The sequence below is a fragment of the Pituophis catenifer genome, unplaced genomic scaffold (genome assembly GCF_029215685.1).
Source record: "Pituophis catenifer annectens isolate HBS135680 unplaced genomic scaffold, rPitCat1.0.hap2 SCAF_8, whole genome shotgun sequence".
NCBI classification, from domain to species: Eukaryota; Metazoa; Chordata; class Lepidosauria; order Squamata; family Colubridae; genus Pituophis; species Pituophis catenifer.
Genome location: NW_027256888.1, coordinates 42,020,088 through 42,092,176, shown reverse-complemented (window position 1 = coordinate 42,092,176; position 72,089 = coordinate 42,020,088). Strand labels below are relative to the sequence as shown.

Genomic DNA, 72,089 nt, shown 5'->3' with positions numbered 1-72,089 from the left:
ATCAGTAAGGAATACAGCCTGTCTTAAAGCTCTGCCTACCTATACAATAATTGCTACATTTTTCCATTTATTATACTTCATAATATCTTTTCTTTCTGCTTCCTTTTTCAGGCCACAACTAGGTCACAACTTTTTAAGATTGATGCTTGCACTGAAATATTAGCAGACATACAACTATGGACACCTTTTAGTCTTTTGGACTATTAATGCTCATTTTCCTTTTCCCCCTATCGTCCCTAATTATTTGGACCCTTAAAACCTACATCATTTTATATGCACATAATACTTCCCAAACAAGCTTTGTTTCAGGTTATTTTATGCACTAGATCAGGGCTGTCAAACTCCCGGCCTGCAGGCCACACCCAGTTTAGCGAAGCGGGGGGAAAAGTTCCAATACGTCATGTGATGCCACCGTGACACCGTGAGTATGACACCCCTGCACTAGATCAAACTTTGCACATTTTATTTTTTTTCTTTTGTTTTGTTTTACATCTGCATCTTAAACCTGCCTTTTCTCTGAGAAGGCAGTTTACTTGGGAAACTCTTTTAATTTTATTCCCACAACAATGATCCTGTGAAGGAAGATGGGCCGAAAGTTATTCAATGAGACCTCCCATTTGAGTCTCCCCTTTCCAAATGTCACCTCTAAGTCACTAATTATATCTGCTATCCTGGGGTTATATTAGCCACTCTTTGCTAAGGAATTTCTGGCTCCATTCTGGGAAATCTCTGAGTGGCTTGTAGCAGGGATATCAACGTCAAAAAAATCAAGATGGCAGCCCCCTTGGTGTGATTGAAGCTTCACCTGTTTTTTTTAGGCATTTCTACCTCAAGAAAAGGGAGAACTTCATTCATACCATCATGGCCCTCGTTTTGACATTTTTTTTACCACATCCTGCACACTCCTAGCTTCTTACATTACTTTGAACTAACAGAGCACACTACCTCAGTTGGCTAGAACAATGTTGTCTCCTCTTGTATAGACTGATAAGCACATATCATATTGGATACAATGCTGCAGGAATGAGGCAATAATTAGCAGAACTTGTCTGCCCTTTTAGGAAAGGGAATAATTCATGGAAGAACATGCTTTTCCTGCAGATGTTGTTGAGTGGCAAATGCATTTCTTTATTAAAAGGTAAGGTGGGCAATGATTTTGCATCTGAAGGCCACAGTTGTGTTGATTTTCAGCTGTGTACAGGTACTCTTCAACTTACGATCACAATGAGCCCCAAATTTCTGTTGCTAAGTGAGGCAGCTGTTAAGTGAATCAGTGTAGTTGTTAAGTTAATAACATGATTGTTAAGGGAATCTGGCTTCCCCATTGACTTTGCTTGTCAGAAAGTCGCAAAAGATGATCATACGACCTCAGGACACTGCAACTGTCATAATTATGAGTCAGTTACCAAGTCTCTGAATTTTGATCACGTGACCATGAGAATACTGCAATGGTCATAAGTGTGAAAAATAGTCATCAGTCATTTTTAGTTGTACCATTGTAACTTTGAATGGTACTGAACATATGATTGTAAGTTGAGGACTGCCTTATGTTGGTCTTGTCTTTTCATGTCAAAAATTCCCTATATCAGTGTTTCTCAACCTTGGCAGCTTGAAGATGGGTGGACTTCAACTCCCAGAATCCCCCAGCCAGCAGCACTGGCTGGGGGATTCTGCGAGTTGAAGTCCACCCATCTTCAAGCTGCCAAGGTTGAGAAACACTGCCCTATATGATAATAGAATTTTTGTAAATGCTGCTTCTCCTTTGCACCACTACCTGGAATGATCAAGTGATTAAGGGCCAGTTTTTGTCCACTTGGTCATTCGAGGAAGTACTGCAAAGAAAGAACTATAAAAACAACCCAAAATTTTGCTTATGAAAAGAAAGAAAAAACTAATATTCATCTTAAATGTCCCTACATGGCTTCCCCACTGACTTTGCTTATCTTAATTTTGATCACATGACCATGGTCATAAGTGTGAAAACCAGTCAGAAGTCACTTTTTTCAGTGCCATTGTAACTTTGAACAGTCACTAAACAAACTGTCATAAGTCGAGGACTACTTATATTTGCTTTTGTTTCCCATCTCCGACTGGTTGACAATTGCACCTAATTTTGGCAACCAGGTTTTAGAAAACTCTCATAAACACCTAAAAATGCAAACAGAAAACTATTTTCCCTGGAACTGAGTCAAATAATCAAGTACAAAAAATATAGACAAGCCCCCCTTGCCCTCTAGAATTTAAGAGAGTTTCAGTGAGAAAATGCTTTTGAGCTAGATGGATCCATGGTACAATTCTATAAGGCAATTTCCTATGCAGCTATTGTCTTTGCATTGATGAAACTCGGGTAAATTTCGAGTGATTCACTTAACATCTTAAGTTATCTAAACATGACCCTGTAGTGGTGCAGTTTATTCCAGGTAGTTCTCACTTTGTACTAATCCACCGAATACTATTTTTCTAAAGCTAAGTAGCCACTTCAAGGCTGCAATCCTTCTTGTATTGTTACCAGTGACAAAATTCCCAGGGATTATAAAGATTACTGCTAATGTGAGCCTGTAATATGAGCTGGATGATATAGCAGTAATACTTACAGAGCCATAAAGCTCTCCTTTCTCATTCATTCCAAGGTAAAGGCCACTGTCCACTCCTCGAATACTGACTAATCCCACAGCCACACTGATGAATTCAAGAATACCTGCATTGAGAAAAGGGAAAAAAATATTTTTAAGGCTAATTATATTTGATGAGGAAAAGTCTGTGTATTAAATAGAAATAGATGCACAATTAAATGAGATTAATTCTAAATTGATCGATTGATTCTACAGTATACAGAATGGGGTTATCGAAGTATCTTTATAGTACTATAATACTGTGATATATATTGCTGTTGACCCAATAAAAAAGAGCATTGTTAACATCTTATTGATTTCAGTGAAAGTGTTGAAGTGTCCTTAAATCTCTCCAGCTGCAATACACAGGAGTTACAAAGCAATGTTATTAGTTGTGCCATTCTGTGTTAAACAATAACTGTGTTCAAATATTTGGATTGTTAAAAAGAAAAGCATTTGATAAGTGTTTTATACATACACACACACACACACACATATAAATATCAGTCCAAATATGTGTGTGTGTATGTATGTATGTGTGTGTATATAATATATATATATATATATATATATATATATATATATATATATATATATATATATATATATATATATATATATATACACATACATACATATTTTCCTTTGAAATAATGCCATGTACTTTAGGTAAGCTTTTGAACACTTATGTTTTTCAACAATGTTCGATTTTCTGAATTATTTTCTCTCTAAGGAAAGCTAATTATTTTTTATCATAATCAGCCTTTGGAGTTCAATTGAAAAAAATGTTTGAGATGTGGGGTGTCTTGCTACTGTTACAAGGCAGCCAAATCTTTTGCAAGGATCAGATACTTAGTATTTTATAAAGACTGCATACTCCATCTTTTCACTGCCAATAAATCATCAGAGATTTTGGAGTTCCCAATATTCAAAGTTCCATTGAAAGATATGGGAGGTATTCTGTCTTTCTGATATCATTTTCAAAGACACGTTTTTCCTCCCCAAATCATAATAAGCAGGTGATTTAACCAACAAAGAAACCACATCAGTCAAAGCTACTGAGAATAGTGATAGAATAAAAAAGCCCCAAGAATGTTTGATCTCAATCTCAAACATTTTTCTTCCTTTCTTTCTTTTTTTTTTCTTTTTTTTTTTTTGCAATTACTCCATGTTTACATGCTCTAAGAAGCTTCTCTTCTGCATAGAATTTTTGGTTGAACTAGAGTTGAAACAAAACTCCTATTTATCAGTTAAGATCTCTTAGAGCAGATTGTTGGAAGTAGTGAGAATTATCAGCTGCACTTAATATTAGTAATAATACATTTTGTAAACATTTGCGGACCAACCACTAAGTACTAGTAGGTTTCTTCAGAGAAGACTTTCTCTTCAACACTCATTTGTTTGTCTTCCCTTACACATTTAGGAAACTCTTTCATTCAGTATTTAAATCCCTTGTAGTTCATAAATAAAATCCTAAACAAACTAGTTCAATATATTGCAGAGATTTAGTTAGATCTTGGATACTATGGTATCAGAAAGGTACTTGCAGTGTGTACAATCTAGCACCTGCTTTACATTGGACTCACTGAGTCCAATGGATTCACTCTCTATCTTTGGACAGTGTGATATCTTCTGTCTTCTACACAGACTAAGTTAAATTAAGTTGCATGTTCTTGTGGAATCCTGCATGCATTTCCTTATGCACAATTCCCACTGGAATACCAAAGGACTAATACCCATGCAAAGAGACAGGAGTGCATTGTAAACAACTATATATAGCAAAACATGCAATTACTTTTTCTAAAAAAAAAGAAGTACTGGAAAAGTTAGAAAGACTGAACCCAGCACACAGGTACTATATATCATCTCTCAGTCAGAGCAATGTATCTGAGTTTATTTGGATTACAATTATACCTGTAATAGTTATGCATGTATATAGACTCACAGCTTGCTTTTAGCACACATGAGACTTATAAAAATATTAGAGCCTGGTTTTGAAAATGAAAAGTCCTGATATTGGTTCACTTCAAATAATGTAATACTTCCCACGTGGGAAACTCTTCCACATCACGAATAAAATGCTATCTCTGTACATTGATGTATTAAGTGTCTTAGAAGCTGATTATACGGATGCTATGCTTGTCGTTACGGTTATCAAGCCACACAGGAAATAGTTTAGGCACTTGCTGCATGGGACAACCTGTATGTAATTCCAAGCATCATTATCTCATGGATGGATTTCCCACACTCCAATAAGGCATTGTGTGTTAAGTAAGGACATAAGGATGTTGTAAAGGAGGTCTGTTCATGCTCAAAGGCACATATCCAGGCCTTTTTCCATCAGTTTGTTGATTGTATTACTTGAAATACATCTTTGCAAGCAGATTGCCACTTTTTTTCCCCTAACCTGATCTCTCTACCTCCTGCCCATTTGGTGTATGGGGAGGCTGCTGTCCCAACACTCCACTTCGCTATTAGCCCTCTGCAACAATGTTAACCCAGATCAAGATGCTACTCCTGCAAGCGGGTGTGTTTTTAATCATCCACTGCCTGAGATCCGTTGCTATACCATCTGTTGCTATAGGATGCTTCCGTCACAAGGGAAGAAGCTGCAGAAGAGAGCAGGTGGAAGGAAGGAAGGAAGGAAGGAAGGAAGGAAGGAAGGAAGGAAGGAAGGAAGGAAGGAAGGAAGGAAGGAAGGAAGGAAGGGGAAGGGGAAGGGGAAGGGGAAGGGGCTTACCGAAGAGGCTGTGGTCTTGTCTAGTGCCTTGAACGCTGCCGTCGGGCAGGATCTGCAGGTGGAAGCCAGTCCTGCAATACAGCTGTCTTCGGCGTAGGATGCCCTGCAGGTGGGCTAAATCCGTGGCCCCAGCCGCGACGCCCCCTCGGGATCCCCCCTCCGCTTGGGTCAGGCGGTCCCCTAGCAGGGGCGGCCTCTCCCCAGCAGGAGGCAGGAGGAAATGGGAGCCCACCTGCTGGCTCATCCCCTCCAGGCCACTTAAGAAACCCCCTACTTCGGCTAAGGGGGCCATGGGGAAACCCAACCGGAGGGCTGCCGAGAACGGAGAGGGAGAGGGCAGGAGAGGAGCAGCGAGAGCGAGAGGGAGTCCCTTGCAGAGTCCGATCTCGGGGCTCAGAGCCGGCGTTGGAAGGGGTCTGGCAGGCAAGGCGGACTTGGCGTCAAGAGAGCAACTGCCTGTCCCGAGAATCTGTCCTCTCCCCTGACATGGGGCTGGTGGGGAGGCTGGGCTGGGCTTGGCCTCAACATCGACAGCCGCTGCAAGTGGGACGGCCGGCGATGCCCAATTTGCCGCTGCTGCCCGCTGGTAGCGCCACCGGCTCGGGCTGTCTTTGGGGGGGAAACCGCCGCGATCCAAGCGAGGCCGCTCGAAAGTGCCACAACAGCGCGCGTGGGGGAATCTCTCGCTATATATACGCGCGGGGCAGGTTTTCCCCCCTGACCTATGCTAATAGCACTGAAGCTGAAGCGCGCCGGGAAGCTGAGGCGTTTGAAATCTTAAACCGAGCTGCTTTTCCCCTCCTCACACCTTTTCCCTCCTGACGAAGGGGACTTCCGAAGGTGCCCCGGCCTCCCTCCCTCCCTCCTCCTCCTCTCTCGCGCGCGCCTAATCGGCTTCCAATTTAGCCTTGGAAACACGCCTCTCCCTCCCTCCCTCCCTCCCTCTCCCCCCCACCCGGGTTGTTGTCGACGATGCGAAAAAGGATGCCGTCGCTCGCTCCTCTCCGCCAGGCTCCCTTTTGATGTTGAAGCTTCTCGCCGCGGATGAATCGCGAGCAGCAGCAGGAGCCCCGTTTGGCAAAGGTGGGGGGGGGAGGACCCTGGAAGCTTGCCGCGTATTACGTGGACAGGTGCAGGGAAAGGTAAGAAGGAGAAAGGGCGTTACCGGAGGGTTAGGCCTGCTGAGACACACATGAAAAGAGGGAATGGGTGGGGGGGTTGAGAGAGAGGGGGGAAGAAAGCAAAAAAGATCTAACAGGTCGACTGCTCGATTTTTCAGAACACTCATAAAAGTGTTACATGTATTATCCTTGCCTTTTATCTTCTTGCGTTTTCTTCCCCTCCAAAAAGAGAGGAGGGGGGATTTTTTTTTTTCCCAAGCGAATTGGCATAGTCAGTCGGGGTTTCCCCTTTTCTTAAAGGATAGGTTTTTCTCTGCTTGGTCTAACAGAGGCCCTAATACAATAGCCTCTGGGTATTGTTTGGATGTTTAACAGTATTAGACCTGAGCAATACAAAGAGACCAGAAGAGAAACTGAGGAATGCTTGGAAAGCTTTCAAGACTTTGAAAGGGCTGCAGGAGAAATCAAATATATTTTTTGAGGGAGGGACCACTATGTTGCTAACTATAAATGTCTTCATTTTCATCAGGGACAAATAATATTCCTTTGTCTATTTTGGCATCAGGGTCTCTGCTAGCAAGCCGGTTGACAGTGGAAATATTTCTGCCCTTTTTTTGCAATGTATGTGGAAGCTGGTAAAAATACCAGTCACTAAGATTTCAGGTAGCTTCTGGACCAAATATGAATGTAATAAGGACCTAGCAATAGAGATCCATAGTATGTTAATGGATCCAGTTTGATCTCCTTGTTCAGATGATGGAGTAGAGAAATCTGATCCTACTTGAGGCTTCAATCAAACTGAGTGACCTTGATTCTTTTTCAGCCTAGGAAGAAGACTAGAAAGCTGTGTGGACCACATAGTTACCAAGAACCAAGACTGAGTCAGGCAAAAAAATACTTAAATTTTCACCGTTATCTTATTATTACTGGGGTGGCAGAGGGTAATGTTCAGCCTTGATTAAACCTAACCTTGCTGAACTCAATTATCCTACTTTTCTAGAAAGGTATGAGATAGGCATTCAGCCCATGCTGAGTAGCTGGATAAGCATCTACAGCATGATCACATATGATCTGAAATAGTGCAAGCTGGTTTCCTCTTCCTTCAGCTGAACATGCACATTTCTCTTACCACGCAACATAATTGGTGTGCGATTTTCTTTACTCTGCACTCCACGTGAGGAGGAAAGGCAGAAGCTGGCAGTTGTTTGTTTGTTTTTGCATTTATCCCTTGGGACTCAATACGTTGAATGCATACATGCTACTTAAAGGGGAATTCTAAGCCTGTTTACTTAGAGGTAAGTCTCAATAAGCTCAAGAGCTTATTATTAAGACTGCAGCCTGTTGCATTTCAGGGCAAAAAAGATGATAGTCTTCTTCAAATTAAACTTGGCTCTTGCTGTCTTCATGCACAAAAACAGGAAGCTTTCTTGGCAAAAGCACAGAAGTGGTCTGTCTTTGACTCCTTTGAATTGTGTTTTTTACTTCCCAGTCTAGCCTCATACGCACATCTGCCTAGAAATTCAGTTCAGTGAGATTAACTTTGAGGTAAGTAGTATAGGACTGCAGACTAAGTTTCACTTTTGGTGTGATGTATTAAATATAAACAATGAAATATCTTCTAATATGCTTTCATCAGAACTTTAAACTGCTAGTTTTTCTTTGAAAATGTGGATTTGCCATCTCATTTCAGCTATCCTATAATTCTTGAGTAGTAGTGTTCCATCTGGGATATATTTTTAGACTAAGATCTATTTTTTTTTGTAAAGTATTAGAAATATGGAAAACATTGGGAGAAAATAGTTTGTGCTTCTGTTCTCTTATATGAACTCTCTGATCTCTACTGAACTTTGGGTGGTGATATAAAATGTGTACTTCTTAGTTAGTTTGCACCCTATGTTATGAGCATTCTGGATTTTAAAGATGATCTCTGTAACCATTAGCTGGATATTATAGGACATACTGTTTTGCATTATACCATGAAAGAGCTTTAATGAACTACAAAAAGAGAGAAAGAAAGAAGAATCAAGCACTGGAGGAGGAAAGACATTCTGAATATTTTTTTTAAAGATGCATGTTTTAACATGCATTTTTAAGTAACTCAAACAGCAGTTTGGTGGAAGTGATTATGATTTATCAAGTGGAGTTGAAATAAATATCAATCTTTTGCTCCACATTTGGCAAAATTCCTGGCAAAAATTACTTTAGTGAAATTTCTTTTTGCACTGGAAAGAATGCTGTATTGCAGTGGTGTGATCCATTTTTTTACTACTGGTTCTGTGGGTGTGGCTTGGTGGGTGTGGTAGGGGAAAGATACTGCAAAATCTCCATTCCCACCCCACTCCAGGGGAAGCTTACTGCAAAATCCCCATTTCCTCCCCACTCTGAACTAAAAATTTCCGTTACCGGTTCTCCAGAACCTGCTGAATTTCACCCCTGCTGTATTGGTCTCTTTTAAGGAGGCATAGGCAGTGGTGATGGTATGGAACAAGAAGAATTTTCCTGGATTAGGCCATATTTAGTACTTGGCATCACAGAGTGGCCAACTTCATTATTTTGTGAGGCTCACAAGCTTGGACTGTGCAGTCAATAGCCCTCTTTCACTGCCACTTCCCAGGAGCTAAAATACTTTGCTTATGATTGGAAAATATCAAAGTATTCTGCTTTTGATTGGTGTGCAACAACTGCAGCAATCAAGTTGACCTAGCTTTCTCTTCCAAAATCTCTGTCTCTCTCTGTCTGGCTCCCTCTGCATCTTATAGCTTTCTTCTCTGTAACCCTTTTCCTCTTCCATGCCTCCAAAGCCTTTAAATATTTTATTTATTCAAGAACCACATGTCTACAATAGTGGAATATAAAATAATCTAGGGGATATACAGTCAGGTCCAGAAATATTGGGACATCAACACAATTCTAACATCTTTGGCTTTATACACCACCACAATGGAGTTGGAATGAAACAAACACAATGTGCTTTAACTGCAGACTGTCAGCTTTAATTTGAGGGTATGTACATTCAACTCAGGTGAACAATGTACGACTTACAGCAGTTTGCATATGTGCCTCCCACTTGTTAAGGGATCAAAGGTAATGGGACAGAATAATAATCATAAATCAAACTTTCCCTTGATACTTGGTTGCAAATCCTTTGCAGTCAATCACAGCCTGAAGTCTGGAACACATAGACATCACCAGACGCTGGGTTTCATCCCTGGTGATGCTCTGCCAGGCCTCTACTGCAACTGTCTTCAGTTCCTGCTTGTTCTTGGGGCATTTTCCCTTCAGTTTTGTCTTCAGCAAGTGAAATGCATGCTCAATGGGATTCAGGTCAGGTGATTGACTTGGCCATTGCATAACATTCCACTTCTGTCCGTTCAAAAACTCTTTGGTTGCTTTTGCAGTTTGCTTTGGGTCAGTGTCCATCTGCACTGTGAAGCGCCGTCCAATGAGTTCTGCAGCATCTGGCTGAATGTGAGCAGATAATATTGCCCGAAACGCTTCAGAATTCATCCTGCTGCTTTTGTCAGCAGTCACATCATCAATAAATACAAGAGAACCAGTTCCATTGGCAGCCATACATGCCCACGCCATGACACTACCACCACCATGCTTCACTGATAAGGTGGTATGCTTAGGATCATGAGCAGTTCCTTTCCTTCTCCATCCTCTTCTCTTCCCATCACTCTGGTACAAGTTGATCTTGGTCTCATCTGTCCATAGGATCTTGTTCCAGAACTGTGAAAGCTTTGTTAGATGTTGTTTGGCAAACTCTAATCTGGCCTTCCTGTTTTTGAGGCTCACCAATAGTTTACATCTTGTGGTGAACCCTCTGTATTCACTCTGGTGAAGTCTTCTCTGGATTGTTGACTTTGACACACATACACCTACCTCCTGGAGAGTGTTCTTGATCTGGCCAACTGTTGTGAAGGGTGTTTTCTTCACCAGGGAAAGAATTCTTCGGTCATCCACCACAGTTGTTTTCCATGGTCTCCCGGGTCTTTTGGTGTTGCTGAGCTCACCGGTGCGTTCCTTCTTTTTGAGAATGTTCCAAACAGTTGTTTTGGCCACGCCTAATGTTCTTGCTATCTCTCTGGTGGGTTTGTTTTGTTTCTTCAGCCTAATGATGGCTTGCTTCACTGATAGTGACAGCTCTTTGGATCTCATCTTGAGAGTTGACAGCAACAGATTCCAAATGCAAATTGCACACTTGAAATGAACTCTGGGCCTTTTATCTGCACATTGTAATTGGGGTAATGAGGGAATATCACACACCTGGCCATGGAACAGCTGAGAAGCCAATTGTCCCATTACCTTTGGTCCCTTAACAAGTGGGAGGCACATATGCAAACTGCTGTAAGTTGTACACCGTTCACCTGAGTTGAATGTACATACCCTCAAATTAAAGCTGACAGTCTGCAGTTAAAGCATATTGTGTTTGTTTCATTCCAACTCCATTGTGGTGGTGTATAGAGCCAAAGATGTTAGAATTGTGTCGATGTCCCAATATTTCTGGACCTGACTGTAAATATACAGTAGATATAGATATATGTTTAATATTGAAAAGTAGTTATTTTAAAATAAATAAAAGCTGATTATGATCATTAAGAATAATCATCTGCCATTTATACTGGTCAATGTGTTAAAACCTTCCCTAGCCTAATAATAGTCAAGCACTGTAACTAAATAGCTGTAACTAAATAGCCAAAAGATCGCTTAAGTGGTGGCTCCTCCAGAGGCTGTCAGAATCACTGAATGTATCTACTTAGAAACAAGTTCCACTGAGATAACTGGATTTACTTCCAAGCAACTGTATTTTGGATTGCTGCCTTTGGCAACATTTTGGCATCAACTGAAAGCCTTTGTTTGGTCATATCTTTTATATGTCAGTTGAATTTTTGTCCTGTGCTGATAATGCTGCTTATTATTCTTTTATGATTTGTTTAATTGGCAATTGTTTTAGCTCAAATATGAATTCACTTGAAGACATTGTAAGCTGAAGAGCAATGTACAGGTAGTCCTCTACTTACAACAATTCATTTAGTGACTGTTCAAAGTTACAACAGTACTGCAAAAGTGACTTATGACCGTTTTTCACACTTATGACCCTTGCAGCATCCCTATGGTCATGTGATCAACATTCAAATGCTTGTCAACTGATTTATATTTATGATGGTTATGGTGTCCCAGGATCATGTGATCAACTCTTATGACGTTCTGACAAGCAAAGTCAACGGGAAGCCAGATTCACTTAACAATTGGGTTATTAACTTAACAACTGCAGTGATTCACAACAACTGTGGCAAGAAAAGTTGTAAAATGGGGCAAAACTCACTTAACAAATGTCTCACTTAGCAACATAAATTTTGGGCTCAATTGTGGTCATAAATCGAGGACTACCTGTATCAAATTACAGAAATGAAAAATATTGGTTTTGCTATCAGTAGAACTTCAAAGCACTGTCCACTAAAAATAAAATTGACAAGGTTTCTAGCCTTATATATAGGCAAATGGAATTGAATAGCAGATGATGTAGGACAGTGTTGGCGAACCTTTTCGGCACCGAGTGCCGAAACAGGAGTACAGGTGCGCGCGCACACACGCCCGCATGCCAGAAACAGGAAGAGCAGCTGGGTTCCAGTGCATGCATGCACTCCAACCACCTGGTCTTCCGGTTTCTGGCGCGCATGCTCACACAAAGGCCAGCTGACCAGTGCGCATGTGTGCGTTGGAAACCAGAAAAATGTCAATGAAGTGCCCCCCCAGCCCACCACCGAGAACAAGCCAGCACAGGCTCCCCCTCCCGCCCTTCTGTCAAGGGAGCATGATCACTCCGCAGCCACCATGCCTTTTACCCCGGCACTGGACAGATGTTCCTCCGGCACAGACTCATCTCCTGCGCAGCCCCGCGAGAGCAGCAGCGGCAGTGGCAATGGCAGGGTGAAGGGCAGGAGTGACTGGTCGGCTTGGGGCGAGGGCCGTTGTCATGCTGCCGCTTCTGGCCAGGATGCTGGAGAACTGCCACTGTCCCCTGGCCCATCACTGAGAACAAGCCAATGCAGCCCACCCTGTCCTGCCACTTCTTTCAGTTTCTAGCACTCCCGTGTGCATGAAGATCAGCTGGCTGGTGCACTGGAAACTGGAAGAGCAACGGGCGATGGCTCAGCATGCTACTTCCGGCACACATGCCATAGGTTCGTCATCACAGGTGTAGGAGGAAGAATCTACTTAATAAACAGAAGTTAGATTGCACACCATATTATGAGGTTCTATCCAAGTCTATTTAGAAGATATCAACTATTTTTAAGACAGGAAGGTTGGGAACTGTTATTACTGATTCATTTAAAAAGTGCAGAAAACAAATGATTTTGTCTATTGAGATTTAATTTAATCCAGCTAGAGTCTTGAGTTCTTTGAACCATATTGTCTAACACATAACTTAACTGCATGAATGTAACACTCCAACTATATTAATATGCTATGTATTCTCCCCACATTTGTGAATAGTATATTATCTAAATAAATATTCTCCCTAAAAATATTTCAGAAAGAATTACTCAATGGGTTTTTATACTTTTTGTTTAAATTTCTAACAATGAAAAAAAAAGTTGTAGAACAGTAAACTAGAACAGGGTAGTGTTTTTCTTTTTATAAGTCGTCTTCCATGTGTCACCATGTAAATTTGAGAGATCAAATGGATTTGCTGCTCTGCTTTATTTGCTGGAGAGAGTTTGGGGCTAATTAATTGGCAGGTGGCTTAAAGCAAGTAATGAAACACCTTTTCATCACAGCAGTCCTAAATACTGCCCTATGTGCACCTGAGTTATTAAAAAAAAGATTGTTGAAAGTAAGTGATTTATTATGGAAGGATTTAAAACCTCAAAATGAAAATAACATTGAACACAATGATCAGATAAATCACTTCGAAAGGGAGAGAGAAAGCTGGCAGACTTCTTGGAAAAACGATTGCAGATAGATATTATATAAGTTTAGCTTTCAAATAACAACAGCTTGTCATGTGGCTGGACCCAAAAAGTCCTCCATAATCAAGCTTTCAAAGCACATCTGTGTAAACATTATCACATCAGTGTAAAACATCAACCAATGAGTTTTTGCTTTGAACCAAATCTTCTTAATTGCAGGGCTAAATCAAAGAACTAGATCAAAGTTTAGAATCTGTAGAATAACCAATTGTTCAGGTAGTTCTGAACATTTCTGTCTTAAAATGCCAACAATCAACCATGTTTGAAACACATATTAAGGCTTCTTTTTTAATACTGTATATGGCACAGTGGGGGAATCAAACTATAATTAATGTAGCAGCCCAGCTCAAGACATTGATAACATAATCTGAAGTAACAAACCTATAGCTAAGAAAGAAGTTACTATACAATCAGAAAGAAAGGTAGATATGATCCAGTATTGCCTGTTATCTGTGAATGAAAACAGCCAGGTGAAAACTTCAGCTAATACTAATTATTTATTTCATTTATATGTTCCTTTCTTCTATGAAAAACAGAAAAAGTCCCATTGAGACTCAGATAAGATCATTATCTATGTAGCTTCAGTAAGGTGGTTCTACCATATTCAATAAACAAAGACCATGCCTTTATACCATGGGTGTCAAACTCGATCATGTCACGTGATGCCACGTGATGTATCGCAATGTTTTTTTTGCCTTTGTGGAGCCGGGGTGGATGTGGCCTGCACATGATGAATACAGCCCACAGGCCGCCAGTTTGGTACCCCTGCTTTATACTAAAATACTCCTATTGTTTGATTATATTACTATTTAAAGTCATATGTATGTATATATTAATAAGATAGCAAATAAAATTTGGTCTAGTGATTTATTTCTAATGTACTAATATATTGAATTTTGGGGGCAGAGGACAATTTGAAAAAAAGCATATAAATATTGTTAGAAATAAGAATCCATAAATATTTCATAAAATGAATTCATCCTGTCATCCTGCAAAGACAGATTCTTAAATGTTGTCAGAACAGGACGTTGAGAAGACTTAAATTATTTTTGTGACCACATTTCTTATATTTCCTAGTTAGTGGGAAATGGGGAATAATATGTTGGCTTGCAAGAATGTCTTTAGATTAAAAATCCTATTTTTCATTAGTGTGCTTTTGGTGTAAAGCAAGCTTTGGTTGCACTTGTGGCACACTTGCCCAAATGTGCCAATATCACTAGTATTTCTACTGTGTTTTTATCTCTCTCTCTACACACACACACACACACACACACACACACACACACACACACCCATCTATCAATCCTTTCATCCAAAGTCAGGAGAATAAAAGGGCTAAGATCCTGTGGACTTCTAGATACAGACAGATAGAGGGATTCGCTAATCAGCCAGACATTGTGGTACTAGACAAGAACCAGAAGGCAGAGGTGGTAATAGATGTACTGATGCCAAGTAATATCAACATCAGAAAGAAAGAGAAGCTGAAGAAATACTACAGTCTGAAGGAGGAACTCGGAACTAGAAATGATATGGACCATAAAGGCCAAAGTGATCCCATTGATGGTAGGAGCAATCTGGGCTGTTACTCCTAAACTGGGAGAGTGGCTCCAACAGGTCCCAGAAACAGTATCAAAACTCTCTGTCTAGAAAAGTGCAGTGTTAGCAACTGCTAAGATATAACACAGAACCCTCAAAGCCATGATGGGTGATGGGCAATAAAAGTCAATCTCTATGAACTCTTCTAATGATGGTTATTACATATGGAATTTGCAACTTGTAATAAAAACAGGGTAAGTGATAAAGAGTATGAATAAATTGAATGAATGAAAATGAAAATTTAAGTCAAATTTAGGTCAAATATAGCAGTAAGAGTAGATAATATACAAGACATATAAAAAGAAAAGGTTAGTTGCAAAGAATACAGTTCAAGAGAATACAGAAGGAAAGTAAGTGCAGAGCAATTTGAAGGTTATAAAAATATTGTAGTTAGTGATAAGAATGCTAAACAAGAAGCCTCTAACAGAGTGACCATCAATAAAAATAATGAATGAAAGTCAATGGGGTAAAATGCTGTAACCACCACTTTAGAGGTGATGATATGTCAAAAACTGACATATAGGAGGTGGTGATATGTCAAAAACTGAAATAAATGTAATAAATGCTTTGTCCAATAAGTATTTATTCAAAGAAGTAATAAATACTACCAGAGTGCTGAAAAACGGCAAGGCTTAAAATGTACCTGCAGAAATGTTAAACTGTGGGTGTCAAATATGGATGTGGTTTGCTTATAAAGTGGTTATCTTGATAATAGTGTGACAATTGCATGCATGCCTGACAATTGGAAGGGTGCCATTATTGTTTCAATATTCAAATGGAATTGTTGCAAAAGTGAATGCAAAAATTATACTTTGTTAATTGCACCTAGGAGGGCCTTTGGCAGAATTCTTCTGACTGATATGAATGATAGTGATCAGAATTTTGGAAGTGTAATATATTTTCTTGTCAGGCAGGGAGTTTGCAAAGTGGATTTTTGCTGTTCAGCAAGCACTGAGGAAGTGTTACTGTGAAGAAGAAAGGTTTCTTTTTGTAAATTTGTAGATTTAAAAATAAATATAAAACAAACTTGATTGATGGAAATTTTGCATGTATCTGGAGTTGAAAGTTAGTTGGTGAATGGGATAAGAACAGTACATAACAATGTGTACTGTAGAGGATCCATGAGAATAAATTAAGTACTTAATGAACAGTTCAACACTGAGCAGAAAAGTAAGAATGTATAATATCCCCTTGGTTGTTTACGATGATGGTTATGTTTAAGCACAAAGGTAGAAGGAATTCTTGTGAAAATATCAAAAGTGAGTTGGTTGGGATATGAATATACTTATCTATAGATGATATCAAGTTATTGGCTGAGAAACTGAATTATTTGCAGCAAATATCATATAAAATTATTATTATATAGTATTATGTCATTATATGATACAACAAAGGGTGTTGATAAGAACATAAATGTACCATCAATACTGATAGTTGTATTACAAGAGAAAATTCAATGAACAATTGCAAGTTATATTTAAATGCCAAAAAGTTATAACCAGCAAATGAACCTCTACATAAGTAGAGATGACAAAATATTATAGATGGAATGTTCTTGAGATATGCAAATGCCAGTTGCAAAGTAGTACCAAGTAACTATTGAAGATAAAAAAATGTTATTGCGCTATGGCTATGTGTAAGAGTATGCTTCTATCCATGTTGTATGAAGGTAAGCATAAAAATAAGTTCAATAGAATAGGAATGAGTTTCTTAAGTGTAGGTATTAAAACAAGAGATGAGTTCAAGAATAAATGGGTACTGAGTGAATATGGCTTAAATGTGAAATAATCCATGATTTCATTCATTCATTCCCAACCTCTTTACTTTTATAAATAACTCAAGTATTCCTTTTTCCTGCTATTTTCCCCACAAAGATAATCCTGTGAGGTGGATTGGGCTGGTATACAGTGATTGATCCAAAGATACCCAGTCAGTTTTCATGCCTGAGGCGTGAAAGACGAGAAAAACTGAAGAAAACAAGGTGAATTAGAGTTGATAAGCTACTTAGGAAAAGAAAGTGTGAAGCTTTCAAAGGCAATTAAGAAGCATTGTGCAGACATGGTAGAAGCAAAGATAACTGTAAAAATAAAAAGATGTTGAGATAGTAAATGTTGTTGCATTAAATTAATTTTCATTTTTTTTCTTGTCTTTTTGATTTCATTACTTGTTTCATACTTTTCTTCCATCTGCATACTATACTATTGTTGATCTCAAAAATAGGTATGATATGAAGGTTTGAATGTGACTGTTTGTATGTAAGACATTTTGTAGTGATACAAGATTTGTTGCTCTTGTCACTTCTAATTTTCCATCACACAACAGAACTCATTTCACCAGGATTATCTGTACAGAACTGCTTCTTCGAGTTCTTTAGTAAATTTATGCTTTCACTAGAGACCTTGTCATCTGTCAGCCTTTTTTTAAAAAAAGATCTTCTCTAATGATTTGTGCCTTTGCATTAAGTGCCCAAAATGTTTAAGTTTTAGCTTTAGTATTAGTATTTCCAGTGAGGAATCTGGTTTTAGCCAAAACATTCTCAACAATTTTCTCCAGCACTACAATTCAAGGCATCTAATTTTCTTCGTTCAGTTTTTCTGAAGATCAAGTTTTCAGTCATAGTAACAATCGGTTTAACCACAGGTTGATTTGTTATTAAATGTGATGTCTCTGTATGCTAATATATTGCATAGATTTGTCATAGTCCTTTTCCAAAATAACAAACATTTTTGTATTTCTTGGCTAGTCATCCTTTCGAATTTTTGAAGATAAAGTTTTCAACTTTTAGCTCTGCCTATCTACATTGGATTGTTGACATAATCTTAGTGTGGGGTTTGTTTTTTGCTTTTTAATACTGAGTTCTTGGTTGGCTTTTACATTCTCTTCTTTTATTTCCAGCATGACATTCTTTAAGTTTTCTTTACTTCTGTTAAAATAACATCAACAGCATTTTCAAGGTTGTTGTTTCTCCCAATACTTTTAGTTCCATTTGCTATTTCTTCTAATCTAGCATTTCTCATAATATATTTATGATCTATAATCAGCATATGTCAATATAATTTATAATCTGCTTATAAGTAAATAGATAAAACATAACATTTGTCAGATCTTTCCCAGAGCCAAATTATTAAATTGTATATTCTATTCTGTTGCTTCCTAGCCATTATCAATAATCTTCCATAGATAGATGAAGTGGTTCATATGGATAAAAATATATCCATATTTTTAATGGCTATTCACAACTATCTACACAATTGATCTTCACAATCAATCATCTTTGTATAATCCTAAAGCAAAATAAACATATTTTCTCATTTGTCTTTTTCATTATGTATGGGATGTTAGATTTTGAATGTATCAGCCTCCTCTGAGGCCAGCTTGTACACCTGACATTTCTTGGTCCATGTATTATTGAAGCCTGGATTGCAAAATCCCAAGCATTATCTTACTAAATGAGATAAGTGCAATTATTTAAACATTCTTTAGTGTTCACTTTTTCGTATTGAAATACCAAAACCCTTTCCCGGTCCATTGGCTACTGCTGTGTTTTATCTCCTTGTAAACTACAACAGCCATTTTAACTGTATAAAGTTGATGCGATTTTAAACTATTTGCAGTTCATGATCAAAACTTCATTTACTTCATGTTTATGGATGATTTTGTACAGTTCTTCTGTATACCATATCTTCTTTAATTTTTTTGTCCAATGGATCTTTTGTTTTTTGTCTTCTATCATGTTCACCTATGCATTAAAGATTCCCTTGATTTCTGTAATTTTCTTAAACAAATATATTCCCACCTGATAATTATTTTGTTGCTGTGCATTGCTGATTTAGCTATAACCTCTACCTCTTCTTGCTCTTCTCAGTAAGTGTTGGAAAAATTTTCCTTAAATCTTTGTTGCCTTTTGCTTTCTACCTTTCTTCACCTGATTCTGATATATCAGCAGGTAGCCATTTTACCTTCTTTTCATTTTTTTAAAAAATTTGATTTATATGCTGCCCTTCTCCAGAGACTCAGGGCGGCTTACAATGCGTTAAGCAATAGCCTTCATACTTTTGTATATTTATACAAAGTCAGCTTATTGCCCCCACAAACTGGGTCCTCAATTTACCTACCTTAGAAAGGATGGAAGGCTGAGTCAACCTTGAGCCTGGGGAGATTCGAACTTGCAGTAATTGCAGGCAGCTGAATGTTAATAACAGGCTATTAGTCTGCTGCGCCACCAGGCTCTTAGCTGTTTGTTATAATAATAGCCTTTATTGTCATTGTACATCATGTATACAATGAAATTGTTTGCTTTGTCTTTAACTGTAAAGCAATTTCAGAATTGAATTCTTATTTATTAAATTTATGCCGTCCATATTGTTTCGAAATGACTCTATGGGCTCTGTTTATCAAATCTAGTCCATTAAATCTGTTCTTTATCTTCAATGCACATACATATGAATTATAAATGATACCATATATTGTTGGCTTGATTATTTTGTTTGCCTTTTTTTTTATTTAACTGGAATCTTGCAAGTTGTTCACCATCGGTATTTTTGGTTGGTTCCGTGTAGTAATGGTATTCATATGGAGTAGGTTGTCAAATCCTCCTCCAATGAATCATTTTAATCCCCTTCTTCATCTATTATGCCATACTTCTGGGAGTAAAGTTTCCCAACGATATAGCTTCTAACATTATTGGGTTCATAAACCTCTTCACCACATACAGGTGTGTGATTAAATATAGGCACTTAGTGTCTAAACTGATAGTATTGCTGAAAGGATGTTTTTGTTAAATGGAGAGATTGTGTTAGGTAAAGGTAAGGGAGCAATATCTTATAGACACATTAGACAATCTTGCTTATATATCAAAGTTTGAACTAGATACAAAACACAAACACACTAATATAATGGATGTCTGCTGACAAAACAGCTGTTCTGCTCCAGCTGAAGCTTCTCAACTGTAACCAAAATTACCACCAAATTAATGTTGAGGTCAAACTGCTAATGCATGTCAAACTCCCAAATATGTAGAAAGAAGATTGAAAGGCCAATGTAAAAAAATGAATCCATATGGTTTACACACAAAAGAATGTGCATTTTTTTAGCTTGAATCAGATGTTTGGCATATATTGGGATTAGCAAGTCAGTCTTTCTCATTGGATAGTAATCAGTTGGAAAACCATAGTCTACTTAGCCAGTATTGATGAAGTCTCTGAAAAACACAATTGGCAACTACATTTATTGCAAGCTCAACATAATCTCCTTTAATCAAATATCAAGATGCTTAGAATAGCAGCAAAAGTGAAATACAAAACAAACTGACTTCTTTCAAGCGCTACCTTTCATGTTGAAGCTCGGAAGCAGTTATGCCATTTTATCAAGTACCGGGAAAAACACGATAAGGTTCTTTTTTCACCTTGCTGTTTGCATTAATCATGTGACAGGAAAAGATAACACCGAAAGTTTTTTTCTTCTTTCTGTATTGCTATTATGGAAAGTTAAATATATTCAAAGAGTGTTGTTCAAAGTACATTATTCTACTTTTAAGTATATCCTGCAATCTAATCATTTTCTTTTTACTTCCTAGAACATTTTCAGTAGTGTTAAACAAATATATAGGTGAAACAATCTTGTCCATTTTTTTAAAAAAACTCACAATGTAACTAATTATTATGCTCATATAAGCCCTGGAGTAACTAGATATTGTCTAAGAAGTATACAATCTCAAAGATTGTATGCTTTGGTGACATTCTTCAGTTCAGAAAGATAAGGGGAAAGCATTCCTAATTTGAGAATAACAATTAGCATGCTTACAAAGAAGTTATTATTACATCACATCAAGCTGGTATTTCAATGATAGCAATAGTCTCAAAGGAAAATCAAAAACAGAAACGTATGTAACTAGAAAATCTGCACATTTATGTCTAGATCAAAATTCTTTAGTCTTATAAGTTCAAAGAAGAAAGGAATATAAAAATGAACATGCAGAAAATGATAGCTAATATATTTTGCACAGTATTTTAACTGTACAAAATTTTAACTTGTACAGTATTTTAACCCTAATCAGCATCTAAAAAGCCACTTACAACAGGCACCTTATAATTACCACCAAACACAGAATAGCCCAAAGCACATATTCTGCTACAGAGAAGTTCCCTGAAAATGGGCTCTAGCATGAGTCCGAAAGCTCAGAAGACTAAACCTCTGGTCCTGGTGACCGACCCACATTGGATCCTGCAGTATTTTCAACTCAATAGCAATGTATGGAAATTCCTGTACTTCTGTAAAGCCTGACTTTGTTCCCTAAAAAGCCCTTCTGGATTTCTAATGTGCATGCAATAAAAGAAACACAAAAAGGCTATTTTTGGAATGTTCCCGCAATTCAGGACAATTGAAGAGACTTTTGGCCCACAAAAGTCAAGTGGGAATCCTCTATCACCCTGAAGCTGTGTCTCCTGCAGCAAATAGCTATTTAAAGCTCTACCATTCTATGCTTCTTTTCCTGCACCTTGAAGTTTTTTGCCAGTGAAAAAAATACATTCAATTAGCAAAGTCAGCTTCAAGAGAACAACACCTGCAAAATGCTTCAAGTCCTCAAAACAGCTGCTCTTTGAAAATCACTTAACATCAGTTGGTGGCTTTAAGGAAGAAGGCATTCTAGTTTCTACTTACTGAGTTCATCCAATCAGATAGGGAGAAGGTTGGACAATAAGGCAAACTTCTGGTGGGATCTAATTCCCCATACTTACTGAGTATGTCAATGGTTAGAAAGACATTAAATCCAAATAGAACTTTTTAATCTGTTTTGGATGCAACACATTCATGTTATCACATTTTTCCTAAAAACATTTGTGGATATTTCCATATAAAAACATTATATAAGGTCTCAAGGTCTTCAACATTTCCACAGGTACATCTGTGATGAGACAGAAAGCATACACATCTATAATAATTACATTAAGAAGTACTGTGATCATCATCAAGCAAGTAAGCCTACAGAATCTGTGACCTGTTCGTTCGAATATAACCTGTCTAAGCAGGAGTTTGCCAGGTGCTCAATATCGCCCACTACAGTATTTTTATCCATGTCTACCAGATAGTTCCTATTTAAAAAAAAAACCAAACTACTACAATGTTTATAACATCTACATATTTAACTATATTAATATTATACAAATATTTTAATATATGTTCTCAAAACTTCCCTGAAAACAATTCAAACATTTGCTTTGCTTTATTTCAGTCTAAAGATGTTAGATGTTACCTAGAACAGGGTCCCCGGCCCCAGGTCCGTGGACCGGCACTGGGCTGCAACATTCCAGAAACTGGGCTGCGCAAACAACCCATCTGTAGTATGCAGGCAGCACATGAAACCACACCCCCTTTGATCCGGTTCCCTTTCTCCAGGGAACCGGTCCCTGGTGCCCCAAAGTTGGGAGCTTCTGAGCTAGAATGATAAAATGGTATCTTCAATTAAGCTGGATTCTTGTACTTAACTATATGATTAAAATGAACTTTATTCTTCAGCAAAAATTTTAATTAGGTCTTAAGAAATATTAATATATAAGTAATTGCAGATCTGCTTTCTTTCTATTAAACAGAAAATTATCCTGCAAGTCCTACTGTAATTAACTTCATTATGAAGACATCCAACTTGAAAGGAAGATCCATCACAGTTTACTTCTTGATTGATATGTATTCAGAAGTGCAAATTTCATGTTCAAGTTAATTTTTGATATTATTTTTATAATTCATACAATTATAAGACAGAAAAAAAAACATATGGAAAATTCACAAGGATGTATACATACACACACACACACACACACACACACACACACACACACACACACCACTGAGTTCTAGGACTTCCTTTACGCACGAAAGCCATCTGGATGACTTTGGATCAGTCCTTTTCTCTCTCTCAGATCAACATATTTCACAGGTTTGTGGTTGTAGGGAACATTACAGGCAGGAAAATTAGGTAGGTTTGCTATCTTGACTTATAGAAAAATGTGGGATAAAATATAATAGTCATAATAATATTCCTTTTACTGTTAGGATTCACTATATAAATCTACATTTGCTAAATAAATATTTTTTTTAGTTTTTAAATATTGATTGGTTCAGCCAGTAAAAGAATGCAGCCTGGTGTGCATGTCTGAAATGGATTAGAAATGGACTCCAAATAAGTAATTTAACCAGAGCCCATTCATTGATACACAGTTGTGAGACAGCCGCTTAAAATGAATTGAATAAATTCTTCTGGTTGCTCTATTACTGTATCTAAATAGAATTTCTCCACTCAAGGAAATAACTCTCAACAACACTTGCAGATGGTGGCAGAATGGTCTTGACCGTTATTTTAGGAGATTCTGATTTCTACTTTTTTTTTTTGGAAGGTGGGAAGGGATTTTCAGACACTGTTGACTCCTGGGAAGTCTTTGGACAATTCCCTGCAGTTTTCTTGACAAGATTTCAGAACCTCTTTGCCCCTGCTTTCTTCTTAAGGCTGAGAAAGAATAACCGGGCCAAAGCCATTTATTTATTTATTTATTTTATTTGTTTAAATTTCTATACCGCCCTTCTCCAATGTAGGACTCAGGGCGGTGAACAGCCAAAGTAAAAACAAGACATACATACAAAGCATACAAGCACCTAAGGCAGGACTAGAACTCTTTAAATTCCTGGTTTCTAGCCTGAAGCTTTAACCATTGCACCAAACTGGCTCTCTTTCTGGCTTGTGCACAGCCAAAAGCAAAGGAGAACCATGTTTCTGCAGGTCTAGAAGAGAATTTCAAAAGCGAGAAGCTTAGGTGACAAGCTTCAATTGCCGAGGTCACTCCTGCTATTAAGAGCAGCCCTGGGACTTATCCCTTTTTCTTAGTGAAATATTGTATTGACTGAATTCAACTGCATTACAGAATTATAATAGAGAAGAGAGGCCAGTTCTCTCTTTAATTGGACCACTCTGTGCTAGACTGTTCGGTGGGCCTGAACCAGCCAACTAATCCTTATGCCCTTATCAGCTCAGAATATGCAGAGCAAAGGAAGACAAAATTCCAGGGAATGCGTTGTGTTAGTAGAAAGCCTCGCAACCATCATTGATTGCTTCCGAAGATACAATCCAGATTGCAATCGCAGGCACCTCGCGATGCCAACCGGCAGAGAACTGCACTGCAGCCCTGGGCAATCCGGAGCCGTCACAAACAGCAACTCCCAGATAAGGAACCTGCGGGGATGACAGACAACCGTCCAAACGGAAGGAGGGACACGAGGCCAGCCCGGGTGGGAGGGGTAGGTGGCATTTGGAAGCAGAGTCCCTCGTCTCGCGCTTGGCAGCTCGTGGCGCTCTCGCGATGTTTCCCCGCCGCGGCTGCTGTTGCCGCCTCAGCACCTTCGCTCGCCCTGTCACTCCGCGGACCCGGCTCTATGGCGGCGCTGCGAAGTCTCTTGGGCTGGCGCCGTTGTCGTCTCCCACCGGAGGCGGCCCCACGCCGGCCGCTGTGGGGCTTGAAGGCCGCCGGCTCCAGCCGCGAGGGGACCCCGAGTGGGCTGAGCATCGCGGCCGCGGGGGCTGCTGGCGGGGCGCTCGCTTGGCTCGCCTGCTATCACTACTACGACCGCCGGCCGCACCAGTCGCCCCCCGCGCTGGGGCTCGGCAGCCGGAGGGAGCGAGGAGAAGCCTGGCCGCCGAGCCAAGGCCGAGGACTGCAGCCCATCCCTGTGGCGGCCGCTGCCAAGGAGATGATGGTAGGTGTCGAGGGACGGGCTGGGGTGGGGGGGGGGGGAGGAACGGACACACGACGTAGAGCGCGAGCGCCTGCCTTGGCCCGCCCCTTCTCCCTTCCCGCTACAGAGGATGGATGGATGGATGGATGGATGGTGGATCCTCCAAGGATGCTGTCGGGAAGCCGGGGCAGAGATCGTCCGTGTTAGCCTTCCCTTTTTTCTTTTCTTTTTTTTTTTAATTCTTTTTTTAAACAAAACATAAAACAAATCCATCATCTATTACAATTGCAAACAGTGTGTCAGTCGGTTACAAATCTTTTGTGCTTCATCCCCATATTCTAATTTCTCATATTGTCAAACAAATCAACATCCTCATTTATTTTTTCAATTCTCTCCAGCAGTCCTGGGTGGGGGAACTGCTCAATAGGGACACTCTTTGCACGTTAGTTCTCAGCTCTCTTAAAGTCCCCTGGAGAAGAACAGGCATTGAAAACAGTGCAAGTTACAAGTCAGGATCTGGAGTCGATGCAGGGGCTGGGTTTTTTTAATGTAATGTTTCTTTATAGGTGTCAGAAGCATCTTCAAATTATAGACATACAACCTTCAACATTGAGCAAGTAAAATAGATATAAGATAGATCATAAAAGTATAGCACCTGTAAAAAGTAATATAAAATGAATAAAACAAATGACATGATTGGGTCGTGCCAGATTCTTGACGATTCTATGAGCTAGGTCTCTCCATACCTTCCAACCTTGCCCTACTTTTGAGTTTTTCTATGCTCTGGCTGGTGTCAGCTTTGATGTTGTCCAGCCATTGTATTCGTTGATAGGCTAGCTTCCTTTTACAACATTTAATGTTGAATGTCCTTTAGTGTGGCAAATACTTTCTGGGTTTAGTAATTGCTGGTGCAGGGCTTGCTGTTTTTTCAGTAGTATTTGTCCTTTTTTTGTTTTTGCTCAGCAGTTATTCAAAATTAAAAACATAAAGAGAAGAGTAACCATAAGAGGCTGAAGCAACAATTCTGGCAACTTCCAGTAGAATGACAAGGGGTTAGAGTTAGAATGATGGAGTGGCAAGAATGAAGGACTTATATGCATTATAAATACGATTGAAGTGAATGGGTTAAGGCTGGTTCATGGATGTTTTCTGGGTATAATGCTTCTGAAATAAAACTTGATACATCATTATTTTTTCTGCCCTAGATTATGGGAAACTATAATATATGCCTACATTAATATTCTTAATCATGGACAAAATATGTGTAACCACAACCATGCATACATGGACACAGAAATGTTCTATATTTTGGTCTTTGTAATACTATAATGTGGACACTTTTTGCAATTGAAATACGTTGGAAGTTTAAAAGTTGTTGATGGCAGGCAGAAAGGATGATGCTATCATGACCTGACCACTACAGTTTTCTGATGTGAAACTACTTTCCATTCATCTTGCTGGTGCTGATTTTTTCTCACAAGCCTTAAATTCCTAAAGTTGTGGGATTTAGTTATTTACAAAGTTACAGAAAAGGGTGAATGTTCTTTTAATGTTTCATTTTTCTGCATATACAATCACTACATAAAGAATGCCTAATATTGGCATATAGCTTGTAGCATACTTGCTGTCTGTATTAGCACATTCTGATCCTATAATCAGACATCGTTGAATGTTACAAGTAGTCCTTGATATACAACCATTCATTTAGTGCTGCTCAAAGTTACAACAGCACTGAAAAAAGTGACATGACAATTTTTCATCCTTTGCAGCAGCCCCATGTAAAGTAGCTTATTAGCTCTAAAGTTTGATGATAAAGCAGCAGAAATGCAACAAGAATGGCAAACATGTGATCTTCAAATGTTCTTAAATTCCAGCTGCCAGCATTTCTTTCCATTGGCTACCTTAGCTTCAGCTAAAAGGAATTGTGATTCATCACATTTGAAAGGCTACATTTCCTCTCTCTCTCTAGTCTCTATGTTTCCGTCAGATATTTCGAAAGCTGCCCAGAATTGTTAGAAGATTATGTCAGTCTATAAATGCCATAAATTTATTTGTTTAAATAAACCTGATTTTTTTCTGATTTTTCCACATATTTTATATAAGGCATTTTGCTTGATACAGTTTCTTAAAAAATTGAATGTATATGTCATGAAATTAATTTTTGTAACTGTAAAAATGGGTCTTTGAGTCCAAAGGTCCCATCATTACAATATGAATATGAAGTCTACATATTGCCCATCATAAGCATGAAACAATTTACTTTCTGCCTGTTCTTGATCATACTTTTGCTGATAGTATTAGTATTTGAAATTAGTTTTACATGTTACACATTTATTACTACATCTCCTACCATGTCTGAGCTTCATTCCAGTCCCAGTAGAGATGTAGTCAGGCCAGTTAGAGTATATAATTATTCTACTTCTTGTCTTGTTAGTCAAGTCCCATGGTGATATTCAATTTCAAGTAAAGAAGGTGGTCATCTATTTCTAACTTTGTCATGTAAATCTCTGATGGTTTGTCATTGTTGTGAATAAACAATTTCTGTCCTTTTTATTAAAATTGTAAAGAACCGTAAATAAGATCATGGAGATGTGGCAGTTAGCAAAACATGAACCCAGGAAAGGAAGAAAATGTAGACAGAAATTTAAATTGACTGCATTAACTGTTGTTGGTGTAAGACAAAGGAAGGGAAAATATTGCCATGCCTTCAAGCATGGTGTTACCCCTTTGAGGTAGGTCAGATCAAGAAGCAGACTCCATAGAAAATACTGGAACTTTATTTATAGGTTCTGCTAACAGACTTTTGAAAGTGTTTTCCCTCCATCCTTCTTGTACCAGAGAAAATCAAGATAGGGCCATTCTCTTTCTAATATTTCTTCCTGGCCTTAATTCATGTTGTGTTGGAAGCATTTTTATTTTGAGCTTTCAAATGATGTATACTGAAGAAAATTGTTCTTTTTTGTCATTTTTCAATACTTTTTCATGTTTTTCCCATTCTAAATTGTAGATTGAAATTCAGATTTTTGTAACTTTAAATATTGTCACATTTCATAATTTTAGGCCTAAACAGATTGCTTCTTTTGAATTTATTTATTTATTAAATTTATATAGCCACCCATCTCCCATATATGACTTTGAATGGCTTTTAAAAATTAAAAATGACGAGAACAATAAAACTATAAATAGAAACAACAAACATACAACTATATTAAAACCACTATTAAAAACTCAATTCAACCTACACATAATCACAGTTATCAGGAATACATCCCATTCAGTAAAGCCACTGGAAAAGCTCACCATTACCTCTATCCCCAAAGCAGGGGTCTCCAACCTTGGAACTTTAAGACTTGTGGACTTCTAGTCCCAGAATTCTACTCCCAGAACTCTGGGACTGAAAGTTCTAAAGTTGCCAAGGTTGGAGAGCCTTGCCCCAAAGCATAGTGATCCAGTCAGGTATTCAGGACCTCTCTAAAGGCCAGAAGGATAGGGGCCAATCTAAGTTCCAAGGAATGATATTCCAAAAGACAGGTGCCATAAAAGGCTGCTGGATCCTGTCAACTATGGAATGTCAACTGACAGGCTCTGTAACATGCTTCTCCTGCCAGATCTGATGGGACAGATAGATGTAACTGGGAAGAGGTGATTCTTTAGTTTCAGTCAGGAGTATTAAGCTGTTTTATAGAGGTATTTTAATTATGTCTTAAATTTTTATTTACTAGTTTCTTAAGAATTTATAGTTCTAGTATAGTATAGAACTTATAGACACATTTCTTGTACTAGTCTGAGACCACAATAAAATGACGGATTATCTATAGATAGTGAGAAGTTCCAATTAGTTCTGGCTTCCTATCACATTTGCATGTATGCTGCATACAAGACTTTGTATGTGGTAAGAGTTTCTTACGGTATTATATCTTCTGCATAGAAATTCATGGTGTTTTGAACTCGTCCTCCCAGTTGGATGTAATGTGTGTCTTGCTGCAAACTTTTAATGTTTTTTTCCTGGCACCTGGCCATAATTTTTGCACACAGTTAGATAAATACTATTTTTAAAACAAATATTTTAAGAATTTGCCAACTGCAATTACATTTGCTGGATAGATTGTTTTTTTAAGTTTTTAAAAAACTGTCTATTTGGAAAGAAGTATCAAAGCTGGATTTGGGTTAATTTACATCCAGGGCAACTGTGTCAATGGAGTCAGAAGTGTTTTTATTTTATAAACATCAATATGAACATCTAAGTTATAAGAGGTAATATGCACTTCATATTACTTTATGATTCTTACAATAAATATTTTCCAAAATGTACATTATATATTTAATGTATATAAATATTAAGTTATTTTGTTTGCTCAAAGAGCTGAATTGACAATTGTAGGTATATTCATATTAAATAAAGTTATATCAATTTTGGATAATCATAAGCACCCTCATTGTGCCACATTCCTTCCTCTGCATACTTACATGTGCTTGTCCTAAACTAATCAGTGTGGAGCACCTTAATCATTTTGAGAAAAGACTGAATTCTTCTCATCTTAAAATAAAATTGAATTCTTCTTCAATTGATAAATTATTACCCAATTTGTAATAGACTACATGATAAATATAGACTACATTTATCTGATGAAATGAACTGTGATCAATGAAAGTTTTTATAGCAAGAAATCACCCTTGCTATAAAGTTCCACAAATGGTGTTTAAACTACCATAAGTGGATATATGGATTATGCTATCAATCCTGATTCAGTGTTCTCTAATTCTGTTAGAAAATAGGTATTAAAAAGATGCATTCTGATGAAACAAGAAGTACCAATACAGAAGAGATTCCAAGTCTAACTTCCTTGTGTAAATGATAACACAGATATAATACATAAAGACAGAACAGTGAATAAACTCTTGTCAATAAAAAGAAATATATTTATTCTAGTATTTGTATTCCTTACATGCAAAATTAACAGGTGATTCATACTTGTTTTGAAGACATGATTTATCTACCTGTGATTTATTGAATAAATTTATAGACTATGAAATATTTACATAACACATTAGTGAAAAACAAGCAAACCACCTTGTGGCTAAAGCAATAAATGCAGCAAGATTATTTAACATTTGGAAGGATATACAAGCATCATGCTAAGACAGCTACTTGTCCTGGGAAACATTAATATCTTTCTGGGCATTGTGTGATTGTAAATGCTTGATAATGTACAAAAGCAAACAAATATTCATTTTTAATTTAACATACTTTTCAAAAATAAAAATACTTCCGAATGGTTAGCATTTTAAGAATGAAATATATTGTATAAAATCTGACTCATGGATGAGGGGACAAGTAATACCCCCAATATTTTGGTTATTGAGCTATAGTAATGCTTGAGGGGCATGAGTTCAATGAAATATGATAATTTTCAGGATTATACATATACAGTATATGAAATAATTTCTGGATATATAAAAATTATATAGTATAGTTAAGAAAGATCAAATATCAGGACTATTACTATTTTCTACTCCAACATTTGTTAAGTACCTTTTTTCTGTTTGGGGATTTTCCCACACTAAAATGTGATGTTTAACCTCTTGGCCACCCAGCATGCAAACAAAATTATATCACTTTTATCTACTTGGGAGCATACTGTGATAGCCCGGGGCCAAGCAGAGTGAAACTTTTCAAACTACTTTCTTTGCTTTATATAGAATATACTCATTTCAAACTTATTTTATATAAAGGAATGTGAAAATTGCTCTGAAATCCTTTTAAAACATCCTCAGATAAAAGTTGTAACAACTTGGCTTGAAGGTTGATGATTCCATATGAAATTTTGGGAAAAATATGCTTTAATTTACTATAATTTTTAATGGAAAATTCAATTGGATCATCACAGTTAAATTGTAATCCTGTGTCCATATCACTTTGGGTTAATGACAGCTGGTACCTATTTTTATTATTTCATAGAATTAACTTTCTGAATGTTCTGTTTTCCCTGTGGAAGTAATGTATATTAAATTAGAATGTAATGCTTAGACTACTGATAATGGATATTATTGTTGAATTACATCTCTTACCCACTCATGGCATCAGTTTCCATACAGTAGATCTTTTATCTAGTGTTTAGTTCTTTCACCGTGGGAAAATCACTTTTTTTCCCTTTAGAGTGAACCTTTTGAATCAATGACCTTAAGGAAACATGAAACCAACTCTTGGCAATGAACCATTTGTTTCTTCTTTTTTAATCTAGGAAGGAAGATGATGTCATGCTTACCAGAGTTTAAATTCATCTGAGAACTTGATTTAGAGTTAAGGAATTCTCAGCAATATTATAATTATGAATGGAATATGAATATGTTTTATATTGTATATTGTTTTAGTCACATTATATACATTGGTACATCTATTTTTTTCTGAAAAGAAATAATAACTTCTTTATCCAATAGATGAATCACATGCATATCAACTACATTACCACTTTAGAAGAAACATATGTCTATAAAAGTGAGAAAGAGATGTCACTCCCACTCGTGGGGTGTTTTGTCACCCACAGATTTTTTTTAAAAAAACCATGGATTAAAATAATGTTCCTAAATTTAAAAATATGTTTATAGACATAAACATATTCTAGCAAATTGAGGAAAGGAGGGGATACTATTTAATTGATCAGATTTTACAATTATAAAATTATATTCTGTTTCTCTAATTAGTAAGCATATCTGCTGCTGATTAGATTAGACAAGTATATTATTATATTGTAATCTTGCTACTTAATATGTTAAACATTGCAAGATTCATTCATGCTTTTTTTACAAACATTTTGACAAATTACATAGTTATTCTGCACATATCCCATATTTTTTGCAATTGTTATATTATACAAATGAGGTGAAGAAATAGCTAAATTACTAAATTCTGTGTTTCATATTTTTCATTATTCAACATGAGCAAGTAGCATCCTTATCTGTTTAATATAACAGGGAGGAAGTGAAATTATACATACACTGGTAAAAAAACTAAACCAAGTAAATGCATTTGTTTATCTTGATAGGATGTTTATAAACACATATGAATGCTGATGGACAGGAAGTGAGGGTACTTATTGTGTGGATAATGTGTGGCCTTTATATATAATAAAGAAATACATATCCCAAGTGAAGTAACCAAGAAGCTCAGAAGAGTTAACAAGTGTGCCTTTGTTCCAGAAGAAAAGAAAACTGATCACCGTGTACTTCTCCAGAAAAGAAAAAAGCATATGGGTAGAAACAAGAGGAGCGTGTGTGCCTGTGTACATGTGCGTTCATGTGTATGTATATTCTCCCAATAATAAGTAGCCAAGCAAGGTTACTTACATCATAAGCATGCATATATTTGTTCTTTGAAAAGAACACTTTGCAAGTGTTGGGAAGATATAAGAACTGGTTTTGACCAACTACAAACTTTTGGTGGTCATGCCAAGGATTTCCTGCCTGAGCAGGGGGGTTGGACTATTATTCTATGATCTATGTTCTAAATAATGTTGCTTACTCTGAAAAGAAATAACATGAATGTATGTACTAATATCTCAACTATAATTTTGCAGTTGCCCTGATAGGTACACCTCTTCTCTGATAGGTACATCTAATTTTGAAGACTACAAACTTCTGAATAAGAAATACATAGGCAAATATTTATATTTATGAGGCAGTATAATTTTTAAAATGTTACTGACCATTACTGTATTGTTGTAACACACCATAAACGTACAAATATAATGAAAAATCCTGAGAAAGAATTAGTGTGTTATTGTTTCCAGTGAGCTATTCCTCAAAATGCTATGTATTGGTGCCTTTTGCCAAAATACTAAAAATATATTTCTTCCTTATCCTTGTTGAAAGGAAAGGAAAAAAAGAAACAGAAGGAAAGCAGCAAAAGCAGATGAAGAGAAAAACCTCAGAATAGAGCTAAAATTTCAGCATTTTTATCCTTTTAAACAACATATAATTCAATCTTTTGCTTTGCTTTCTAAACTTTAAACCTATAAATATGGGGCTATAATCTCAGAAATGAAAAACTGTTTGCAAATATTCCAAGCTTAATTGTTGACAGTAACTGTTGGCTTAACATCTAAACAAGCTGAATATGTTCTATGGTAGAATTTTTTAAAAAAATTGAAAACTGATGTGTACTCATTTAGCTGTATTGTATGAAGTGTATGGTTCTCTGTACCACATATTAATGACCCTTGCTTGCGCTTTTATGTAATCTTTAGTTTATTTCCTAGTTGTCACTTGGTGCATTTCTATATCCCCTTTCAGCATTTTTATAATTGTAGACAGCTAACACCTCATAATTATTCCCACAGAAATAAATATATAATTTGTTCCATTGGTGGTTTATTTTTTAAATATAAAATAAGATGATTGAGAGAATAGGTGCTGCCACAGAGAGATCCTGCTTACTTGGTCTTATCCAACTTTATGCCAGGGACAAAATAAATTGATACATGCTTTTACATGAAAACAGAATACGATGTTTAAAACTTCTCATTAATATATTAATAGTAGTAGGTATATTTTTCACTGTATTTGAAATCAAACTATGCACAATAATGTTACATTTATAGAAGTTCAAATAAAATCTATTTTGCATGAAAATGATCTTGATAATTCCTGATATGATAACTATATAAATCTTTTTCTTTCTTCTGAAAGTTACTGAAAATAATTTATTGATTATGAAAGGATCATCATAATATGCATGATGCATAAAAGGCATGTGTAATATGCCTTTCTGGAGTGGTGCCCTTAAATGGCTAATTGCATGAAGAACATGTACTATTCCATGTATTATACTTCTTCAGCTTGGATTAAGACACAGTTAAAAATTAAGAAAAAAATGTTCCAAATTGAAGTTACAGCCCAATTCAAATGTATTTTTCAAATGGCCTGTGGTCTAGAGGAATAGAATATCTTGAGTAGAAGACTAGTAGGAACTAGAAACAAACCTTTTATTTATTTCTTTTACATTGTAGGCTAGGGGTGTCAAACTCAAGGCCCACGGGCCAGATCCCACCTGCAGGGTGCTTAGATTTGGCCCAAGGGGCGATCCTGGAAACAGTGAAGAAGCAGCCCATGGTGCCTCTTGTCAGCGAAAATGGAGCTTGCAAGGGTTGCAGGAGGCCATCACAGCCGAAAATGGGGGTGCGGGTGGCCCTCCCGAGCTCTGTTTTATCTGGCAGAGGGTTGCAGGATGCTGTCAAAATGGTAAATGGAGCTTGGGAGTCTGTTTTTGCTGGCAGAGCGCTTGGGCCACCACAGGCGCCCCCAACACGATTGAAGTTGAGCTGGCCATACCTCCCCACCCCCCGAGGTCAAACACAACCCTGATGTGGCCCTCAATGAAATTGAGTTTGACACCCCTGTTGTAGGTTATCAAACATGTGGAGTCATGTATGATCCATGTTAATTTAATCTGCCCTTATGTACAACCTCTTTAAAAAATGCAGAGAAGATGATTTTTAAACAATGCTTTAAACATTCCCTTAGCAAACAAATGAAAATACTGTTGGACTTTTTATCAGAATGCTGAATAAATATCCACAAAACTGAATTAAACACAGAAGCATTCAAACATATGAACATATTCAGCAGGAAACTAATATAACCCCCGTTTTACATTTATAAAAATTATCAGTTAATCTGTTCAAAACAAGGCATTTCATTGGTGCTGGTGATCTCTAATAGCACCATCGGAAAGGAAAACTTTCTGAATGAGAAAGAGATAGCAGGAGAAAACATTAGAAAAACTAATCAACTATTTTTACAAATCAAGTTAGACCAAATATAAATTTGATTCAGGTTGGCTTCTTCATTTATATAATAAAGTTGTGAACTAGCAACTAAACATTAAAGTTGAAAAACAATATATATCCAATATGCCACAGAGTGACCCCAGAACATCAATTTCCATTTAAAACGCAGAGAGAAACAAAACCAATGCCCAGAATACCATTATCTAAAAGCTACAAATTCCTATTGGTAGGATTTAACAACATTTACTAGTTCTATTTTAGTTCTGTTATTCCACATCTGAGCACATATACTTGATGTGGGGAAAAATAGGAAAAAAATCCTTTTCTGAAAGATAGGTACCTTTTAAAACAAGTAGATTGTAGGGAATTCCTCTCTACATATCTAGAGAACTATAGTTCATCTAAGTGAGAGAAAATAATTGATGTTTGTTTCTTTTAGGAACAAAATATTGAATATAAGATCTGCTAGAGAAAATATATGGTAGGCACAAATAAGAAACTCTGAAGACAGTGATAGAGGAATTGATATTAAAGAGCAAATGAAGAATGGGTAATTTAAAAGGTTCTAAATCATATTTGTATTAACACAGTTAAATGAGGACAATATCCTTGACCAGAAATTAGTGCCTATGAGCTTTCCCTTTGTTACGGGCAGATTATTATATGCCCTCACTGTACAACCTCATTATGGCCAACTCATGAATACTGCTTTGTGCACTATGGCAGAAAGAAATGCCTGGTGAATAGATAAGCAATAAGCACCTAGACTTATTTACTGCTTCACAGTGCTTTACAGCCCTCTCTAAGCAGTTTACAGAGTCAGTATATTGCCTCCAACAATCTGGGTCCTCATTTAACCGATCTCAGAAGGATGGAAGAATGAGACAACCTTCAGCCAGTGAGAATCAAACTGTTGGCAGGAGAGAGAGCAGGCGGGAGAATTAGCCTGCAATATTACCATATTTTTCGGAGTATAATACGCACCGGAGTATAAGATGCACCTACCTTTTTTGGTTGTTGTTTTTTTTAAAAGTTTTTTTTTTTTTAGACAAACACACATATAAACATACAATGTATTTTCTTTGAACAGAGTGTTTGGCTGGTTCACAAATTTAAACAGTGTTTAGTCATTTCAATTAAATTTACAATTTCTATATTTCCTTTTTGCCATATTTATTCCTCATCTATTTTTTTTAAAAAACCTTCATTCTCATCTCTAATCTTAATCAAATTCAATTTTTCCCTTCTATTCTATATTATATCCCTTCCCATTGTCATCTATTTTTATATCCATCCTCACATTGGTTAATTATTTAATATTACAATTGTTTAATACAAATTCAACATTTTTAAATAAATCAATTAGTTATAACTATGTTTTTTGTATCTTAATCAATATGAACATGAATATTCCAATTATTTCCATGCAATCCAATTTCTTACAAATCAATTAATTATATTTACCAATAATAATAAACCAAATAATTTTCCCCATATATTCCTCCAAACCACAACTTAACCATTTCTGCTTTCAACACAATATACAATTAATAGTATCTCAATTATTACAATTTCCTAGTTAAATAGAGCTTTCTTTCTTTTGTGTTTTAAAATCTTGAACTCTCCTCTTTTGCCCTAAATTTCCCATTGTTTGCACCTACCTTTTTTGGTGAGAAAAAAGAAAAAGAAATCTCTCTCTGCCTCATTTTGTCATGTTGCAGCAAAGAACCTGCTTTACTTTCAGTTTCATTTTTTCAGCATAACTAGGGGAAAAAAATCTGCTCCAGCACTTTTTGCAGCAAGCAGCAGAGCCCTGCACAAATCAGCTGAGAGTCGGGAGGCCGATCTAATCAACTTGTGCTAATTAATCTATGCTGAAGCTGAAAGGGGCTGTTTTTTCTTGCTGTTTGCTTGCAAGAAGGTAACTACTGCAAGGCACAGGCCAAAGGGTGGGGCCATTGGGTGGGCAGGGCTACATTCGGTGTATAAGACGCACCTAAATTTTTACCCCCTTTTAGGGGGTAAAAAGGTGCATCTTATACTCTGAAAAATACGGTATGTTCTAACCACTGCGCCACCACAACTCACTGAGAAGAAGAAAGTGATTTTACTGTGGAGTTCTTGGTGCTCTGTGAGTTTGTTTGTAGACATTTCATTCTCCAACTACATAATATCATCAAGTCTACTAGATGTACACTAAATGATGTTGACTAGTTGGTTTAATGAAATGACTACAAGCTAACAACCAAACTCATGGAGCACCTAGGACTCCACAATTCAAACAATTCTATTCTATTGGAGATAATATCATTTCACATAAGGGTGTTTTGCTTGCTTGAATTGGCACCTGCATCCACCTTTAACTAACTGAACATCCTCTTCAGGACTAGCAACACCAGGCAGCTGCAAGCTGTACTGCATTGCCAACCACAATATGTCCTCCTGAGACTGAAAGAAACAAGTAGTAGCAGGTATACTGTTTTCTAGTGTGGAATTTCAGTTTTTTTCCTTCCACTTAACTTTTTGACACATATTTCTAACTTCATTTCCCCTTCCTTTTATCCTGGAGAATCTGCCTTTGCTCACTTTTCTGTGTTTCTCTTATTTTATTTTAACTGCAATTGTCTTTTAGCCTTGCCATTTTGAGAACACTGTTTTGAGGAGAACTGTTGCAATTGCAGTAAGGTTTTTCATATATAAGTATGTCTTTGAAAACAAAGGGCAGCATATAATTCATAAATCCATTTGATAGTCTTTTTAAGAATACATATTTGTCATTTCATTTGCCTTTTAAAATAAATAGTTATTAAAATGCTAAGTGAGATGGAAAATATTATCTTATGATATAATAGATTCACTGATTTCTAAAATCTGCAATGTAATAACAAATTTAACGGGTATAAATTCTGTAGCTAATGAGCTGCAGAGAAATGCACTGATTGTGTACATGGCATTTGTCCTTTTGTTTAAAATAATCCCAAAGTTTGTTCTTTGTGTCATCCACAAGGAAATTGCTTTCAATAATTTCTTTCCCCTGGATGTCTAATGCAAAAGTAGTATAATATCAGGCTGTAGCTGATTTCCAGACAGGGGACAAGAATCAATATGCTTAGTGAAAACGAGAGAAGAGAATTGAATCCCTAAGCCTTCACAGGTAATTAATGCTAGCCTTTCACTGAGCATGTGTTGATAGCCATGAGATGAACACATAGCATAACAATTGTAAACAGGGTTCCACTGCAGTTGCCTCTTGTGGAAAAGCTTGCTTTGGTAACTAAACCTTTTATTTGTAACTAGGAGATGAAATCAATAAACTGAGGAAAGAACTGGAAAGCAACTAAGAAATGGCAATATTTCTTTTAATCAGACATTTGTAAATAGTTTTGAAATGTCTTAAGTTAAGGGAATATGCATTGCAGCTATAGCCCAGATATTCATTACTGTCCCTGAGTTTTTTGGTGTCCTCACAAATAATCTTTCAACCATATTTGGAAGCTATGTAATTTGCCCATTTTCATGTGATTCAGGCAAGCGAAAACTACAAGTCCAGCAAAAATAACGATAGAAATTCCAATCACCTGTAGTATTGCTAGTCCTTTTATTTTAATGGTTATTCATTCAGGGATTGTTCAAAGTTAAGGCAGCAATGAATGAAAGGATTTAGGATTGATCCCCAAGTTATGGCTATTGCAGCTATATGGACAGGCTGCCAAGTACCTGGATTTTGATCATGCTCCATGGTCACATGATCAAAATCCAGGCGCTTGGCAGCCTGCCTGTATTTACAACTTCCGGGGCACTTCATCTGCCTCCACTCACCAATCTTCCCATTTTTGCCCCCATGCGCCCCCTGCCATCCTACATGCCCCCCTGTGCCCCCTGCCATCCTACGTGACTTTCACTGTCTTCTTGCTCTTGCTGCTGATCAAGTATGCCCACCCTGGCCCTGTATGACGCAGCTGATGGCCACACCTTCTTCCCCAGATCAAACATAGTAATTTTCTCACAAGACCTGGAGAAAATGCCTTTACATTGCCAGAAGCTGCCTTGTGAATGGCCAGCAACAGAAGCAAGACAGTAGTTAGCTGGGGTGGTGGAGTCCAGGGCAGCAGAGGCCTTGGAGTGCAGGCCGACGATGGTATTTAGGACTGAGCTTGGGCATCTGTGGCTTCCTAGTTCCTTTCTAGTGTGGCTTTGTGCCATACATTGCTGGGTCAGGCTGGGGCGTCCCAAGGCATCTACAGCTTCATACCACGCTTTACTGCTGGCCTGGTTGTAGCTTTGCAGAGATGATGTGGCTCCACACCACACTGCTGAATCTGGCTGGGGCTTCCCACGGTAGCTGTAACTGGTGGGCTGCTGGGCCAGGGTGCAATGGCTGGAGGAGTGGTTGTGACTTCATGCTGAGCTGTGGCTCAGGGGCTTCTTGCAACCTTTATATTCCATGAGTGGATGGAGGAAGAAGGTTTAAAATCTAAACTAAAATCTTATTCAAGTTCAGTCATAGATTCATGACAGTTTTCTTGATATAAATGACTGTTCAGTTTTTTTAAAACTACTGAGGGTTAACTTGATAAAAAAATCACTGCAAGACACACGTTTTTAATTTCATTTGATGGGGATCTGTTTTCATGAAAGTTTTTGAGGTTTGCCGCTAATTACAAAGATATTTTAATCAGATAATCTCCAAAAGTAAGAATAGAAACTGGACCCTTACTGACTCTTACCCATTACCTCACCAGTGCTTTTGTCTTCTCTGGGATCTCATTACATGGTGTATCAGGTGTGATTTTCATTGTGTTTCATAAAAATCTTTGAATCTGAATAATTTGGGCAGTTTGTTTCAGACCAAGATGAACATAACAGCCTTGTGCGATGGAAGTTCTTTCTTTTATAAGCAGCTTTGCTAAGTAATCATTTTATAGTAAAAAAATACACCACCATTTACTGTTTCCTACTTGACTTCTCTGAAAAATGTAACCCATATTATTATCACAATAGCTAACATATCCTTGTTTTTACAATAAAACACAATAGCTGTGATGATTACCATATGGGGCTAAAGAATTTAAAATATGAAAAGAGATAAAAATAATAAAGAAAAAGTAACAATTTAGTGTTTGAAACACAGTTTTAGAAACAATAATTGGAATAACTAATCACTTTTCAATTGTTTGCTGAAGGCCACAGAAAACAGACCAGATCATGAAGATTTAGAGCTTTATGCAACTTCCCGGGAGCGGCGATTTCTAACATTTGCCAGTTTAAAATTTGAAGGGCAGCTATTTATGACACCATATGATTTCATCCAGTCTGTTTCAAGTGATGAACCAAGACGTAAGTAGGAAATTTTTTAAAAACTACATTATTCTTGCTGTAGTGAATCCTCATAGTATTTAGCTTCCAGCTGCTTGCAATTACTGCGAGTTCAATTCTCACCAGGCTCAAGGTTGACTCAACCTTCCATCCTTTCTAAGGTAGGTAAAATGAGGACCCGGTTTGTGGGGGCAATAAGCTGACTTTGTATAAAATGTACAAAAGTATGAAGGCTATTGCTTAACGCCTTGTAAGTCGCCCTGAGTCTCTGGAGAAGGGCGGCATATAAATCAAAATAAAATTAAAAATTAAAAATTAAAACTTCCTTATTTGGTGGATGCACAATTCAGATCTTCCATATTTTTGAGTTATGTATTTAATAAGTAGATGCTGTGATTGGTTGAATTCATAGGATATGTTAGGATCTTACATTGTTGGTAATTATCAGTGGTGAAATGTAAAATGTGTTACTACCAATTCTGTGGGCATGGCTTGGTGGGGGGGGTAATGTGACTCGGTGGGCATGGCCAACTTTTTTTTTTTTACTTTTAAAAGCATTTCTTCTACAACCTTAAGAGGTTGCAGAAAAAAATGCTTTTAAAAGCCTCTGACGATCAGGCAACTCAGCTGGGATCATCAGAGGCTTTTAAAGGCATTTTTTTCCTACAACCTCTTTGGCCTAAGAGGTTGTAGAAAAAATGCTTTTAAAAGTAAAAAAAAAAAGCCTCTGATGATTGTGTGGCTCAGATGGGCATGGGAAGAGCAGGGATTTTTGCTACCGGTTCTCCGAATCACCCGCCGCCATCACTACCGGAGCAGGCGATCCGGTCCAAACTGGGAGCATTTCACCACTGGTAATTTTCAATTTTTGCTCATGGAACTCAAAAGCATTATATAAGTTTCTTATCTTGCAAGCTGTGGGGCTTGTATATTAGAAATTTTTAATACCCTATGTTGAAAATTAAGATTCCACTAAGTACAATGATATATCTCAAAGACAACTCAAAAAGCCGATTTCTAAAATATTATATAAAAAGGAAAGAAATGTAACACTAGATATCTATGGAGATTCTCAGTCATCCAGATCATAGTTGTCCCATAGGTGCTTTTTCAAGTCCAGTTGTCTTTTGAAAAAGCACCCTTGGGCAACACTAGATATATTTTCAAAACTATCACATCTTTTCAGAAATTGCAATGCCTTCAACAGGAAAAACAAATATAGCGTTGTAGATTAAGTCAGCAGCACAAGCTTGGGGATTGATGCATCTGACTGCAGATAGGTATTACATTCATGCTCACATGTAATTTAGATCTATTTAGAAATAGAGTCAATAGTGTTCCATTGCTCTAATAAAGACAATTGTGGCAAGTTAAAAATTCAGAATGTTTATTAACATAAACTCTGAAGAAGACCAACTTGGTCATTTTTCTACATAGAAAAAGAAAGAAAATAAAGTCAAGAATAAATAGGTTTAAAGCCTACTGTATCTTGGCCTGGGAGCCAAAATATCTGAAAAACGGCCTTTTGTTTTAGAGTTTGCAGCAATCCAACCAGCACACAAGTAAACAATTCAGCACGATTCATTTACAAAAGAAACTTCTTTATATACAATACAATACAACAGAAGCCAGAACCAGAACTCAGAATCCAGAAGTACAGAATCAATATAAACACAGAAGCTATAGAATCACAGAAGCATTCATATACTGTATATGTACAGATCAGTGAACCTAAGCTGCTCCCAGGCTCCTAGCCGTCTGGGTCACCAAACAGTCCCCATTGGCTGACCTGTTACTATGTCTATTCCAATTCATGAACCCTTATATACTTACATTTTGTGTACATTTTCTTATATCCCTGTTGAAATTAGGGAAGCAAGAATAGCAGCAAAATAAACAGCAAGTGAATAGCAGCAGTATATATCCAAGGCTGCAATGATTATTTGAAATTACAGGTAGCCCTTATTTAGCAATTGCCTTTTAGCAATCATTCACAGTCAGAGCGGTAATGAAAAAGTAACTTTGTGACCAATCCTCACATTAGGGCTTCCATAGAACTGTAAAGTAAAGGAAAACTCAAGTAAGATCATGTAGAGTCATAGTTTCATTTAGTGACTGCTTCTCCACATAATAACCAAGTTATCAGCCCCAATTGTGGTTGCTGAATGAAGGCTACTTTCCAAGCTTTAGGACTCATGCTCAAGCCCATTCTCAGGAACTTCTCTCTACCGATCCAGATTGGATCCTGGAATATTATCCTGGGATATGTATATTTGCCTTCATTCAGAAGGCTACCTATATGGAGTTTAAAGTCCCAGGAGAGGTGCTAATTAGTTTTTAAACAATTTAGGGGCCCAAATGTAAGATTTAATTAACTCTAATTAATATTACTATAACTAAAGGGCATATTCTTATTTTTAAAGCTAATCATATTAACATTTATGAAAATATATTTATGAATGGAGGCGAATGAATATATGTGTCCTAGGATAATATTGTAGAATCCAATCTGGGTCAGTCCAATCTGATTTACTACCAGCTTATCAAGTATTTAGGAGCTGATGGCTTGGCAGCACAAGCAAACAACAGCCAACAACTTAATAGCCAACCATCAACACCCCAATCAACATGTAAAAACCCACATACAACAGGTACCATATACTGTATTTTTCAGAGTGTAAGTCACACTTTTCCCCCCTAAAAGAGACTGAAAATTTGGGTGCATTTTATACTCCCAATGTAGCCCCACCCACCTTCCTGCCTCCACTCTTTGGCCTCCGCATGTCCTCTTCCTTGCTGCAGAGATTGCCACCAACAATGGCTTAGCCATTTTGGGCACTGCAGGTTGTGTTTTCAGCCTCCAAATGCTCCATTTGAGAGGTCTTCTAGGCTGCGGGGATCACCAAAGCACATCGCCGCCAATCGCCTCCCGAAAACGTGATGCGTTTGGAGGCTGAAAACGCAATGCGCGGTGCCCAAAATGGCTACCCAAAACAGCTCCTGCCTTCTTTTACCCTTTCTGCGCTTTGCCTGCTTTAGTCACTGGGGTTCCCTCCAATGTTCTTTTGAAGCTGTTTTTTAGTCTCAATGAGGTGCTTGCTAGTGAAGCGATATTCCGCGCTTCACCTTGCTGTTCTCATTGCTGCTCCCTCCGATGATCAGCTGTGCTTTAGAAGCTGTATTTCATTCCCAATCAAGCACACACTCTCAAAACCAGTGAACTAATGTGCTGAAGCTGACCAGGCTAAGAATGTTAGCCAGATGAATACCTGGTAGGCAGAATATTTTTTCCCCTATTTTCCTGCCCCAAAACTAAGGTGCGTCTTATATACAGCAAATACCACACACAGACACCTCAAATATGCACTCTGCTAGAGACAAGTTCCCTAAAGATGGGCTCTAGCATGAGTCCAAAAGCTCGGAAGACAAAACTTCTGGTCCCAGTGATCCAGTGGTGGGATTCAGCCAGTTCGCACCACTTCAGGAGAACTGTTGTTAACTTTCTGAGTAGTTTGGCAAACTGGTTGTTGGAAGAAATCATTAGTGCAGAGAACTGGTTGTTAAATTACTTGAATCCCACCACTGCAGTGATCCCAATTATTATGTGCAAATTTCAGAAAGAAAAGATAATCCAGTTACAGTCAGGTGAACTATTTTTAAAATATCTTTATCTAAAGCACTGTTTACAGTTACTGTATCATGGAATTCAGGTTGGTACTATTACCAACATCAAAAATACAAAGGTCTTCTAAAATTGCACAACATCTAGTTTTACAAAGTAAAACTTTACATGGTCTGAGTCCTAGAAGAATTATTCAGGCGTTAAGTTTAGTCTATACTTTTATATAATTGTATACGGTTTAATCTACTAGTTACTAGCCCAGACATATCTTTATATTTATGGTCAGGTTGTTATCCTATCATTAAATTCATTTGGACCTAACTTTATGATCTATAGAAATAAATTCTATGAATTTTTTATTTATTTATTTATTTATTTGTAAAATTTATTGGCCGTCCATCTTACCTCAGGGTAACTCTGAAATATGAATTTTGTTCTAAGGATGCACTGAAAGCTAAAATCTTTTAGTTCTTGATTATATAGCTAGCATTTTTAATTATCAATATTTAATTCTAAATACAACTTTAAGGCAATGTAAGCTACTTCACATTATAATAACAATTTTCTATAAGTCTTATATATGTATTTCATCCCAATATTCTACAAGTACTCCAACAAAATTAGTTATTCATTCAATATCATTTTTCTCTTTGTTGTCTCTTTTGCTTTCCTAGCTTGTCCACTTCAATTAATTTAGTTTATGTCAGCTACTAATCCCATTTTGTTGCAGCAGCTCTATTTTTTGATATGGTTACTTTTCTAATGGATTTATATTTCTTAGATTATTTTTATAAACAGTATGTTATTAATTATTCAGTTTTATTTTGAAAGTATTAGGTTAAATATTATCATTAGTAATAGTGAATCTATCCGGCAAATACAGACTGCCAGGGAATGTAATGGCTATAACCTAGACTGGAAAGTCAAAAAGCAAACTAATTCCTCATTACTGCTAAGAAAACTGCATGGACATGTCCACAAAATTTTACTATTTTTAGTGGGAAAGCTTTACAATTTTTCCTTCCCAAATTTTATTATTTGTGAATTACACCTTGGTTTTAATATTAATTTACCATACATGATATTCCCATATCAGTAAGATCATAATAATGAACAGATTTAAAATGTGTTTCGAAAAACATTGAGACTAGAAAGGTTATTTCCCGACATGACTAGAGATAGGATGTTGATCATGCCAGCCATATATAGTAGCATGTCATTAAATACTTGTATAAGTAATTAGTTTTGTATTTGTTTTAGAGACAAAACAGTGGAAGACACTATCAAAACAGGTATGTTACAATTTTCTTCCAAATTGGGTTTTATACATTGACTCAAGCAATAGTAACATTAGGCAAACTGCTCATTCTCAATTTCATGTATGGGAATAATAATATTGGTCTATGGTTGCTGAGCATGTGAGGTGTTATTTATTTATATATTAATTTTTTATGTTGTCCATCTCCCCTGTAAGGTAATTCTTGGTGTCTTACTTTGCATATTTTATAATTTAATCTGCATTTTTATCAGAAATGTTTTTCAATAATGTTTTCAACCTAAACATTCAAATTCCATGGGACCTGTTTTGTGACTGTACAATCCTGTGTTGTCTAGAAATATGTTAGTGGGTATAGCTTTGCAAATGCACTGAGTGTTTATTATGAAGACAATGTCATCATCTTTTTTAAAAACTAATTTGCAGGAATTGAATCAGATACTTATTGAAACTCCACCAGTTTGGAAAGGATCATCAAAGCTTTTCAGGAATCTCCAAGAAAGGGGTACTAAAGAATATTTACTTTGTAGAATACTTGCTTTGCTTTTGCTTTGTTTTTACTTTGTTTTTACTATGAAATTCTTTTGATTCTCAACTAGAGATTATAGTGTAGCAGTACTACTAGTACGCATTTTTGTTTTCTCAGCGTCAATATGGGCAATATTCAAAAAATGTACATATGGTTAGTTGCTGACAACTGCAATTCAGACCAGATTTCTGGTTGTGTGTTGCTACAATCATAAGTCGAGGCACCCACATGACTGGACCCAATTTTTTTAACCCTTTTTGTGGTGGCCATCACTATGGTCACTAAGCAAACATAGTCTCTTAAACTGGCAAAAACCATCTCAAATCATGGTCAAGATGACCACAAGGCACTGCAACCAGTCATACAGAGGAGCCAGTTGCCAAGTGCCCAAAATGCCCTCACATGACAAGGTGGTGGTGACTCGGCTCTAACAAGTTGTGAGAATAAAATTAGAGGAACCTTGTTAGTCCCTATGAATTCCTTGGAGCAAAGATGGAATGATGTGCAAATAAATAATTTTACTATATCTTCAATCATGATTTGCTAATATTTAAGTTAAAATGATGCTAATTTGTTCATTTGCTTTTTCAGGTATAATTTCTTACACGGAATATCTCTTTTTACTATGTATCTTAACAAGTAAGCATTCAGAGTAATATGTATTTTCCACAGATGCATGTATGAATGGGTAATGTTAATGTTGTATGTTTTAATAATTTGTAAGTAATTTGTTTTCGCAGTCTCCTAGCAAAAAGTTTCCAAAAATAATTGAAGATACAAGTACAATTACTTTAGATAATGAAGGATAATAGTTTAGAAGCTGTTCTGATAAAGTTATATCCTTTATTCTGCTGAAAAACACTGGCATAGCAATTACTATAGTGGAAATATTGAAAACTCCCTATTATTGATAACAAACAGTAACAAATAAAATTCAGCTTGTACTTCTCAGTTTTAAATTGGCCCCAATACTTGTGAAACAATTACCTGATCATACTTAGAAAGTATGTATGGGATTGTTTGGTTTAAGATTTTCCTTACTCAAAATTCTTTATACGGAAAATCAATTTACTCCCCAGTTCTTGGATAAAATCATCAACATCTCAGAATGGAAAGGAACTTCTCTCTAAATTCCCAGCTTCTGGTGTCTTGTGGTAAGGCAACAACCCAAAACTTAGTTAAATAGCTAACTAGCTGTGCAGCACAGTTAGTACTTAGAAAAGCTGGCTTTATAGTATTGATTTTTCCTTTACTTTGACAGCAACCTCAGGATGGATAAAATCTGTAAAGTATTATCTTGAAAAGAAATCAGAAGACTGATAGAGATTGGGAACAGAAGCATTATAAACATGATACTGATTGGCAATGCAGACAGCAAACGTCACGCTGATACTGTACAGTTTTTAGCCAACTCAAGAAAGTGACCTCTTAAACTCAACAGTGCAACTTTATTAAATGTAAAGTGATTTAGCATTTTTCCATATGAGAGGCTTATGCTATACCCAAACTTTGCTGTAACTATGTAGCCCACATCTAAAATGATATTTCATGGTCTATTCCTTCTGACATTCATATCACTGTACTGTTTCAGTAAAAGGCATGGAACATCAATACATTTTGAAATATTGAACAATGCCACAAATTTAATTCTCTTTTTTGAAGAAAGACAAGACTCTTGTATAGAAACAAAGGAGAAGTGAGTATTGGGCTACCTTTTGAGTGGTTGATAATAACATCTGGAAGATCAGAAATATGGAAAAAAGCATTCTGCTGGTATAAGAATACATTTTTGGAAAGGCTATTAGCGTTCTGCTGTCATTTAAAGTGGATTAAGTTCTCTACAGTGTGTTTGATGAAACAGGACCAAATTATGTGTAATAATAACGATTTTATAGTTGAAACACTGTACGTTCCTGTCAAAAAGGCAAAGTGAGGCTGGCAGATTGATTTTATATGATATGAACACCTTTCTCACTTCAATACACAGGGAAGCATTTTTCATACAGCTGAAAATACATTTAGTAACAGGTTTGCTGAAAAAAGTGGTGTGGAGAAGAGTTAAGTATAGGTACAGATATAGCATTCTTTTTGCTAGTAATCTTAAGCAGGTCACTCCATTTTTCCTTATGATTTGGGGGGGTGTTGTATTGATATTTGAATAGCTGCCAGTGTAGTATACAACTTGGCCTTTAGTTTCAGTAAAATTCTTAAAATATTTATTTTCTCTTAACATCTTTTTTTATCATTCTTGACAGAACCACATGCTGGTTTTAGAATAGCATTCAACATGTTTGATACAGATGGAAATGAAATGGTGGACAAAAAAGAGTTTTTGGTGGTAGGTATGCTACATGTAACTTTTTTAAATTGTTGCTTTCCTTTTTTTTAAATGTTATAATATGTTTTTTAACTTTTTAAATCTTTTCAAGGCAAAATTATTTTTTGTAAATAAACGTTACTCAAATTCAAATTCTAAAGGAAAACAAATCTCCCATTTATTTACTTTAAGAAATTATTTTCCTAAACCTTTATGTTGTATAGGGGATTTTTATTCTTTGGTTCTTCATTTGACTCTTTTCTTCTTGCCTAATGTGACTTCTTCATTTGATGATGATGTTGATGACTTTATGGTCAGTCGTGTCTGACCTTGGCAAGTCTATGGGCCAAGTCTCTTCATATCTTGCAATCTTGCACTGCTTTTTCTATGCACTGGCTGGTGTCAGCTTTGATAATGTCCAGCCACAGTGTGCATAGGTGGCCAGGTTTCCCTTTACCGTTAACTCTTCCCAACATAATTACTTTCTTCAGTAAATTTCCCCATGTGACATGGCCAAAATAAGTGAGACAGTTTTCTGATTTTTCCTTCTAGTGACATGTGTGGTGTTATGCACTCCAGTACTTTTTTTTTTGTCAGCTTTGCTGCCCAAGGAATATGCAGGAGTCTTCTCCAGCACCACAGGTCAAATGAGTTGATTTTCTTCCTGTCTTTCTTATTTAAGTTTCACAATCATAGGTAGCTATAGGGAACACAATAATCAAACCTACTTTTGGTTGCCAAATTGATGTCCTTGCTTTTCTATATTCGACTCATGTTCAACATTGCAATCCAATGATTTATTTCTGCACTACATTCACCGCTCTGAGTGATTGGCGACCCTAGGAAAGTGAAATTTTCTATGCATTCTATTTCTTCACCATCAATTTCTATTTTGATGTTTCCATTCCTTGCAGTGGTCATGAATTTTGATGTTCAGAAGGAGACCAAAATTCTCACTTTCTTCTTTGATTTTCTTGATCAGATGTTTCAGGCTTTCTGAGTGGAGAATTGCATCGTCAGATTGTTGATGTTTCTTCCTTCAGTCTGTAGCCCAATTTTTGATTCTTCAAAATCTATCTTCCTCATGATTACGTATTTTGGCATACAGGTTGAATAAGAAAATGGAGAGAATGCAACTGTGCCACATTTCTTTCTCTATCTTAAACAAATTGGTGTCTCCATATGGTGTTCACACAGTGGCTTTCTGTTTTGTGCATAGTGATTGCACCAATTTGACCAGATGTTCTGGTATCCACAGGCTTGTAGGGTTCCCCATAGTTTCTCATTATCAACACAATTGAAGGCTTCTTGTACTTGATGAAGCACATGTAAATGATTCACAAGATTTTTCTATTATCCAGCACAGATTTGCAATATGGTCACAAAGTGCCACAACCCTTTTGAAAGCCAGCTTGAACATCTGCTAATTTCCTTTCAATAGTTGGTGCTAGAAATTGTTGTATAATTTTAAGCAGAATCTTGATGATGTGAAGGATGAGGGCAATTGTGCAATAATTGGAGCAATCTTTAGAATCACCTTTTTTTGGCAATGGAGTGAACACTGAACGTTTCCAATCATTGAAAATTTGGTTTCTCAAATTTTCTGGCACTGATCTCCCATGACTCTGGGTATACAGGTCTCAGTAATTCTGCAGGGATAGTGTCAACACCTGCAGTCTTGTTGTTTGGCACTTGCGTCATCACCCATATGATCTCTTTCTTAAGAGTGACCAGTTCTATTTCTATTTCCTCATCATCCTGAGGCTGGGTCCTTTACTACATGGGTACAGCTCTTCTGTATATGCTCGCCATCTGTTCTGGATGCCTTGTTGGTTGGACAGTTTGTTTCCCTTGCTTGTTTTTAATGATGCCATTATGAGCAATAAATGGTGCTCAGATTTTTTTGACTTGCATAAATGCATTCCTGGTGCAACCCTTCCTGTAGTTCACTTCAAATTGTTTACATTGGTCATCCCAGTAAACTTCATTATCCTTCCTTGTTGCCCTCTAGAAAGCTGCATTCAGTTTTCTTACTTCTTCCATTCGCCTGCTGCCTTGGATGCTTTTCTTTGCTCAGCTATTTTGATGGTTTCATCTGAGGGCCAGTTGCACTTTTTTCCTGGCTTCATGTACAGTAAGTGTTCTCCTGCAATTCTAATAATGGCTGGGTGAATTTCCTGCCACAGTTCATCAGGCGTCTTCTCAGTGGTGCCCAGGAGTTCAACCTATTTTTCACCCTAATTGTATATGTAATAGGAATTTTAGTGACATGAAACTGTCTTTTTGATGGTGCAGAGTTTAATTTTAATCTTTGCCACCAACAATTCATGATCTGAGCCACAATCAGCACTTGGCTTTTAACAGCAAGGACTGAACTGATCCATAGTTGAGTGCATAGGACATAGTCAGTCTCATTATGGTGAGATCCAGTCAGTGAGGTTCAAGTGTATAAGCAGGGCTTGTTCTGTTTGAATCATGTATTCATGATTCTAAATTGGTTTTCTTGGCAAAATTGAACCAAATGATCACCTACATCATTCCTCTCACCTAGTGGAAAATGGCCAGTGATGCCTGTTTCCATTTATTTGCCAACTTTTGCATTGAAGTTGCCCAAAATGTAAACAATGTCATTTTTGGGCACTTGTTTCAGAGTTCCTTGGATAATGGCATAAAAGCTCTCTATTTCAAGCTCTGTTGCAGCAATCATTTGGGCAAAGATTTGGACACTGTGATACTGAGGGCTTGGCGTAAATCCTGATGGTCATAATTTGGTCACTGACAGTTGAGAAGCTTTCCACTGCTCTAGCAAATTTCTTGCTTTCAATAAACGCCACTTCATTTGCTTTCCTGGTATTATGTCCTGAATAATAGACAGTGAAATCCTCAAACTGGAAAAAGCCATTGTCTGACCAGTGTAGCTCCAAGGAGATCAATTTCCAATCTGATCATCTCTTGTTTGACAATATCTAATTTACCCTCTCATTCCTCTGAGCTTCCATGTGATTATCCAATGTATCTCTATACAGCGCAGCCATTTGTTTCTGCCACTGGCTGCCTCAGCAACTGGGATTCCTGTTATCCTACCAGGGAGCCCTGGTAGTGCAGCAGACTAAAGCAGACTAAAGCACTGTTATTAACATCAGCTGCCTGCAATTACTGCAAGTTCAAATCTCACCAGGCTCAAGGTTGACTCAGCCTTCCATCCTTTCTAAGGTAGGTAAAATGAGGACCCAGATTGTGAGGGCAATAAGCTGACTTTGTATAAAATATACAAAAGTATGAAGGCTATTGCTTAACGCATTGTAAGCCACCCTGAGTCTCCGGAGAAGGGCGGCATATAAATCAAATTAAAAAAAAAAAAATTAGGTACCCTAACTGACATGTTTAAGATTTTTTCTATAGAGTTTTCTTGGTGAGCCTGTAGCTCACTTTTCGATAGATGCCCAAGGACAGCAACTGCTGCAGTCCTTGTTAACCAAGGCAACAGGTTAACAGGTTTTTTTGTTGACTCATCATGGTTAATGGGTTTGTGGATACTCTTAATCTGATTCCTTCATTGAGACCTGTCTGGCTTGATATATTTCCTGGTCGTATACCTCTAGCATAGCTGTCAGCATTACAAAACACACAAGCCCCTCTCCCAAAGGAGAATTCTACATGGAGGAGCTTCATATGATAAAAAGTGATAAATTAAGAAACATAAAGGGTGGTTAGCTAATATCCCTATGTGGTTGTGAAGCCTAAATGGAGGAAAAGGTATGGGAGAAGAGGAAGGTGAACTGAAGAAGAAAGTTGAGAAAGTAAGCATAATAAGAGATATAGAAGGAGCTTCTAGAGCTTTTAATGCATATAATTCTTCCTTCTTCATGCATTTTTCAAAGGTCATTGAAATTTTATAAGTATCAATTCACGCATTTCCCTATCACTTATTTTACAGGGGTTTTTTTTCCCCAAAAAAAATGTCTTTAGAAGCCATCAGTTTGAAAGCACCAGAGGGGTATGGTAAGAAAGCAGGGTATAAAAATAAATAAAAATTTCCTCTCCAGTTAATAGACTAAGTAACTGGAATAAGTCTGATGCTGATCTGGCATTTTGAAGGTATGAAATGATAGATATCTACCATAATTTGCAAACATGAAGGACAGGCATTTTGTAAATTACTACTGAGAGGGAAGAAGATATGATGCAGTTTCATCTAAATAAGAACGTTTGTGGTTTATGTATAAAAAAGCCTGGATGCGAAAGGAGTGTAAATTGTGACCAACATTATAGAACAGGGGCTTTAAGAAAAACTCCCACAGAAACATTTAATGTAAACCAAAGACTTTTCCAGTACCTGCTATTTTGCCTTTGACTGTAAGATGTAAAGGATCTTGAGAGGAAACTCTGAGTGAGCTTTTATGTAAAGGAAACCAATAAAACAATAAAAAGTCTACAGTATTACTCTTCATGTTGATACTTATTAAGTCTCATTGCATAAGAATGTGAAACATGATAATGTAGAGTTTATAACACCCAGAGGGTTTTGTATACAGCAAAACATTAAAAATTATCTAAATTAAGTCATCAAATGCTTAACAGATTTTTGTCTTTAAAAAACTGTTTGTTTATGTCATAGGTTTGAGATCAGAGAACAGAGGGATTTTGTTCCCTTGATACAAGAGATGTTGTTTTGTCCTTTAGTTTTCAACAGTCAATCCCATTATTTTGTTTCAGACAATGTTCCTATGAAAAGTGCCCCTAGATTAATTCATGTTCACTGCTGTATTCTTTGGTATCCTGTAGCACTTCTTCTACACAAAAGGTTCATTTCCAGAAGATCAAATGAGCTTTACTGATGAATGCAACAAGATCTTCTTCCCTGTATCTGGTGTAAGGGAAATCAAAGCATGGAAGATTTCTTTTAAAGGTCTTTTTGCCTTTTCAATTACCAACACTCTCTTTACCTTTTTTTAAAACTAACCTTACAGTTTAGTCCAATGTGAGCTGTTTCAAATGTTCAAAAGAACATATGGTGTAATCTCTTGGGTCAATGGTACAGAGTGCAGGTGGCAGATTACATGATGAAGGCTTCTACATTTAAGAATGTTCTTTCCTTGGAAAGCTAATATGCCGGTGAAAGAAATGAGGCTAGAACCCTTCTTATTTAATAAATAACTTTCTATATTTGGAAATGTTCATGAGAAAATAAATAGAATATGAAGCTTCACCTTCTATTCTGAAGTGGTACATTTTCAGTGGAACTGTTATGCTTTTAATGAATATCAATATTGGTTCAGAGACTCAGCTATTTCTAAAAACATAGTGCATTTGCTAGTTATCAAAGCTAGTTATCAAAGTTATTAAGTTGCTGAGTCACACAGAAATATTTCAGAAGTGAATGTAGGATGAAGTTAGGCATTAAATGTTAATATTATGATTTTATCTGTTGATCCCCATTTCCACAGGTGAGTCCTTAGTTTTATATTTATTTGAAACTTAATTTCCAAGTTTAAAAATAAATATATATGATCAAAAACAATTTCTTGCCTTACATTCTTCCGTACACACGAACAAAATGCAACATTTTTTCTCTTACGTACATGTACACATACTGATGTTGATAATGGTTGCTGTTATAGCGTTTTTATATTGCTTTTTCTGTTTTATTTTTAATTTTTATATTATTTATTATTAGAGTTCCTTGCTGTAACTCTTCACTGTTGTAAAACAGTGAAACAGAAAAAAAATGATAAAAAATCTAAACAAACACTAACAAAGCAATGAAAAGAATAAAAATTAGCAATAAAATATAATAATGTGAATTAAAAGATGAGCAGAAGGGAAGCAGGAAGCACAAGGAGGAGGTCATGTCAGCTAATAAGTCCAGTAGCCACTCCAGTGTGGTACTTCCCTATTGAGACCCGAGGCCAACCAGCAAAGCCAGGTCTTTAGGCCCTTGCAGAAGGATAAAAGGGTAGACATTACCCCAGGGGGAAGGATGTTCCAGAGAGTTGGGGCTATAGCAGAGAAGGCCCTTTTGGATCCTGCCTACCAAAGTTCCTTGACTGATAGCTCCACAGCAAGCCTCCACTTCCAGCATGGGTAGGGATCATTGTTTACTGTTATTCATTTTTCATTTTTATTTACTATTGTTAGATGAGAGGCCTTACAAATCAAAGCAAATCAATTAATAAAAGAATTGGGCAGAGGAAGTTAAGGCCACAACATACCACCTGATAGACTTCATATAATCTTTGGCCCAGGGTTTTGTACCTATGCCATAATATTAAATGTAGCATGTCAATCAGGTATGTCTAGAAGATTTTGACCAAGTTAATTGAATCAGATGCAGATGCAAGATGCAATTTACAGAGTTGGTTCCTGTTATTAATAAAAAAGTTGCAGATGACAGTTCTTGGACGAAACTCTCAACATCTACAGTATTTGCATGCATAGTACCTAATGGAACTGTCAAACTTCATTTATTAATAAATTGAGATTTCAGTGTGCTGCTTAACATGATACTGCATTTGCTTTTATATATGGGAGAATAGCAGTTAAAAGCTATCTAAAACTATTTTATTAAAAAATAAATGTATATTATTCAGCTGAAGCTAAGACTCTATTTTCCTACATTGTATCCCAAAGTATTATGACTATGGTATTGTCCATAAACATTGTTAAAATAAATAACCATAGATGATACAATTTATTTTTTTTCAGCTGCAAGACATATTTAGAAAGAAAAATGAGAAGAAAGAAAGAAAAGGAGATGAAGAAAAGCGTGGAATGCTGGTAAGGATTTTAAACAAATATTAAAGGGTTTTTCATAATTCTTTGAATGTTGTTCTCAGTAGGATAAGGATATTACAAAACAGTAATAACAGGAGTTCCACATTTTCTTTTTTGATGAACACGAGCCTTTATCATAGTTCAAACTTTAACTGAAACCGAAATTGTAGAAGAACAAAATCTGATTTAAAATCAAGCAAATTTATCTTCAGACTGATGGAAATAAACTATTCTTTTTCTACAGTACTGTAAGCTGCAAGTATAATCATACCTGATTTTGATAGGGAAAATAGGTGCAATAATTTTTAGCATTGCCCTGCCATCTTTTTTTAAAGGGAGTATGGTTTTGACATGGAAAATAATTTATTGGGCAGTTAAAACTATTACAGCTGAATTCAAATTTACTTTATCTACTATAGACACAATATTTCTCACATGACTACCATGGTGAGGATTTTTCTAAACTGCAGTAAAATACTTCTACAATTACTTTAATACTATTTGGTATACCATATTTTTATTAAAAAAACCTTTAAAATGTTTCCATCATCAGTAATCACCACCTGCTAAAATGTCTGTGTTAGGAAGTATCTAATACCTAATTTGAATGGTGCCTCTCATGGATAATTATCTCAATTAAAATACCTTATATGTACCCTTTTATTTAAAAATAATTAATAACTCAAAAGTAAATGAGAGCCTATTGCAAATGTTACATGGGATATTTGCTAATTTGTAATGTGCTTATCTTTCCAAAAGGTTCTTGCTTGTGTCAGAAATCCATCTTTTAAAAATATAGATGAATAGCATGAAGGGCACCTAAGCCTCTGGGGGTTTTTACTGGTAATAGAAGAGATAGATACAAAAGAAATAAGTAGCAGGCATAATTAGATGTTCATAAATAGATCATTTGTACCAATGAAGAGCACTTTAAATAAGAGTATTTCAGATGTTAGAACCAATCTTGCAATTTCTTCTCCTCCAGCAGCTTTATTCCTTTCTTTGGAAGAGCCAGAACCAACCAAAAAGGAAAAGATTCTAACACTTTCTATGAACAATTGCATAAACAATGAAATTTGTATTTTGATAGGGATATAACTCTGTTTCTTATTAGTCTTATATAATTATATTTTTACAGTTGTATAATTGTATTTTTAAGATCAGAATGTGATCTAAAGGTAATTAAAAATCTACATTAAAATGTGGCTTATAACCTCAGCTATAACTTTTTTTCAATACAGGTTTGTATCTCTTAGCTAATTGCTGATTTCTTTCCTTTTTTTCTACTGGTTTTATTCGGAAATTCAACTCTTCACTCATACTGCTTTATATCAGCATCTCCAGCTTTATGGATACCACAGTTCTACTAATGTATGTATTCTAAACTTGTTTACTGATCTATAAACACTATTTTTATGATACAAACATTATTTACAATACAGTATATTTGGCAATGATTAGATTTACATATTCACTAAGACAGAATTTATTTCATTTGATTTTGGCTTAGCATGTGTTAATTCAGCAACCGAATCATATTTAATAAACTGTGATTATATAAATTATAACTTACTGTAATGTATGGAGCAATTCACTTTTAAAGCCACATGTTCATTATAAATCAAGAGAAACTATCTGTAGTAAGCCTAACTTGGATTTTTTTTGGTTCTATAATATTGAGGTAGAAGGACAAGATAGTCATTGTGTCTTTTTATTTTATTCGTTTATTATTTATTTATGTAAGAAAATTTATATGGCTGCCCAACTTATTCTCAATGGCTCTGGCAGTTTACCAAGATTAAAACCCAGTATAAAAGCAATAAAAAAGCAATCACTCCCACCTCTACCTCCACTCCAATAACAATCAAATAAACCATTTTTATTATGTTGTTCACCAAGACAGCTCCAGATTTACACCATAGGTGGATGAAAAAAACTGGTGGGAGATGCAACGGCTGTTTGTTCTTCTATTTGCTTTTGATCATCTATAAATATACTGGAAGTTTTTATTTCTAACCTCTTTGCTTTATGGAGAACTCATATTTAGACTTACAATGTGATTACTATAGATTTTAAATATCTTAAAACTCAGGACAATGACATTTTTTGACTACAACTTAAAATTCAAGTCTTAATATTTGTAGTGAGTGATAATACTATACATATAAGATTATATGCTCCCTTTGTATGCTGCCAGTTTAATTGAATTCACCATACCATGTAGGTAAATTTCAATACTACTGTATCAGGTTCAATAGTTAAGCTATGAGCTTCTCTTCAGGCAGTTTATTTTATTTAGAAAGAGCAAAGGAATATTCAGTATTAGTGTATGTTTTAATTAACCAGGTAAGATAAAAGAGGTCGGTAAAATTGGAACCACCCTTAGAATGAAGACTAGCTTGTGTAGTCTAGAAGAATTAGAGCAAGAGATAGGCAGACAAGAGAAACAATCAGTTCAATTATGAGTTTAATTTTAAGCAATTAACTTTCTGCTGTTAGAAATACAATCCTTTTTAGGAGCAGTAACATTCTTAAATAATGTAAGATAATAGTGAACCATTAAGGACACAGCATAGATACAAGTGGGCTGAGTCAGAGTAGAAAAACTTACTGTCATACCTTCATATTATGTATTACTTTCCCAGATCTTTGTCTGATGCATGCAGTAAGCATGCATTGCATGTGCCTTCTGACACCCTAACAAATGTTGGATGAAAATTAAGCATGTACAGTTGGACAAATACTAACTAGTTCTGTTTTGAACATATATGTATCCTGAACAATTTGCTGGATATTGAGGTACCTCAGTATCCACCAACTATCAATCATTATCAAGGCACTGAGGCATACAAAGGCATACAGTTTTTCTTCATATAGTCAGTAGTTTAACAGGCTCGCACAACGTATTTGTTCTCTGAACCTGAATATTAGGTAGATGCACCTCATACAACAACAGGAGCGCTCTGCTTTTCATTAAATGTCAATCTGAACAAAAGAATCTCAAGCCTGAAAAAAGTAGGGCTGCTTTCATAAGTAGCAGAGGAGAATTATGTTTACATGAGAACAAAAGCTTTTTTGCCCTACTCATTTTAAAAATATATACAATGGAGCACCCCATTTTTAAAAAATTATAAATAATCAGTAATCATAAATCCTTTACACAGGAAGATCCATAGGCTGAAGAGTGGACTTGCTACAGTTTTTTAATATTCACTTTACTGTTTCTTTTCCCTATATCACTACTATCATGTTCAACCTCAGTAATTCTCACCAACCATTTGCTCAGTGACCAAAATTATGACAAGTCCCTGTATCCAAATGGTCACGTGATCATAATCTGGGTGCTTGGCAGCTGGCTCACACTTACGATGTGAGCATCCCACACTCACATGATTGTCATTTCTGGCAATGCAAAATTAGTTTTAGATTGAAATGTAGATTCTTAAGTGTACCGACTTGGAATTTTATTCAAAATTAATGTGTTTCTTTTTTAGGTAATATTTACAAATAAGAATCTCAGTTAATATTTTAACAACTCATAGAGGAATGTCAAAGCATTTAAACATGCTGTACACTAGAGAAAACCTAAAAGTAACATAATTTCATAGCATATAATTAAGGATACCTTTCTTCCTAAAGAAAAATATCTACATTGGATTGCAGCATTCAAGTATGTCTGTGTGGGTGGGTGTATTGAGAGGCTATGCTGGCTTCTGATGAATATTCTATTTTATCATTCAGCCAAAGCCGTAATAAGAGAGATGTTTGGGTTACTAAAATAAAATTTAAAGTTCTTAATTTAATTTTACTAGATTATTTTAAAAATTCTTTTAATCTGATGTATTCCACATCAGGCTCCTATCAGACAAATCCATGGGACTTGTCAGTCATAACTGGCTGAAAGATAAGCCTGTGCAAATCCTTTCTAGCCCAGGAACAAGTTACAAAGCTTCATGAGCTTGGACATAGTTGCTTCAATGATTTTAAGAAAGGTATTTTCTGCATGATCCCACAGGTAGATAGTGAAGGGCCTGTTTAAAAAAATTTGCACAACCTTATAAAAGGCCAGTTGATTTTAATAAGCCTTTCTCTGGAATTGATACACATTACTACTTTTTCCTTAAACATGGTGGAAAAATGCATAATTTGAAATTAAAAGACAAGAATAAAATGTTCTTTCGAATTGGGTACATCTATCTAAGGTATACACATACTGTTTCAGACTTGCTTTTCCATCTGTATGTAATTTAAAACTGAATGTTTTAGACAATTAAAAAAGAAATCATATAATTGTAAAAGTATATGATAAATGAGGAAATGGTACTCAGACCACTGCAGAGATGTTATAGTGTATAGTTGTTCTTGCTGACTGATTTTTTTTCCTCTCCCCAACATCGATGCATTTTTGAAATTCTACAGGTGCTCAAAACAGCTGGAGAGGATCTTGTTCCAAGAAGCTATTGGGACACTCTGAGACGTAGCACAAGTCAGGCACTCTTTTCAGACCTCACAGAGGTATAATAAAACCTCTGTACGGCCCATAAATGTATTTCATTGTTTCCCATGCAATTTTATTGTTTTTCCTCATTGTAAATAACCTGTCTTTTAAAATATTTTTGTCTCCCTTTAGGTTTTTTTTTTTATTTGTTCCTTGGCATTTCTTTGGTACATGTATTTATTAAGCATTTATTATTGAATTCAGAGTGTTAGCCTTTTGACCTATGGTATTTAATCTTCACAATGACAAAATTAATATTGTGTCTTGTACACCAAAAATATCTGATGCCTATTTATCTTGTGACATAAAAAATCTATAAATATTCTTCTCACATACTTAGAACTAGACTACATTTGAAAGTTTGGAAGCCCCCTTCTGAAAAACCTCCAACTATATTAGGGCTACAGATTCTTGGATATTGGCCTAAATTGATATTCTTCTATGAAACAGCTGATAATAAAGCTTCATCCAAGCTAAATTCAAAAATTTTGGAAACTTTTCCACATATATAAGCAGCTAGGAGCAGCTTCCGAAGAAGCAATGCAAACCTGGGTAACAATATAATGATTAGAAAAGAGGTTTCTCCTTCTACTGGAAAAGCATCTGTAGTAAATAATAATAAATTCATATTTTTAACATAGTCTTGACAATTCAAACAATGATCTGACAAAAGAAAAGAAGATGGGATAAAGAACAGAAAACTAAATAATTCAGTCCCAGTTCATAAATAAGAACCCTTACAGCTTGTAAAGGATTTGGGCTGCTCGATAAGTCTTGCATAAGATAATTGCCATGTATGATCTTGTTCTTACATAGCAGTTGTCCTGATGATTTCAGCCAAGCCTGTCATAGAAATGCAAGTTCTAAACAAGAGAAAAAACATTACTCTGCTCCCCCATCTGAGAAATAATGCAGAGTACTCTATTACAAACAAGAACTGCTGCAGTTTGCTATCAAATAACTACATCTGGATTCTATCCCTTATGAAACTGAAAATTAATTAGTCATGTATGAAAAATCCATGCCTGGTAATATTTACTGCCAAAATTTTAAATAGTAAATTTAAATCAGAAATTGTGAATTTATATTTTAATCTACAAAGCAGCTTTTTATAATTCCAGTTTTCATTCATATTTGAGGCTTTTCCACATAAGTAGTAGAAATTTTAACATTTTCACATGTATAGATTTTTCTGAGACGCAATTAGATTTTTAGGACCATAATCTGATGAACATCTAAAATAGATCTTAATAAATTTATTTCCCCAACAAATTCATTTTTCATTTTTTGTATTAAAGAAGCAATTAAACAAAAATCATGATTTGCCTTTTTAGCATAATTCAGCTAAAATATAAAATATCTTGTTTAATTTCTGTAATTCATTTCACCCAATTTCAAACTTTTTAACTGTCACTGATATATCCTCACATCCGTATGTTACGTTTGTTTAATTAAGACATTAAAAGATTATTTATATGATTTGTGAGCAAGATTAATTTTTATTTATTTATCAAATTTAGAAACTGTCCATCTCACTTTCCAATACTCTGGGTGATTTACAAATACATTGTAAAATGTATTTTGTAATCATTAATGTATTAATTACTAACTATATAAAATTAATATATTAATTACTAATTGATTTTGTAAAATATGTATTAGTTTGATAGACGTAATGATATTTTTAAATAAAATTCATTGTTAATATTTTGAGTTATTTTTGTTTCTAAAATCATGCATTAAATTTATTGTCAACTGCTAATGTGTTTTTAAGCGTGCAGATGACTTTACCAGTTTACATTCTGATACTACATTGCTGATACACTTTTTTGGAAAGAAAGGAAAGGCTGAGCTTAACTTCGAAGATTTTTACAGGTGACTTTATTTTATACTTTGAATATACAATGAGGACCCAGATTGTTGGGGGCAATAGGCTGACTCTGTAAACCACTTAAAGAGAGCTGTAAAGCACTGTGAAGCGATATATAAGTCTAAGTGCTATTGCTATTATGTTTTTATGTACATCTTATATTTTTGGAAGGTATTTTTCTGATCTTGAATAAAAAGAAAAAATATCTACTTGGATGAATTTGTTTCTAATAGAGGAAAAAAGACATTTTACCATGAAATGCAGAAAAGCCAAATTGAGGAGGCTGTGTAATAGATATTTTTCAAAAAAATAAATTCAAATAATTATAGGAGTGCTAGGAGGAATATGGGTGTTAGTTTTTAGCAGAGAAATTAATCATATGAATTATTCATAGAGAATGAAATAAACAAGTGACTACAACCTATTTGATTTCCTAAATATACTGTATTTATAAATTCAGATCCTTCAATAATTGTTTAAAGGAAAATACTTAAGTATGTTGTTTTAGCTTTTGTTTTGATGAACTGGTGTTTGAAAAATATCATAGCTGAATATATTGTTCTTAGTGTTTTAGTCTCTGAATTAATAGTAGGAATTATTCTACAGCAGAATTTAAACATGAGAGATTTTGCTATTACTCCCCTACCTATCCCATAATCTTTAAGACTTTGATATTAGTATTTTCATAAACTAGGTTTATGGACAACCTCCAAACTGAAGTTCTTGAGATAGAATTCCTTTCCTATTCTAATGGAATGACCACCATCAGTGAGGAAGACTTTGCTCATATACTATTAAGATATACAAATGTGGAAAATACATCAAGCTATCTGGAAAATGTGCGCTGCAGTATCCCAGAAGAACAAGTAAGATTTCCAACAAGAGCCCCAGGCCTCTGCAGAATTTTCATAGCCATATTCTTTTTAGCATCCCAATTGTGTTACTTATTAACTGGAAAAGTAAAATTTTCCTAAGTAATTCATTTCCAGATAGATATGCTTAAATATGAAAGCTACTATTCATTAATAGTCTAAGATTGAAGATGCCTAGTGCTCATACCGTTCTGACTGACAGAATCTAAATAAAAGCATTTTACCCTGGAATCATGTTAAAATATTTTTTAAAAAAAAATATTCAAAGTTCCAGAATATGTTTGTTTATTTCCCCATGAAATAAGTGCCTTTTATCATGAATAAAAATTATACAGATGAATCTTTTAACATGCTGACAGAAAAAGTCCCCTTGCTGTATTTTACTGATTACATCTTCACCAGGAGTGGGTTCTACTTACCTTTACTACCTGTTTCCATCATGCCCGCACGCATTGCATATCACCTATGATAACGTCCGGGTCAGTGGGCAGAGCCTCCCACCGGTTTTACTACTGGTTCTTGTGAACTGGCCCGAACTGGGGGCAATCCACCACTGATCATCACCAATGTCTGTGAAATGCCTTTAGATTAAACATTGGCGATAATATTTTCTCCCACTCTAGCCATCCAACTCATAACATATAATTTATATAATTCTCTATTTGATTACATATCAGATTTTAATTTCAGCTGATTGTTAGTCTGAATTATTTTTCTTAACAAACTATATGCTAAAACAACACATAGCCACATGTTTTATATTTTATCATTTAGCAAAATGAATTATCAAACAACACTATAATCAAATTCAAGTTCTATTAAATTACAAAATCAAGTCGAATATACATTTGTAAAAAGTATGCAGTGAATTAAGCAATTCATCTTGCTGATTGTTGAGAGCCACAGTGTTCTTGACAAGATTTTTCCAAAGTGGTTTGCCATTGCCTTCTTTTTAGGGCTGAGAGAAAATGACTGGCCCAACGTCAGCCAGCTGGCTTCATGCACAAGGCAGGATAAATGGACAGTCTCCTGCTTTCTACCCTGATGCCTTACTACTAACCAAACTGGTTCTATTCAACAGTTAATAGAAGCTAAAACACTGAATAGCTAACATAGTTACTCTTACATAGATATTTAACTTGCAAGTAAGTTAAAGCATATTATTTATTGATTGATTGATTAAATTTATTTGCTACCTATCTCACCACAAGGCAAGTTAATACTAAGAGCAAACTATTAATGAAACATTGAAAGAAAATATAAATAAAGAAGTGCTAATTATAGGAATAAAGGAGTGAGAACATTAATAGATTTTTCTACTTCCTCCAAGGAATCAGAGGGAGTAAGAAGTGGCTGGTAACGTGTCTTTGCTTTGCCTCAGCAAGATAAAATTTCAGCAGTGATAACTCAGAAAATAGGAGATGCCACACGAGCAGATTGTAAAGACTTCCATTTCCCTGAAAGGCTTGTTTGCAGTATATTATTGCTGTTTAATTTAAATCCCATATTTCTATCCAGAGAATAGTATGCCCTGCTCTGTATGTGAGATCAAATATTTACTGGCATAGGTTAATTGTTGTTGTTTACATTATTTTTATCCTACCTTTATTATTCTTTATAAATATCTCAAGGCAGCAAATGTACCAGGGGTGGGTTCTACTTACCTTTACTACCAGTTCGCAATGGGGCCGCGCACAAGCGCAGAAGTCAGTGGGCAGTGGGCGGGACCTACCACCGGTTTTACTACCGGTTCTATGGAACTGTTGTGAACCAAGGGCAACCCACCACTGAAATGTACAGTATATAACACTCCTTCCACTTCTAGTAGGTGAACAAAATAAGATACAGAACACATAGGCTGATAAAATAGAGACCAATGAAAAGATATACAGTAAATGTTTCCTCTTAAATCTGATAATCAATTGCCATCACATTTCCAGGAGATAATCTCTGTTTTAGAATTGAATTGGCAGTGCTAGACAAAAATTATTCTGAAAATTATTCTGAAAAGCGCATAGGTTAATTAGTGAAAATGTGAAAAGAGTCCCAGTGCTTTACATGGTACAGAAATTTCTCTTCCAAATCATTTCTACAACAGGGTCAGTGGTGGGTTTCACTTACCTTAGCTACCAGTTCACTCATGCGCCACTTCTGCACATTTGCAGAACGTATTTGATGGTGTCCGGGCGGAGCTTCCTGCCGCCACTGCTAACACCACTGCAACCCACCACTGAGCAGGGTATTATATATTCCCTTGTTATACTCCTATTATCTTTTAATAAGCCATAGCCAGTCATAAACTCCCTGTTATTACTGCATTAAAAATAACATTTACAGATAATATGTTTTGTTGGCATTGATCCATGCCAAGGTATAATTAGACAGCATAATAAACTTTAATTTAGCTGAATCTATTATTTCTGAAGTGAATAAAAACAGCAACATAGATACTATAAAATACACAGGCTTCCTTAAGTTGCTATAAATTATACTCTTACTGCTTGAAGGCTTTAAATATATATATATATATTATATATAATATTTATATATGCATTATGTATAATGACAGATAAACATTATTAAATATTTTAGAATATATTTTAAAAAGACAAGAGACAGAGGAATTGTTTTACTGCTACCATAGTTTTTCCTGAGACAGCAATGCAGCAGTGTTCTAATAAGTAAAGGAAGCTAAATTGCCTGCTTCTTTTTTTAACTACAAGCCTTTTGCAAGATAAAGAAGGTATTATAGCAACTATCATCTTGGTTCTAAGGTCTAATGTTACTTCATTTCACAGGGCATTACATTCGATGAATTTAGATCCTTTTTCCAGTTTTTGAACAATCTGGAAGATTTTGCAATTGCAATGCAAATGTACAATTTTGCAAATCGTTCAATAGGACAAGGTAAGACTGTCTAATGTCAAGATTTTATGCTTTTCATTTATTTATTTTTCTTATTTATCACATTTGGGTATTACCCAACTCCCAATGACTCTGGGCAGTTCACAATTAAATTAAACTAAAAGAAGGAAAATAGAGAAGTACCCAATTAAAATAAAAAGATAGCGAGAATGAAAGACTGTACAAGAATAAACCAAAGGGTTTTCTTGCCAAAAGTTTAGGCAAAGAACCAGGTCTTCATGATCCTTCTAAATAATACCAGAGTAGGTACCATCCAGGGCTCAGAGGCAGTGGTGGGTTGCTACCGGTTCGCCCCAGATCAGGTGAACTTGTAGCGGCGGTGGCAGGAGGCTCTGCCCACCCGCCTGGACATCTCTGCGCATGCACAGAAGCATCGTGCATGTGAGCGCGCGCACATCCATGAGCGAAACTGGTAGCGATGGGATTTGAATCCCATTACTGCTCAGAGGAAACTTCATTCCTAAGGCAGGGGCTGCAACAGAGAAGGTATGTTTGCCAAGTCCTGATAGATATCAATCTTGCAAAATCAAATTGTCTACGGAGATATTATGGGAAACAGGGAAACAGTCCCTCAAGCAACAAAATCCTATGCCATGTAGGGCATTACAGGCAATAACCAGTACCTTGAATCAAATAATAGAAGAGAAACTCATATTTTTAATTAACTATCCTTCCACATTTCTACATCAAATGTTTCATTAAAAATAGAGCTTGAATTTTCGTGTAATATTAGAAATGACAGAGTTGGAAAGAACCTTGTAGGTTTTCTTGTGCAACCCCCTGCTCAAGCTGGAAACCCTATACCAGGGATGTCAAACTCACTACCCGAGGGCCAGAGGTCTCACACACTGGCCACGCCCATTTCCGGTTTAGCGAAGGGGGGGAAATCGCAATACGTCATGTGACAACAATGTGACATCACAAGTTTGACAACGTGCCCTATACCATTTCAGACAAGTGGTTGTCCAATCTCTTCTTTAAAACATCCAGGGATGGAGCACCACAACTTCTAGAGGCAAGTCATTCCACTGATTAATTGTTCTATTATAATTATATATAATATAATTATATTATAACATTATAAGTCTATTATAATTGCATTGCATATCCAATTGTTTATGCTAAATTAAACTCATTTGAAGAAAATAATTCATCAATTTTCTTATTTAAGAAAAAAAAACTCCATAGCTGGAGATTCTACAACAATTTATCTAAAATATTAATATCAAATTAATAAAACCAAAATAATACATTTAAACATCCCTGATTATAGCCAATAAAATCAGTGGATAAAATGATCGAAATGTAGCTGAATGCACTGATTTAAAGTATCACTTAATATAATTACAGAATTGGGAATAAAACTAAATGTCAAAATTTGAAAAGAAAAATAAGTGTTTTTGCATCCAAACTAGCTTGATTTGTTCAAATTGAATTCTGTTATGGGGGGAATGACCTTGAGAGACCCTGAGAGATGTGAAGAAGAGATGCTGTCTAGGGAATGATCGGATAAAAGGGGACAGGGGAGCCTGCAACCACATAAAAGGCAGAGAAATGCTAATTGACCAGATTGTAGCAAGAGACGGAAGGACATTTGCACTTTCAAACTGCAAGATTCCATAAACCTAGCCTCATAATACAGTACAATTAACTCATCTGCTCTGTTTCATGTCCAGTCTACCTGGAAAGGCTGACAATTAGAATGAGTAGACTGGCTGGTTTATTCAGCAAGCTAAACCAAAATATGAGTTTGTTGCTTTGGTTTTGGTCTAATGAACTGTAACTGACTCTTGCAATTTGTAAACCATTATATAAAACTGATCTAGGCTAGTACAAATTTATCTATAGAGCCTGTTTGCTTTTACTCTAAAATGGCTCACTTATCAGTTATTGAGGACATATTTCTTGCAACAAACCGTCCATTGCATGCTGCTGGGTTAAGCAGAGGCTGCATTAGCATATTCTGGCATTCAAAATTTCTAGTTTTTAAAACAACTCTGTATCACCAAATGAATGGGGACCTGGGATAAACTGACTTTGTACATGACCATATTAGTGGTGGGTTTCAAAATTTTTGACTACCGGTTCTGTGGGTGTGGCTTGATGGGCGTGGCAGGGGAAGGATACTGTAAAATATCCATTCTCTCCCCACTCCAGGGGAAGGTTACTGCAAATCCCCACTTCCTCCCAATCAGCTGGGACACAGGAGGCAGAGAATAGATGGGGGTGGGCCAGTCAGAGGTGGTATTTACCGGTTCTCCGAACTATTCAAAATTTCCGCTACCGGTTCTCCAGAACCGGTCAGAACCTGCTGAAACCCACCTCTGGACCATATGGTCCAGTTACTGGCCTGCCCATTGTGTACTTTCTGCAAGAAGCCTATGGTTGTACCCAGCACCATGAAGTAAAAAAAGTAAAGGCCAGGAGACACTGTTTCTCAGCTGTTCTTTAGGCATTGTGAAATATCAGTACCTTGCTCTATCTCTTTGTCAATTATTATGTAAACTCCCATGACTCTGTATTGATTTAATAGTATACGGAAAATTGGATAGTTTTAAAATGGGAGCAAAATTTCAGGAAAAGCTAGGAACTGAGGATAAGAAAAAAAGAGTGTTTTATTTCTCCCCAGATTTCTGATTAACATTATCACCTTATGTACAATAGAATTTTGTGTATATTTATCATGTAGTGCTATCGCCAAGCCATCAAGTAGTTTTGTTTAGCGCACTAATTTGCTTTGTTTCCTTAGATGAGTTCAAGCGTGCAGTGTATGTGGCTACTGGTTTGAAGCTTTCATCTCATTTAGTGAACACAGTTTTCAAGATCTTTGATGTAGACAAGGATGATCAACTGAGTTACAAAGAATTTATTGGTATTATGAAAGACAGATTGCAGCGAGGATTCAGAGTAAGAATCTAAATTATTGCTTAATCATGTTTATTATATCAGCAGCTTTAAAACTATAACACTGTTTCCATAGCCATTTCAAAATTATCCTTTTGTTGAAGTTAAAACTATTAATCATGTATACTCTAGTTCTAGCCAAATCACTAATTTAGAGGACTGGATATTTGTTTCTTCTGCAGGCTTAAACTACAAGCCTTGCTATTAATCAAGCTGATCTTCAGTTTTTTTATTTAGCAACTTTAATTTTGCAGTTATAATTTATATACAGTACAGACAGTCCTCGACTTACAACCATAATTGAGCCCAAAATTTCTATTGCTATTTGTTAAGTGAAGTTTGTCCCGTTTTGTGACCTTACTTGCCACAGTTGTTAAGTAAATCACTGCAGTTTTTAAGTTAGTAACATGATTGTTAAGTAAATCTGGCTTCCCCATTGACTTTGCTTGTCAGAAGGCCACAAAAGGTGACCATATTATCCCAGAGCACTGCAACCATTATAAATATGAATCAATATGAATTCATAAATATGAATTGCCAAGTGTCTGAATTTTGAGCATGTGACCCTGGGAATGCTGCAATGGTCATAAGTGTAAAATCTGTCATAAATCACTTTTTCAGGGTCATAAATGAACTGTTGTAAATTGATGACTTCCTGTATATGCATATGAAATGCTTTTATAAAATTAAACTAGTTTATTGGGATGGGTTAATAGGACAATTAATTTATTAATATCTATAATCAATTTTGTCACAAATGAATTATACAATAAATCTGCAGATCTTGTATTATTTTTATTTAATTTACAAGTTTAAATTAGCTCAGACTTAAAAGGTTTTTCAAAACCTCAGTAAACTCTGTGATTTTTTTAAAAAAGACTAATACATTTTATAGTATAAACATTTTAGATTAACAAGTCAAAATCAGCAACCATTTAAATCTGTGGCTTAGAAATTGATTGGGCCATGCACCTATTTGAACCAAACAACTGAAACTTTGATCTATTTTTCTCACACTTATATAGTCTGGTTTTCTGTTTTTTTACTGGGTCTCTCTGAATCTTTTATTCATTTGCTCCTCTACTTGTTCCTAGCATTTTTCCCCAATGGAGGGAAATATCTCTGGAGCAATGTGAAGCTATGTAGCTCTCTTAAGATTAGTTACAGCATCTCCCACAGAGTGTTCACGCGATCCACCATTTTCATTAAAATGATTACACAGTTTGACACAATCTTCACTCTTTTTATTTGTGTGTGTGTGATATCATGATGCTAGTATAAAAGAAGTAGAGTTTGCATTGGCCCGCCTCTTTTTATGCAATTTGCCCCTCCTCTTTAGCAACAAGTGATACAATTCATTGTCATTTTTCTAATTTTTACCTGCTACTCTTTCCTGGCCCACTTTCTGATACTTTGTTTGAAGACATTCCACTTTTCCACATTTTGATAGCTGCTGAGTGAAGTAGAATATAAGCTATTTTGGATGAGGCCAACAGTTAGAATCAAGGAAGTATATCAAGCAGGATACTTCACATTTCATACTTCAACTTGATCTGAATAGGAACTTTAAGGATGGATTAACTTCACAAATAATATTTTAGGATTTTGAATTCAAGTGGGTTATTTAGTCCAATCCATGACAATCAGTTGTTTCCCAAATTGGGGTACGTTTCCCCATGTGGCAGACTGTGGTTAGATTGGAGAAGAGGCAGCAATGCAGACTAGTAAAAGGTAATGCCAGTCTAGAAGCAGTGAGGACGAAGTATAGGCTGAGTACTGTTCCCAATTTTTCAGCCAAGTAAGAGGAAGGGCAATCCTTTTCTGCCATTTTTGAACACACAAGACCTGCTTAACATACTTACAATTGATTGTTCAAATGTAGTTAACACTCCTTTATATATTCATAAAATCCCACAACCTTTGAATGTGGTGACAAAATTTACTTTATTACATCTTCTACTGCAAATACTTTGTCACAATATTGTGAAGATGCTATATTATTTATGTTAATAACTAATAGAAATATAGAATATTATTGTAGTATTATTCTAAATACATGCACACACACCATTCTCTAACTCTGAATAAATATTGTTTCCCTTGTACATATATTAATTGCTTTATAAGCTATTTTGAAGATCACATATCTTTCATTTTGTCCAATATGTTCTACTGCCACCTTGCGTTGTATCAATGAATTGCCCAAAGTATTAAATTATATGAGACAAGTAAATACTTTCTTGCCTTAAAATAGCAATTTTATATATTTATTTATAAAGCAGAAAGCTTCTGTCTTTAGTGTAAACTTTTTACCAAACTATCCTTTTTCTTTATATAGTAATCTAATATGTAATCGTATTATAGCTGTATGAGCAGAAAATTTATCTACAATAAATTTACTGTTTTTCTATAATTAATAATTAGCATTTTTTTCATGCCACTGTTTTCCTAATGTTCAGTTGTGACTGCCTTTGCATGCTACCTTTCCATGCATATTTCTTCGTCTTCTGCTTTTAGGGTTACAAAAGCATACAGAAATATACCACTTTCAAATCCTGTGTGAAGAAGGAACTCAATAGCAGACAATGGTATGTTTTTGTGTAGTTGTTGTGTTCTTGGGCAGTATTTCTAAGATTGCTGACAGGAAGAGTTCACTATCCTCAACTTGCTTTTAAAATTGACAAGTGGAATTAACTTTATTAATTAGAGCAAGCCATTTTAGTTTTATAAACTTACAATAATATTATAAACCAGCGATGAAATCCAGCCAGTTCTATCCGGCTCGTACGAATGGGTAGCGCCGGCAGTGGGAGGCTCCGCCCTTTCACCGGGACATTATGTCCCATTTTTTACCCTATGCGCATGCACAGAAGGTTATGTGCATGTGCATGTGCAGAAGAGGCGTGTGCATAGCATGTGTGCGCTTCCGCATGCTCCCATTCCCAAACCAGTAGCAAAGTGGATTTCACCGCTGTTATAAACCTAACCCATCGTGTAAAACATAGAACAAACTGTGAAAAAGGTAGACTATTTCTATCACATTTTCCATACAGTATTGTAAACATGCAAGATGTTATGCCATCCACATAATTCTGAGTTGAGTGAGATTGAAAACAAACCACATCTTTAAAGACTGTCAAATGTCCTTCATAGTATACAACAGAATGGCTACAGCCAAATCACACAGTCTATGTGTTTTGATATGAGATCTCACAAAATTCGTAACTCACAACCTTCCTAACTGAAGGTGCTTGAACCATTTGCATGGCCAACTTTTGTATGGATGATGCATTATGGATACCTGCGGTGGTCAGGGAATAGACCTAAACAAGATTCCTTCCTTCTGTAATTCAATTATAAGATTGTAGCTTATTTATTTTCAAACTTTTTTAAAATATAGTTTTATATATTTCATTATGCAAAACTGTGACAGTGGTGTCTCCTGAAAATGTATCTAATTGCTAGAATAGGCCAAACAATTGAGGCAAGGAGTTAAAAGTATTTGCTTCATAAGGGTAAAACAGACTTTTTAATATTTCTTGAGTGGTAGAAAATAGCCATCTAGTAGGGCCTGGCAAAGGATGTACAATTATTAAATTGACTGTGAAGGATTATATTGAGGGAAAAAATTGAAAGATTAAAAAAATCATAGTAATTAGAACACAATTTAACTGAGCTGGTTGGAGATAATCACTTTTATTTTTGTTTTGATTTTTCACAATGATGGTAATTTTTTATGAATTATTTAGAACAATAGTTTCCAACCTTTGTGGCTTGGCAGCCCAGCCTTGAGGGAAGAGAGGGGAACTGGGCTGTGTCCATGTGAGCGTCGGGCCGACAGACACACACAGCTTGACTCGCACAAGCATCAGGCCAGTCCACACGGGCATGCACGTACAGCTCAACTTGAGCAAGTTGAACTGCGCACGTGCCGGCTTGCTGCTAATGTAAATTGAGCTACACACATGTGTGCACTAGCCCAACGCTCACATGGCCAGGTTCCAAATAAGCCACAGCCCGGTAGTGGGCCGCAGCCCTGATTTATAAATCTTAATTTTTCATCCTATTTGCATATACAGTAACTGTTATGTAGTGTCACTGTTAATTATGTTTTGATTCCCTAATAGAAAGACTTCGCATATGGTTGAAGAACTATGGTGTTTGCGTGATGACTGAATAGGGAAGCACTTTGTAAACTTTGGAAGCACTTTTTGAACTGAAATAAGCTAAAGTGAATGCCAAGTAACCTCTACTTTTGATCAACATTAATGCTTTTTTTTTTGCAAATTGACCACAGAAATCAGGAACAGACCATTAGACCAAACATTTTTTCAGATGAAACAATATTTCAAAATTCTGGACTGTAATTCTTAAAGCATTCTACCTGTTTGATTCAAAATACGACTCATCTGCTTTTGCTGGAAAGGATTCATGTATATATTTTTTAATGTGTAATGTAGTTTTTGACTGGTCATCTGCAGATTCTTACTCACTTTCACTTTCTTTCACCAGACTAGAGTTATGATGTAATGTTTTTCCCCAGTATTATATTTCAATCATGTTAAGCCTATGCTAGTAGAGAAAATTGAAATGTAAGTCCTTAAATCAAAAAAAAAGTATGTGCAATTACACATG

The 72,089-nt window shown here is 36.1% G+C and overlaps 2 protein-coding genes across 2 annotated transcripts in view; one reads left to right on the top strand and one right to left on the bottom strand.

Annotated features, from left to right (window-relative positions):
- FGF20 (fibroblast growth factor 20) overlaps positions 1 to 5,644 on the bottom strand; it is a 6,095-nt gene extending 451 nt beyond the window's left edge. The window contains exons 1-2 of the mRNA XM_070948755.1: positions 5,353 to 5,644; positions 2,595 to 2,698 (exon numbers count right to left, since the gene is read on the bottom strand). Coding sequence (XP_070804856.1) covers positions 2,595 to 2,698; positions 5,353 to 5,644 — 396 coding nt within the window. The remainder of the gene's footprint in view (positions 1 to 2,594; positions 2,699 to 5,352) is intronic.
- An 18,820-nt stretch (positions 5,645 to 24,464) lies between these two features.
- On the top strand, positions 24,465 to 71,810 carry MICU3 (mitochondrial calcium uptake family member 3). The gene is made up of 16 exons (XM_070948437.1): positions 24,465 to 24,787; positions 39,735 to 39,888; positions 44,750 to 44,781; positions 45,192 to 45,270; positions 45,886 to 45,933; positions 47,550 to 47,632; positions 54,317 to 54,388; positions 55,721 to 55,756; positions 57,263 to 57,265; positions 58,805 to 58,900; positions 60,658 to 60,758; positions 61,448 to 61,619; positions 64,424 to 64,532; positions 67,300 to 67,457; positions 69,972 to 70,042; positions 71,582 to 71,810. Coding segments are annotated over exons 1-16 (1,536 nt in total). The 5' UTR covers positions 24,465 to 24,466; the 3' UTR covers positions 71,583 to 71,810.
- The last annotated feature ends 279 nt before the right edge of the window (positions 71,811 to 72,089 follow it).

Excerpts from the sequence above, each read along its gene's own strand:
- MICU3 (XM_070948437.1), top strand. The coding sequence starts at position 24,467 with ATGGCGGCGCTGCGAAGTCTCTTGGGCTGGCGCCGTTGTCGTCTCCCA. Across the intron at positions 44,782-45,191 it reads GGAAGACACTATCAAAACAG|GAATTGAATCAGATACTTAT; the intron begins GTATGTTACAAT and ends ACTAATTTGCAG. Across the intron at positions 67,458-69,971 it reads GATTGCAGCGAGGATTCAGA|GGTTACAAAAGCATACAGAA; the intron begins GTAAGAATCTAA and ends TTCTGCTTTTAG.